Source organism: Silene latifolia, chromosome 8 (assembly GCF_048544455.1).
Source record: "Silene latifolia isolate original U9 population chromosome 8, ASM4854445v1, whole genome shotgun sequence".
Taxonomy (NCBI): Eukaryota; Viridiplantae; Streptophyta; class Magnoliopsida; order Caryophyllales; family Caryophyllaceae; genus Silene; species Silene latifolia.
The window spans coordinates 49,290,042-49,362,130 of NC_133533.1; the positions used below are offsets into that span (position 1 = coordinate 49,290,042).

The 72,089-nt window shown below is 36.6% G+C and overlaps 2 long non-coding RNA genes across 2 annotated transcripts; both read right to left on the reverse strand.

Annotated features, from left to right (window-relative positions):
- Window positions 1-19,978: 19,978 nt before the first annotated feature.
- LOC141594343 (uncharacterized) lies at window positions 19,979-22,005 on the reverse strand. The gene is made up of 2 exons (XR_012522138.1): window positions 21,900-22,005; window positions 19,979-20,141 (listed from the first exon to the last, which is right to left on the reverse strand). It is a non-coding gene; the product is annotated as an uncharacterized LOC141594343 (long non-coding RNA).
- A 3,850-nt stretch (window positions 22,006-25,855) lies between these two features.
- LOC141594344 (uncharacterized) lies at window positions 25,856-27,879 on the reverse strand. Its single transcript, XR_012522139.1, has 2 exons — window positions 27,774-27,879; window positions 25,856-26,018 (listed from the first exon to the last, which is right to left on the reverse strand). It is a non-coding gene; the product is annotated as an uncharacterized LOC141594344 (long non-coding RNA).
- Between the last annotated feature and the right edge of the window lie 44,210 nt (window positions 27,880-72,089).

Here is a 72,089-nt window from a genome sequence, read left to right on the forward strand (position 1 = left end):
CAGCGATACATTAGGGCACGATAGTGAGGGCGAAAGCTAAGCTATTGTCGCTTTAGGGTGAATTGAGACCGAAAGGAGATATTCACTACCCTATAGATCGTATTTGTTTTGACCTGAGACCAGATTGTTAGACTTGATTAATTATGGTGAACCGACTGTCTTAGCTGTTTCCTTTCCCTTGATCTACTCTTTATTTCTCTTGCCCTTCTCTCTTCCCTTTTCTTCTTTGTAGTTTAGAAATCATTTTTAAAATCCCGTTTGTGACCGAATAAGCGAACCTAGAACAGATACAATAGCCTTCCGTGGATTCGACCCTACTTGCCACTAGCTTCGCTAGTAGTTCTTAGGTAAATTATTTTTGGTGCGAAACGACCGCATCAAATTTTGGCGCCGTTGCCGGGGAGGCAATTGCCCTATCTTTTTTTGTTTCGTTTATTTCTTTTTCCGCCTCGGGAATTTTATTCCCTGCGCGGTTCTTATCTCCTTTTCTAGTGTTGTTTTGATAGGTCTTACAAGTCCTATCGGTGGTACTTCGGAGGAGTCCACCTATGTTCCGTTCATCGGAGCAACAGGTGGTATTTTGTGAGAGATGTGGCACCGTGGGACACGATGCGCCATTCTTGTTTTGCGGATCGTGACCAAGTTTATGCTTATCAACAAAGATAAGCGAAGTCATTATGTTTCGTTCCCACCTTGCGCTTATACACCGCCACATCCGTACTATCAACAAGGCTACCAAGAGCCTTCTTATTCCTATTCACCGCCGCAACAACAAACTCCCCCTCCTGCTGTCCAAAATGAAGAGATGGATGAATTAAAGTCGCTAATAGCGACACTTACTCTTCAAAAGCAACAAGTTGAAGAAGCAAGAGAGGCCTCTATCAAAGGTCTTGTGCATCAATTTGCGCAATTGACAACTGAGCCAGAGGATGTTATTTATGACTCGGATTTCGATGACTCGGATTTCGAGAAAGTCTTCAATTTTGCTGCTTTTGATTCAGCTATGGAGTTGGTCGATCGAGCAACTGAAACAGCTCGATAGACTGATTGGGATGAGGATTTCCCTCGATCGAGTGACTTAGTTGCTCGATCGAGTGGTTTTGTTGAAGAGGGTTCTCGATCGAGCGACCACATTGCTCGATCGATTGGTTTTGGTGAAGAAGGGACTCAATCGAGTGATTTATTCACTCGATCGAGCACAAGAACTTTGGACAAAGACCTTTGTTTCATCACCCGAGGTTGTCCCGACTAGCGATGAGAAGGTAAACGAAGGTCATTCCAACGCATTAGAAGGTAATATTTCTTTTGTTGACCCCGCTATAATTTGTGTTATGCCTTCCGTTAATTCATATACTGCTTTTGAATTAACGCCTCCGCCCCAACTCGGGAGCAATTTGGAGGAAAATCGTTCTGTTTCTTCTTGCGCAGGTCTAGTGAAGTTGAAGGACCCGGGAAGGGGATCGCAAGATTCTATCCCGCCAAAGAAGAAAGTGCGGAAAAGGGTTGATAGAAGAGTGTTGGACGCTATAATAAGCCGCTGCCGTGCTGTTGCTGTGCTTAGGGGGCCGATTGTGAAGCTCTTAATGGCTGAAATAACTGCATTCAGTCAGAAGCCGAGTAGGAGGTCGTGGATTTGCTGACGAAACATGGTCAAGCTGGGACCTATCTGCAAACTAGCGCTGTCCGGGAGGCAACTCGGAGTTTTTATTTTTTTATTGTTACTTTTTAATACTTTCGTTTTTATTTCGTTGTGTACTTAATAAACTGCGGAATTTTTAGCCTTGGTATTTGGCGGTATTTTTGGGACGTTATTAGTTGATTGCAGGTACAACTATGCTATTTTGTCGCTTGCTGATGCGACAAAGGATTCGGTCGAGTCTTTACTTACTCGATCGAGCGACAAAGCCACCTGAAGCACTCGATTGAGTATCTCCTTACTCGATCGAGCAGCCCCAATTTGCATGCCCTCGATCGAGCTCCTTCCTTGGTCGATCGAGAGAAAAGCTGGCCATATGTACTCGATCGAGTGGCTGTTTTGTCGATCGAGTACCTGCACCTCCCATGTCTGGTTCGGTTTGGGGAGGTCTGTGGTTTGCGCGCTTTTGTAAGTTTCCGACTCATCCTCTCTTTAGATTGCATTTTCTTTTCCTTTAGTTTGTACAATGGGGACATTGTACAGTTTGGTTTGGGGAGGGTATGCATCCATATCGTGTCTGCATGTTGTTTTTACTGCATTTATGTAATCACGTTTCAATTTCTGCATGCATTGTTGTTTAATTTCAAAAATAGAAAAATTCATAAAAATCAAAAAATTTCAAAAAACCAAAAATATTACGTTTAATTTTGCATATTAGATTGAGTCGGATTGGAGTAATTCATTGCTGATAATTGTTTTTTTTGCTTGAGCCTTGCATTGTTTCACATCTTTTAGCAAAAGTCTTTTGCAATTTCTCGAATTTCGTTTCAAAATTTGTTGAACAAGTAGACTTGACTGAAATTTTGGCAAACTACATTACTTTACGAGGTTTAGAGTGATTTAACTGGTGTCATTTATGACCAGTTTATTTAGGATTGTGAGTAGTTACTCCTCGTATGTCGTGTAACATTAATTTGCACAAGTATGACATTTAATTGCTTTTTGCCTGCATACATTCGGGTTAGTGGATGGTGTCACGGGTTGGAGAGTACTTGCAATTTCCTTTTTCTCATTCTTACCCATTAACTCCACTTTTAGCCAAAACGCGGTTGACCCATAAACTACACCCAAATCTTAGCCTACCTTGCGTTGAGCTAGTTTAGTGTTGTTTTGTGGTACATGTTTATCGTACCTGTTTTGGTTTATATTCATTTGTTATGGAGAATTTGGAAGTTGATGTCGGAATTGGTTATATGGAAATATTAGCTGAAAATCAAGAGATGAAAAAAAAAGAGACTGAAAAAAAAGATGAAAAAATGAAAAAGAAAAAGAAAAGTGAAATTCCCAAGTTCTAATTCGTATTTGTGAGGGAATTGTTAGCGCATAATAAGCTAATTGGCTTTTTGTTTCCGATTCATCTTCTATTTGGATTTTAGTGAGTTTTATGCCAAGGATGGTACTGAGTTTATTATTATTGGAGTAGTAAGTCGGATGGATTTATTTGGTTTGATAGGTTCTAGCTTAACGCTTTAACTCCTCTTATCCAATATTGTTTTGCCCCTTTCTACCCATTACCTCACTTATCCAAACTTTTGCAAGTATTCGGCATGTGATTGATCCTGAACGGTTGGAATGTATGCGTACGGTAGTTAGAATTACTTATCATACTATATTGCATGCACGATTGTGTTGGTCGCAGTTAGGTGAGCGACTGTTATTTCTTCTTTCTCTTTTACATATAAATTGCTTACCATTTGCTTTGTTGAGAGAAGAGTGACCCGGGAGAGTCCAATTTTGAAGTCTTGCAAGGTCAAACGTTCAACATCTTTTTAAAACATGCATAAGTTCGTTTGCGTGACATTGAGCTTTTAGTAGTTGATTCATGAGCATTAAATTGTTTCAAGTCGACGGTTTTCAGTTTGTCCGTGTTTTACTCCTTTCTAGTTAGTCTTTAGTTAATTGCATGAGTTTGCTTGAGGACAAGCAAGGGTTTGGTTTGGGGAAGTTTGATGCGTGCATTTTATATAGACCTTTTAGGCCATATTAGCACGCATTTCCATGCTTATTTCGTAGTAATTTTACTACAAATATCCCCCGAATAGTCTACTTTGGTTTGTTTTGTATTATTTGCAGATATGAGCCGGAGAAGATCATAATCAAGCCTAAAACATGTCCCTACGCATGCATTTAGGAGATGAGTTGAGTCAGAGCTTGGAAAGTGCTATTTTGAGATGCGCATTGGAGTAAGGAAGTTAGGTGAGCCAAGAGAGTGCTTCAATTTGCTAGTTCCTGCTTGTAAGAGCCATATCTCGAGTTCTACAACAGATATTAAGGTGATTCCAGTTGGAGATGAAATCTTATCCTCTTAGCTTTCCAACTCCACCAACCACACCCTATTTATCCAAGTAACGAAGAAATGGCGGACATTTGAAGTTTGGTGCGCAAAGCAGAGTTACGCGCTGAGCTCGATCGAGAGCCCTTCTTTTTGCATCTTGATCGATCGAGAGCTTATGTACTCGATCGAGAGGTCTAGTGACTCGATCGAGAGGGGTTATCGCGTGGGCTTTAATTCCGTTTTGTACTTAGGTTTGTTTAAGTTAGTTTTAGTATAAATAAGAGGCGAGAAGTCAGAATTAAGCCTCTCTTACTCTCTCACGCCTTATCACTGTTCCTGTAGCGAGGAAACGGAGGAACCTCCGTCTTCCATTCTTATTTATTTTCCAGATCTAAACTCTTGCAATCATTATTTATCGGTATTAATCTTAATTCCTTCTCTCTTTTCTTCTTTTATGCTTTGATCCTTTATTATGCGTAACTAATTTCCTCGCTAGGACTTAGGGGATCCGCGTTTATGATAGAATAGTAATCACCTTATCAGGTTCATGCTATTATAATCTATGTTGTTAATTGTTGCATTTAATTGCTATAGTTTAATTGAGTCGACGCAATTAGCCTATAGACCGTAGTAAACCTTGACCTGGACCGAAAGGTTGGAAAGGGTGAGACTCGCAGCGATACATTAGGGCACGATAGTGAGGGCGAAAGCTAAGCTATTGTCGCTTTAGGGTGAATTGAGACCGAAAGGAGATATTCACTACCCTATAGATCATATTTGTTTTGACCTGAGACCAGATTGTTAGACTTGATTAATTATGGTGAACCGACTGTCTTAGCTGTTTCCTTTCCCTTGATCTACTCTTTATTTCTCTTGCCCTTCTCTCTTCACTTTTCTTGTTGTAGTTTAGAAATCATTTTCAAAATCCCGTTTGTGACCGAATAAGCGAACCTAGAACAGATACAATAGCCTTCCTGTGGATTCGACCCTACTTGCCACTAGCTTCTGCTAGTAGTTCTTAGGTAAATTATTTTTGGTGCAGAAACGACCGCATCAACGACGGCCTAGAAAGGCGTGTTGAAATGGTTGTAAAAACCGGGTTTGAAAATCGTCATTATGACGGCCTAGAAAGGCGTGTTGAAATGGTTATACAAAACCGAGTTTCAAAATCGTCATTACGACGGCCTAGAAAGGCGTGCATCGGTCGGCGAAAGACCGAGGTTTGAAATGGCCATTATAACGGCGCAAAAATGTATTTTGAAAGTTTGCAAAATGACACGGAAGGACTTATCATCAAGTAGCACAAAAGCACTCACAGTTTCAGTATATTATGCATCATGCTGACAAGGGTTTTGGCTTAAAAGGGTGGGTTACACACCAAGCAATCAAACCCCGATTTGCGAGAGGGATACCAATACAAACAAAATGTGTAAGGAGGGTGCCCTAGCCTCGTGCTCGAAAGTGATGAAAGCTTTTGACGAAACAGAAATGCGCAACGTCAATGGTATGCTTGACTCAATCGGGATTCGAAACGCGGGGATGAGATAACTCACGCCGACGAGACGAGCCAATTGGTCGATAAGAGTTAGGTTGTGGGCCCGGACAAGGAACCCGACCGTGACCGTAATATCAATTAATGCATTCTAACCAAGACCTCGTTCGAGTCTCACCATCTAGGGATCACAAAGACGTAAGTGTCCTAGTTACTCCCCAGCGGAGTCGCCAATCTGTGGACATGGCTCACCTGCGTATGCCCAGCCGATCTGTGGACAATGGCAGCGGTCTTTTTGAAAGCCACGCTCGGCGGCGTAAAGGTGCTTTCGACCGGATCGTTTTAGATCGGTCGGTTTCGACTCGGTAAGGGTCTCGAAACGATTAGAGATGTTTGGAGTCGCCACCAAACATTTGTGGGATGCCTGGAACCCGTTCGAATTCCACTTTATACCTCGGCCAAATCGAAGCACAAAGCAGCGTTTGACATAGGTACTAAAGATAAGGAAATCGTCCCTCTTTAGCATCCTATCTCTAGAATGACTCTCGTACGCCCTGGATAAGGTCGTCCACTATCCAAAGTTTCTGAGTAAGAGGTGAAGGTACGTATTGGGAAGCCCTTTAATCAGACACCCAATCCCGCCCGCGTTTAGCGGCCTCTACTGATCGATCTTGGTTGGTTGAATGCAAAAGTTGATAAAACGGTTTAAATGCATGAATGCGCATCCAATGTTTTAAACCTAACATGTGAGAGCTTTCTAAGTCGGTTGATTTAATCCAAGTATCATGTATAAGATGTCGAGTTGAATTAATGGTTGATTTGCATGCAAGACGGAAATTAAACATCCATTTATCGTATTAGGTTTAGGGTGCATAACATGATCCATTTGTCTTAGTAAGGCATTTGGCAAATATGGTTTTGAATAATCGAATAGTCATCTGATCCGTCCTATATCCGGGTTAACCGGAGTCGGGATCGTCCTAGACTAATCTTTGGAAGGAACAGGCCCTGCACTGCAGACGGCTATAAGAGGCGCGAGCCAGCCGGCGGTGTAAGGGGCCTCCCTCTGGTTTTGAAAATGAGAAAGAAAAGGCCTGCTTGAGGCGCGGGTTAGCCAACGGCTGTATGCCGTGTTCTCACTGTTTAGAAAACGTTATAAAACGTGTTGAGAGTGGGTATTTGAACCCGGTTTGATTTTGAAAGGGTCGTTTAGACCGTATTCGTTTATTTGAAAAACTAGACTCGAATAATCATCATCGTTTGATAATATTCAATGTCGAGTTCGATTTGATAAGCTTGACATGAATAGTTTTGAAAATGATTATGGACTAATTGTTTCAAGTCCATTTTGAATGTAATTAGTCGGTACTCATCATCGTACCCGGGTTAAAATCCGGCATGGTATATAGAACCAAGGATGATTTCGTGTTGGTGACTAATATGTTTGTTTGAAAATGTAAAGAAATGAAATAAAAGGCTTTAAAATACCTCTTAAATGTCATTAACCAAATATTATCACCGAAACACGGATTTAACCGCCATGGTATGAAGAACCAAGGGTGAAAAATGCTTTATGGTTAAAACATGTGAAATGAAACAAAAAGGTTTCGAAAATACTTGAAATGGTAAAAACCGATTACAAATATGAAAACGGATTAAGGGAAATGACGAGAACAAACACGGTTGATCTCTGGTCTGAGCACCCCATTTAGGCGCGAGCCTGTTGGCGACCTAAGGGGCTTCGCCTCGGACAAAAATCGATTTTGGCTCGTTTATTCCATGTTTTGGTTCATGTTATGCATGTTTTAGCATGTTAAAGTCATGAAACAAATGAAAACATAATAAAAGAGGATTTTTACACCCTCATACTTACATGTTTGGTTATGGCGAGTGGCCGACGTAAGTATAACAACTTGTTTGATCGGAAAAGACTCGGTTTAAAACCGTTTTGGTAAGTAAAAGAGTGTTTTAAAAGTTTAGTGATGGTGTAGTGGTCAAAGTGGTCGGACAAGTGATTTAATGCATGGTGACGGTACCAAACAATGTGTAAGGCTCGTGTTTACGATCGGTAGGTCGTAAACACGCGTCGGATTGTGACTTTAGAAGTCGAGTCGAGAATTTTAAGGGAGAAAAGAGGGGGCGGACACTCGCGTAACCTCAAATGGGTGGCATTTGAGGGGTATTTATAGGAGAATGAGTGGTTGTGTGAGTTTTGAGCGACGTGGCCACCTGGGCTGCTAAAAGAGGCGCGAGCCACGTCGCGGCACTTCGAGTCGTGTTGTCACTATCACAACAAACGCAATCATGATTTGTTCTATCCTAGGTTTTGTAGTCACATGTTTGGTACTTGACCAACATGAATCCGGGAAAACTTAGTATATATAGAAGGCTTGAGATATTTTTGGTTTTTGTGTTTGACTCGGTTTGACTCGTTGTTGGAGTCGGGATTTGAATTTTTGAGTCGGTTTTTGGTCCGGTGTCGGTTTTTACTCTAGTTAGTGTCATTGCGACCCCGTCGTCGTGCATTAAACACTCCAGGTATTTTTGAAATGTTTTGAAATGTTTTGTTTTCGAAATCGTTTTAAGTTTTCCGACGTAAAGTTGTACACAAACTGTCGATCAAACGCTGCGATCCCAAAACATGTTGTAGTCCGATAATCATCGGGTGTTTGTTGGAGTCTCAGCAGATACTGGATATCTACACTAATTACCGTCGAAGCAAACCCAAAACGTAAACAATTGACCAACCTCCCCATGCCAATTGGACCGCCCATCACCCTCCAATTGTCCCCTCTTTTAATTTTCATTTCCTCCATTTTTAATCTATCTCCTCCTTCTCTCAAACACCAAAAACCTACCAAAAATCCTCCTTACAAACCCTAAATCCTTCATAAATCCTTCATTTCTCGACCAATTTGCATAAAACTTATATATTTGGAATCCTCTCTTCAATCCTCATCTACTAGTAAGCTTTATTTTCATTTCCCCCAATTTCGTTTCGGGTCTTATCTTTTTAGGGTTTCGAATTTAGGACTAATTTATGTGTTTTTGTTGTTCTTATAGGTGAAGAATATGAAGATGAGTTAGGAGACTCATATATTGTGGAAGATGATGCATAATTTTGGGTTTTAGAAGCTTTCTCAAGTTATTACTTGTCTCTTTGCTAGCTTAAGGTAACTATTCCGAGTTACTCGACGATTTAATGTCACATTGATGTTGTGTTTGTTGTTTGTTAAGTGTTTAGGTGATTGATAATGTGTTAGTTTCGTTTTTCACATGATTTGTGTTGTTAAAGTTTACTAATTTGTGGTTATTTCATATACTTGAGTATTGAAATGAAATGGGTATTGTTGATAGTTGCTTGAGACGGTATTAAATTGAGCTTGAAATGGATTTTGGTAGGAAAAAGGGAAAAGGGGCGGAAAAACTGCACAAAACAGCCCGTAAATGGGCGCGACAGGCCCGGTGGGTCCGGCCCGGACTTTGACCCGTCACTTTGGGTCGGGTCTTGGGTCTATTGTTTGATGTTTTGGGCCTATGGTTCATGTATTCATGTATTTTGGTATTTTTGGCATGTGGGTAATCATTATTATGCGAGAATTTAATTGAATTGGATATTTTATAAGTTGGAATATATTTCCTTATGTTGATAGTTTTTCACATGATAGAAATTGGAAATGGCATGAGAATGATATTGTGATGAATTTTGTGATTTGGGCCAAAGTAGGCCAAGACTCTGAGATGGGCCAACTTGACCAAATGAGTTTGGTCAAGCTAGGTTTAAACCGGTCAGCCTCGATTTGACCGATGACCCGTCGCGGGACTAGGGTCGAGGGTTTGTCTTTGAGGTGAGATTGGTTGTTATTGGATGTTTTATGTTGATGCCTTGATATTTGTGATTATCATTTCACGTGTTGGTTGTTGGATGCTTTGGATGCCTTATGCTTGAGTCTTGTTGCCTCTTTGCCATTTTAGCTTGTTCTCATGGATTATGGTACTGTTGGTTAGCTGTAATTTGGATTATTATTGATATTGGAGATATTGTTGGATTGTCAGCTGAATGTGCTCTTGCGTAGCCTTTCATATGCTAGGGTGTGTATGATCATTTGTGTGTGCCAGTTTGGACTCTTTGCCCCTCTTATGGTTAAGTGGGTGTCCTACTTGTCTTGTGTGGTGTTGGTATCTTAGACTATCGTCATAGATAGGCCCTTATAGTCTTTGACGAGTGTATGTTCACCGCTTAATAGCGTTTGTGTCTTAGCTTGGTGGGTTTATATCCAAGTTAGGGTATGACTTCCTGATGTACTCTTAGAAGTATGTAGTCAGCTTAAGTACTAGCCAACCCTTTGGTGGACTCCTTAGGGGTACTCATGTGTTGTTATCATGGGTCTTGGATGCGGTAGTTTTCCGCATCTCGCTAGGTCTGCGCTGGTTTAGGACTAGGGTGTTTACCTTACCTCGTGGTATAGGCTCGAGTTACAGAGTGACTATTGACTGTACTAGGAACTTATGCCTGTCTCTAGGTATATTGTCCTTTCTTGTTTGATGATTCTATGAATCATAGAAGGTGAGATGCAAGCCGGCTATGGTTGATAGAGTTTGGATTCCTGGATGTTATGTGATTTACATGATAGTGTAGTATGAGTCGGTCTAGTATTCACATGCTAGGACTATGTGTTGTTATACTGTTGTTCACATGATAAGCACGATTGTCTAGCCTCTATATGCTAAGGCTATGTGTTATTCATATTCATATTCTTATGTTTACATGTTATATTAATTATGAGATTTCGTGGCTGGGAGAACTCGGAGTTACTCCTCACTGACTGTGGCTTTCGTATTTGTATAAAATGCGATCGACAGGTATGGTGATGCTTATATGGGGTTCATGGACGAGCTAACGAGCAAAGTAACCTTGGGACTTACTTAGATTTGGTTTTATTTGTAGAGACTCTTATACGAGTTTTTATGTCACATACATTTTAGGGACATATGTATCCCTCTTTACATTTGGTTGTATAACTTTGCTATTCGCGACTTTAGCGATGGTTATGTTATGAAACTTCTATTTAGACCTTGTATTTTTTGACACCTTTCAATTTGGATATCTTTATAACAGTTCGGGTTTTAAAATTACGGGTTTTTACCCAAATGAACCTATTACAAACATATCCATGCAGTTTTATTCTAGAATTACGTGTTTACTTTTCCGCAATGAATAAGGGTGTCACAGTTGGTATCAGAGCATATTTGCTCCCGACGCACGTTTGTGCACCCCCAATATAAATAACTTGACCTTAAAATAATAAACTTGAGAGATGGGTAGGATGGGTAGACTTAGGACCTTATGTTGTAGTCTCTTTGTGATTGCTATTTGTTAGGTGCTAACCAATGTTCTCTTTTGCAAGATGGCTCCTCCAAGATCCGTAGATAATGCAATATTGCAAGCTCTTACTCGATTCTTGAGAATCGGAAAACCAACCAGCTCCTCCTCCCCCTCCTCAGTTTCCAGAAGGTGATAGACCCGGTTCTTACACTTGGGTGGCAAGTCAATTGACTCGAAACAAGACTCAAACTTATGGTGGTGAAGTAGACCCGGTGGCACTCACCGAATGGTTTCGGGAATTGGAGAAGAGCTTTGTCTTGTATGATGTTCGTGAAGAGGACAAGGTGAAATTGGCTTCTCACTTCCTTGTGAAAGAAGCTGATAGATGGTGGACCATGACTAGTCCTACTTCCACTCTTGAGCCTGGTTTTGGTTGGGATCGCTTTAAGGATCTAGTTGAGACTAGGTTCTATTCAAAAGAGCTGAAACAACAAAGGTTTAAAGAGTTTATGAATATGAAGCAAGGAAGTCTTTCTGTCCAAGCCTTTACCGACAAGTTCAATGAACTTGCTCACTATGCTTCTAGACTTGTCAAAAATGAAGAAGAAAAGGCTTTATTTTACCTTGACAAGCTTACTCCAAAGCTTAAGAGCTTGATCCGTAGGGATTCTACTTCCTTTGTCTCAATATATGATGATGCATTATGGGCCGAGAGCTCTATTCGGGCTATTGATGAAGAGGCTCGTGCTTCTCGTACTTCCTTTGGCAAGAGGCCACTCTACTCCACTTCTAGGCCTTATGTTGCTCCTTCTAGACCCTTTGTGCCTACTTCTTCCCCCTCTTATCCTAACAAGAAGAGGTTTGTTCCGAGTGGACAAGCAAATCAAGGTGCTCGTGTTCTATCTCCTAGCAACGACAAAAATCTTAAGGGTCGTATGTGCTATCATTGTAAGAAGCCTTTGCATCCCGGAATTGGTTGCTTTGATAAGCAAATTGTGTGTTTCTCCTACAACAAGCCTGGACACAAGGCTAATGAGTGTCCTGAGAATAAGACTACTACTACTCCTGCTGTTCCTGAGAGGCCGAGAGGTCGCATCTTTGTGATGAGCCATGCTGAGGCCGAGGCACACCCAGACATAGTCACTGGTACGTTCTTAATATTTGATGTCCCTTGTTTGGTTTTATTTGATACCGGTGCTTCTTTGTCATTTATATCGATGAAATTCTCCGACAAGTTACCTCTTGAACCTTCACTTGGAGATAGTACATCAATATCTTTACCGTCCGGCGACATCTTCTCTTGTTCTTATTTTTATTCGGATGTCCCTATATCGATAGCGGAATCTATTTTCCCGGCTAATCTCCTTCGATTTCCACTTGAGGAGTTTGATGTTATTTTGGGCATGGATTGGTTATCTACCTATCATGCTCGATTTGAATGTCGAGATCAAAAGATTGTTCTTAAAAGCCCTTTGGGTACTCGCGTATCTTATCAAGGGGTTAGAAAGCAAACAGGTGTGAAGTTGATCTTAGCTATGAAGATGGTGAATGCTTTGAAGAAGGGTCATCAAGCATTCCTATGTTTAGTGACTACTTCTAATTCTCCTTCTCTTCCTCCCTTGAAAGATGTCCCCATTGTTTGTGAATTTCCGTAGGTATTTCCCGATGAATTACCCGGGATTCCTCCTGAAAGAGATGTTGAATTTTCTATTGACCTAGTTCCTGGAACCGGTCCTATTGTTAAAGATCCTTATCGTATGGCACCTTCCGAATTGAAGGAGTTGAGAGTTCAACTTGATGACTTGATTGAGAAAGGCTTTATTAGGCCTAGTGCTTCTCCTTGGGGTTCCCCCGTCCTCTTTGTGAAGAAAAAGGATGGATCTATGCGACTTTGCATTGATTATCGTGAACTCAATCGTGTGACAATCAAGAACAAGTATCCTCTTCCACGAATTGATGATCTCTTTGACCAATTACGTGGTGCTTCTACTTTTTCCAAGATTGACCTCCGATCAGGTTATCATCAAATTCCGGTGCATGAGTCCGATATTCCTAAGATCGCTTTCAAAGACGAGATATGGTCATTTCGAATTTAAAGTGATGCCTTTCGGATTGACTAATGCTCCGGCTATCTTCATGGATCAAATGAATCGTACCTTTAGTGAGTACCTCGATAAGTGTGTGGTGGTGTTCATTGATGATATCTTGATTTTCTCAAAGAATGATGAAGAACATGCCCTACACCTCCGTATCATCTTAGACATTCTACATCGTCAAAAGTGGTATGCTAAGTTCTCGAAATGTGAATTTTGGTTGCATCAAGTAACTTTTCTTGGACATGTCATATCCAAAGATGGTGTTATGGTAGATCCTTCTAAGATTGAGGCCGTTGTTGATTGGAAGAGTCCGAAAAATGTGACTGAGATTCGAAGCTTTCTCGGTTTGGCGGGTTATTACCGTCGATTCGTGAAATATTTCTCTAAGTTAGCTAGACCGATGACTCAATTGTTGAAGAAGGAGTCTAAGTATGTGTGGACCGATGAGTGTGAGAATGCCTTCTTAGAGTTAAAGACTAGGTTGACTACCGCTCCGGTGTTGACCTTACCTGAGGATGGTGTGGACTACGATGTTTATTGTGATGCTTCAAAGCATGGCCTAGGTTGTGTCTTGATGAAAAACCGAAGGGTTATTGCTTATGCTTCTCGACAACAGGCGAGGGTTCACGAGGTGAACTATCCGACTCATGATCTTGAATTAGCCGCCGTGGTACATGCCTTGAAGACATGGAGGCATTACCTTATTGGAGTTCATTGCCGCATTTATACCGATCATAAGAGTTTGAGGTGTATCTTTACCCAGAAAGAATTGAATATGAGGCAAAGAAGATGGCTAGAGTTGGTGAATGATTATGATGCCGAGTTGATTTATCATGAAGGGAAAGCAAATGTGGTGGCCGGTGCTTTGAGTAGGAAGACTAGTCACTCTGTGAGCACTATCCGTGTGTTACCTGATGAACTTACCACGGAATTTCAAAAGTTAGGGATAAGCCTTGTTGGGAAGGGCTTTGACTATCTTAGTGCCTTGAGTGCAGAACCCGACTTTTACCGTGAGATCCGTACTTGCCTACCTGAGGATGCTACTTTTAAGTCCATTCAAGCAAAAATCAAACTTGGGCAAGCTAAGGATTGTGTGGTGGATAGTGATGGATACCTTCGTTACCAAGGTAGGATGTATGTTCCGAGAGTAGCCGAGTTGAGGAAGAAGATCCTTGATGAAGCTCACCTTTCTCCTTACTCTATTCATCCTGGTGGTGACAAGATGTATAAAGACTTGAGATTACAGTTTTGGTGGCCTAGGATGAAGATTGATGTCCTAGAGTATGTTAGCAAGTGTCTTACCTGTCGGAAAGTGAAGATTGAGCATCAGAAACCCGGGGGTTTGCTACAACCTTTGGATGTTCCCCTTTGGAAATGGGAGTCCATCTCCATGGACTTTGTGATGGCTTTACCTAAGACTGCTAGCGGAAAGGATGCGGTTTGAGTGGTTGTAGATCGATTGACCAAATGTGCTAGGTTTATACCTAACAAGGAGACATGGAGATTAGATGTCCTAGTTGGTGCCTACGTGAAGGAGATAGTACGCTACCATGGAGTTCCTAAGGATATAGTTTTAGATCGTGACCCGAGATTCTGTTCCCGTTTCTGGACTACTTTGCAAGAAGCCATGGGTAGTAAGCTACTGATGAGTACCGCTTTTCATGACGCTACAGATGGACAGACTGAGAGGACTATCCAGACTTTAGAGGACCTCCTCCGTGCTTGTGCTTTAGACTTCCACACTTCTTGGGAGAAGTGCTTACCTCTTGTTGAATTCTCCTACAACAATAGCTATCATACTTCTATCAAGATCTCACCTTATGAAGCTTTGTATGGTAGGAAGTGTCGTAGTCCGGTCTGTTGGGATCAAGTCCAAGATGCTCATGTGTTGGGACCCGATTTGGTGACTGAGACCATCAATCAGGTTCAGATCATTCGAGAGCGTATGAAAGCCGCTCAAGACCGACAGAAATCGTATGCTGATGCCTTTCGTCGACCACTTGCCTTTGAGGTTGATGATCGAGTATTCATTAAGGTGTCACCTATGAAAGGGGTGAAACGTTTTGGTGTGAAAGAAAAGCTGAGTCCCAAATACATTGGACCTTTCCGTGTGCTTGAGAAGATTGGTCCCGTTGCTTACCGTTTAGAGTTGCCCCCGAATTTGAGCAAGGTTCATAATGTCTTCCATGTATCTCAGTTGAGGAAGTACATTTGTGATCCGAGCCATGTTATTCAAGAAGAAATCCCAGATTTGGAACCTAACTTGGCTTTGGAAGAAAGGCCGATCCGAATCCTCGAAAGGGCAAACAAGCAAATTAGAAACAAAGTGGTGCCCCTAGTTCGTATCCTTTGGCGTTGTGGAAATGTCGAAGAAGAAACTTGGGAGCCTGAATCTTCTATGGTAGCTAAATATCCCGAACTCTTCTCGTGAGGTACTTTCCGTTCCTTTATCTAATCCTTGTGAGTTTTAGCTATCCTTTCGAGTGTTCCTCTCCTTCCCTGGAATATTCTCCGCGTTAGTAGTCATTGCTTAGTTGTATAAGAGCCGTAGTTAGAGTTTAGTCATGATTAGTGGAGTCATTATCCTTATTGAAGAGTTTCGAACTAAAGGTTTTTGAAAATGTTTTAATGTTTTCCCACTGGTTTTAACGTCAATGAGTGTTAAGGCTCGTTATTGGAGACGTCCGATAATTAGTTTTCTCAGTTGTTGGCGTAAGAATGTATTTTTGTTCCGATTTGGAATGTTGGTGTTCTCGGGCGACCGACGAGGATATCTCCGTTCCATTGAAAGGACACGTATATTTTCATAAGTTCATGTTTTGAAGATGTTGATTAATTGATTTAAAGAGAAAGACCTACATATATACAATGTTCCTTCTTCTAAGTTTCGGGGACGAAACTTCTTAAAAGGAGGGATGATTGTAACACCCCGTAAATTTGAAGATCTTTATTATATTTTAAAAGTAATATTTTAATCCATTTTAATTTAATATTAATTTATTTGAAATAATAATAATTTGATAAAATATAATTTTATTTTAGTTTGAAGTAATGTAATCACTTTTGATAGTTTAGAAATGTTTAAAAGTAATTTAAACTATATTTAAACCTTTTACTTTGATAGAATAGATTTCTGATAAAAGTCGTAATATTGGGATTTTCCCATTTCTTACGGTCGTTGGGTAAACGAGTTTGGATATTGGGCAAATGAGTACTTAATCTTTTAGTAAAATCGTGTTTAAGAACTTTAATATTCTCGGAAATCGCGTTCGACGAATATTTATAATTACCGTCGAAGCAAACCCAAAACGTAAACAATTGACCAACCTCCCCATGCCAATTGGACCGCCCATCACCCTCCAATTGTCCCCTCTTTTAATTTTCATTTCCTCCATTCTCAATCTATCTCCTCCTTCTCTCAAACACCAAAAACCTACCAAAAATCCTCCTTACAAACCCTAAATCCTTCATAAATCCTTCATTTCTCCACCAATTTGCATAAAACTTATATATTTGGAATCCTCTCTTCAATCCTCATCTACTAGTAAGCTTTATTTTCATTTCCCCCAATTTCGTTTCGGGTCTTATCTTTTTAGGGTTTCGAATTTAGGACTAATTTATGTGTTTTTGTTGTTCTTATAGGTGAAGAATATGAAGATGAGTTAGGAGACTCATATATTGTGGAAGATGATGCATAATTTTGGGTTTTAGAAGCTTTCTCAAGTTATTACTTGTCTCTTTGCTAGCTTAAGGTAACTATTCCGAGTTACTCGACGATTTAATGTCACATTGATGTTGTGTTTGTTGTTTGTTAAGTGTTTAGGTGATTGATAATGTGTTAGTTTCGTTTTTCACATGACTTGTGTTGTTAAAGTTTACTAATTTGTGGTTATTTCATATACTTGAGTATTGAAATGAAATGGGTATTGTTGATTGTTGCTTGAGACGGTATTAAATTGAGCTTGAAATGGATTTTGGTAGGAAAAAGGGAAAAGGGGCGGAAAAACCGCCCAAAACAGCCCGTAAATGGGCGCGACAGGCCCGGCAGGCCCGGTGGGTCCGGCCCGGACTTTGACCCGTCACTTTGGGTCGGGTCTTGGGTCTATTGTTTGATGTTTTGGGCCTATGGTTCATGTATTCATGTATTTTGGTATTTTTGGCATGTGGGTAATCATTATTATGCGAGAATTTAATTGAATTGGATATTTTATAAGTTGGAATATATTTCCTTATGTTGATAGTTTTTCACATGATAAAAATTGGAAATGGCATGAGAATGATATTGTGATGAATTTTGTGATTTGGGCCAAAGTAGGCCAAGACTCTGAGATGGGCCAACTTGACCAAATGAGTTTGGTCAATCTAGGTTTAAACCGGTCAGCCTCGATTTGACCGATGACCCGTCGCGGGACTAGGGTCGAGGGTTTGTCTTTGAGGTGAGATTGGTTGTTATTGGATGGTTTATGTTGATGCATTGATATTTGTGATTATCATTTCACGTGTTGGTTGTTGGATGCTTTGGACGCCTTATGCTTGAGTCTTGTTGCCTCTTTGCCATTTTAGCTTGTTTTCATGGATTATGGTACTGTTGGTTAGCTGGAATTTGGATTATTATTGATATTGGAGATATTGTTGGATTGTCAGCTGAATATGCTCTTGCGTAGCCTTTCATATGCTAGGGTGTGTATGATCATTTGTGTGTGCCAGTTTGGACTTTTTGCCCCTCTTATGGTTAAGTGGGTGTCCTACTTGTCTTGTGTGGTGTTGGTATCTTAGACCATCGTCATAGATAGGCCCTTATAGTCTTTGACGAGTGTATGTTCACCGCTTAATAGCCTTTGTGTCTTAGCTTGGTGGGTTTATATCCAAGTTAGGGTATGACTTCCTGACGTACTCTTAGAAGTATGTAGTCAGCTTAAGTACTAGCCAACCCTTTGGTGGACTCCTTAGGGGTACTCATGTGTTGTTATTATGGGTCTTAGATGCGGTAGTTTTCCGCATGTCGCTAGGTCTGCGCAGGTTTAGGACTAGGGTGTTTACCTTACCTCGTGGTATAGGCTCGAGTTACAGAGTGACTATTGACTGTACTAGGAACTTATGCATGTCTTTAGATATATTGTCCTTTCTTTTTTGATGATTCTATGAATCATAGAAGGTGAGATGCAAGCCGGCTATGGTTGATAGAGTTTGGATTCCTGGATGTTATGTGATTCACATGATAGTGTAGTATGAGTCGGTCTAGTATTCACATGCTAGGACTATGTGTTTTTATACTGTTGTTCACATGATAAGCACGATTGTCTAGCCTCTATATGCTAAGGCTATGTGTTATTCATATTCATATTCTTATGTTTACATGTTATATTAATTATGAGATTTCGTGGCTGGGAGAACTCGGAGTTACTCCTCGCTGACTGTGGCTTTCGTATTTGTATAAAATGCGATCGACATGTATGGTGATGCTTATATGGGGTTCATGGACGAGCTAGCGAGCAAAGTAACCTTGGGACTTACTTAGATTTGGTTTTATTTGTAGAGACTCTTATACGAGTTTTTATGTCACATACATTTTAGGGACATATGTCTCCCTCTTTACATTTGGTTGTATAACTTTGCTATTCGCGACTTTAGCAATGGTTATGTTATGAAACTTCTATTTAGACCTTGTATGTTTTGACACCTTTCAATTTGGATATCTTTATAACAGGTTCAGAATTTAAAAATTACAGGTTTTTACCCAAATGAACCTATTACAAACATATCCATGCAGTTTTATTCTAGAATTACGTGTTTACTTTTCCGCAATAAATGAGGGTGTCATACTTATTCATATATTTTGGAGAGAATTCTTATGATTTATATCGGAATTATTGGGTTAGTTTCAGGATTGAGCATCCTTTCATTTTGGATAGTTGCTAGCTTAACTTAAGCTCCACATTTCCATAATTCATTTGTTCCCCTTTCTACCCATGTCTTTTATCCTTCTTCTTACCCATTTGACTTCTTTTTCATGCTTGCATATGATTATTTTGGGCTTGTAGTTTTGAAATGGTTTCCATATTAGATTGCGGGCACATTCTCATGAGTCGAGGATAAGTGAGTGTTTTCACACAAAAATGTCCTTTCAGATACAAATGAGTTTGAGTGCATCGTGAGAGTCCATTAGTCAAAAGATTATGCAAGAGCTTAAAGGTTCATTCAAAGTCTTTCATGCTACGCCGTCGTTTAAATCTCATCCATGTTTTTGCATTATTCCTTATGCCCATGTTGTCTCGGGTTTTGAATCATTATGCTTAGCTTGTTTTAGGATATTGCAATTGATGGAATATGGTTTCTTGCTTGGGGACAAGCAATGGTTTAGCTTGGGGGAGTTTGATGTGTTCATTTTATATATACATTTACCCCTCATTTTAGCTCAGTTTTAATTGCATATCATACTTTAATTAGTATATTTGTGAGCTAATCATGTGTTCTAGGTGTGTTGCTTGTATTTTATCACATTTTGTAGGAATCTAAGCATTTAGAAGCTTTTTTCTATCACATTAGCAAACACCAAGTTCGCTAAGCTAAGTGGAAGCAAGCGTGATGACAATTAGAGCCCAAAACAAAGTAATGAAAGTCAAGCCCAAAAAGTAATCCAAAGACCAAGTCAATTAGCATTCTTAGGATACTCTTTGGATGCTAAATATCACATTTAACCGGGTGATTAAGGAGGCTTAATGACGTTGCATGAGATTGCTTGGAGCATTTAATCAAGAGATGAAGAAGTGAAGCCAGAAACCCACGCCTCTGATCGCGGCTGGCAACCCCGATCAAGGTTGACCCCATGTTGGATGTGACACCCTTAAAAATTAGCGTTATCTAATTACTTAAATGCGTAAATTCTACGGAAAAACTGGTAGGATATGTTTGTAAATGGCTCAACTAGTCAAAAACCTGCAATTTCAAAAAATTTTCTAACTAAACCATTCACAACCAATCCAACTCAAGAAGTCCAACAATCCCAGAAGCGGGTGCCAAGACCCTGCAAAAGCTGATGAACTACTTTACATGTCATAGCTAAATAAGAAAGTAGAATGATACAAACCCAAAATGGAAAAGGGAGACATATGTCCCTTCAAATTATATACAAACCAAAAGTTAAAAGGTTATATACATAACCAAAAGATAAAAGGTTTCTACAAAAGAAAACCAAACTAGGTCCAAGGTTCCTTGCTCACTAGCTCGTCTGTGACCCCCAACAAAGCATCAACAACCTGTCAATCGCATTTTATACAAACACGAAAGCCACAATTCAGTGGGGAGTAACTTCGAGTCCTCCCAGCCACGAATCGTCAAAATTAATGTAACATGTAAACAATTTGATAAACCATTTACTTATCATGTATTCTAACAAATGACCCCTAAACTGACCAAACTAAACTATCATGTGAATCATATAACAAATAGTAATCCAAACTTTATCAATCAGAACCACATCTCACCCATTACGCTTCATAAAATCACCATACAAGAAAGGGCAATATATCAAAGACAGGCATAAGTTCTTAGCACGGTCAATAGTCACTTTGTAACTCGAGTCTATACCACGAGGTAGGGAAGGTAATCGAACCGGTATCTTGGCTCAGCGGTTAATATTAATAAAACATGGCCAAGAGACAACACAACCCTAGCCTAAAATCTGCCTTGAGACCTAGACATGCGGATACACACCACCGCACCCAAGACCCACAACTTTTTTAAAACAAAGTGAAGTGAGTACCCTAAGGACACCACCGAAGGGTTGGCTAGTACTTAAGCTGACCACTTACTATCAAAATAAGTAACGAGGTCATGCCCCAACTTGGATAAACATCCACTAGTCGAAACACAAAGGCTATCAAGCAGTGAACATATACTCGTCAAAGACTATAAAGACCTATCTATGATGAAGGCCGAAGTACTCACCTAGGACCTAGTCCCAGCTAGTCCCAGCTTGAATACTTTAGCCCACACCACACAAGACTCACCACACAAGTCAAGTAAGACACCCACTTAACCATAAGAGGGCAAAAAGTCCTACTTACCAACATAAATTCTAACATTCTATCATGTGAAAGGCTATATAATTGTCTACTCAAAGATACAAATCCAACAATGTCCTCAATAAGAATTCAATACTAACTTCCAATTCTAGCAATTTTAACAATATTAAAGGCTTTAGGGGAATCTAGGGCCATTACTACAAAATAAGAAGCTATTTAAATTCAACTAACTAAATAAGAAGCTATTTAAATTCAACTAACTACACATGTGAAATAGAGATATAATAAATGGCCTAAAACAAGAAAAAGGCCGATTATCTAATTCATTCAACCGAATTTTTACCCGCAACCCCACCTATGCGGCAGTGCACGGGTCAAATTGCGGTGACCAATCACTCAATTAATCGACATCGCATCGGTTAAAGGGACTAAGGCTCAGTTTTCGGCACAATCAACAAAGCATTACAATTTATCACTATAAAATTCATTTTGAGCCTATTAATTATAAATTCATTTTGTAAACTATCCTAACATGTGATAACTATTAATATAAGCATAGTTTTACCATTAACATAATTTTTATTACTTATATGATTCAATTCCTAAAGTGTACTCATACTATCTATGTCATTAATAAACCTTAAATGACAAATTTTGCATGGAAAACCGCGAAACAAGCAACGGACCGACCCGGGCCAACCGTGGGCTAGCCGTGGGCCTGCCACGGGCTTGCCGGCCTGCTGCCCGTCCCCCTACACCACCATGTTTTTTTCCATTTTTATTTAGTAAAAGACCGTCTGAACATTAATTAATCGTTCCCAATTCAACTTTGTTAATTTAAACTAACAAAAGGCATAATTTAAGCTAACAATTGACATGCATGCAACCATTCTAAACATGTGAAAATTACTACACCAACAAAAATTACAAAACATACAAAAACAACAAAGATTGTGACGATAATCCGTCGAGTAACTCGAAATATGTTACCTTAAGCTAGAAAAAAGAGCAATTAGCACCTCAAACCCAAACCCTAACTAGCAACTATCCGCTATCTTCAATAATATACGAGTCCCCAAACTCGTCTTCCAATCCTTCACCTAAATAAACAATAAAAACACAATATATAAGCTTAAATACCGAATTTACCGAAAATTGGTCTTAAAACAACTTCAAGAAAACTGAAATTAAATTATACCAAGTTGTAGATCGCGACGAGGGGATTCCGGAAAGGTAAATTTCGTGAAAAACCGATAAGAAACGAAGAAATTAGGGCGATTTTAGCTTGAAAAGGGACAAAAATGGTGTTTTGATCTTTTTAGAACCATGAAGAAGATGAAGGATGGACTAAAAACCAGAAAAAAAGAAAAGAAGGGGGAGGGGATGCCGTGTAAGGGAGAAAGGAAAGGAGGAAAGGAGGTGCGGGATTTTTAGTCGGGATTTTTACGAGTCGGTTTTGACTCGTTTCAATAATAATTAAATCCGTAAGTCAAACGCAAATTCCGTCAAGACCAAAGTTTTTAAACACGAGATTACAAGAAAATTGAGTATTCATACGACCCATTTCCAATTTCGTTTACCCAACGTTCAAAAGAATTGTCATTTTCCCCCCGATAAGCCCTTATTTCGAAATAAAAAGTTTTACACGGTTTAAACTATTTTTAAACATTTCAAAACTATCAAAATAAATACTTTTCTTCAAAATATAATAAAATTATATTTCTTTGAATTATTTTTACTTTAAATACACTAATGTCAAATTTTACTTGATTAATTAATTATTTTCGAAATATATTAACGGTCCGAAATTACGGGGCGTTACAATCACCCGTCCTTTTAAAAAGTTTCGTCCTCGAAACTTAGAATGAGAAATTATAGTTATAAGAAAATATAGGTATCTTTTCAATGAAACGGTAATACTCTTGTTGATCAGACAAGAACATCCACATTCATATCAAGACGTAAAAATATTTCTACACCAATAAATGAGAAAACCCATTATTGGGACGTCTCCAACAACGAGATTAAACACTCATTAATGTTAAAACCATTAAAAATCATATAAGTATTTTCAAAATTTTAGCTTAAAGTTCTATAGTAAGAATACTATCTTTACTAATTATGATTAAATAAGGCTTAGTAACTCGGAAAAAGAGTAAGAAAAAGAATCATTACACAAAACGAGAAATAGCTTAGATATCCAATCGAACACTAGGGTTGAAAGAGAGTGAGAAATCATTTTCAAATGTTATAGAAAAAGGTCAATTTGTAAATTTACTCCAAGTAAATGAACCAAAAGTTACTCATACTATATAGAATCTATGCAAGAAGGAAAACAACTCGGGAACGAGAAGTGCAAGTCGCGATAGGGAACTCACACCCAACAAACAAGAAGGAATTGAACTTTTAAAGGTGGAATTTTTGGATGAAGTCAATAAAGATGTCAACGAACAAGACGCTTTACTCAAGAGGTCAAATGAGTTCCATAAAGGTGAACACAACGAAACAAGCCAAAATAGCAAGAATGACAATTGTCGGAGATCGGAATTAGGAAGATCGGTACATCGAGAAAGGTTCACTCAATTTTCCAACCACAGAGTCATCCTACTAGGTCCTCCGAACATCAACAGGGCAACAACCAGAGGCCACACTAATCCAAAGAGCCATCTGAACCACTCATCGACAAATCTACGCATAAGTTAATCCTTGAGACAAACCTATCCTCTACAATTAACTTAACCATTTCCCAATCAAAATGTTTCCACCAATATCCTCCACCGAACAAAATCAAAATCCAAAGTCGACACTAGTAATAATATTATACCCTTACCAAGATTCAATATTCCCAAAACTCATTCATGCTTGAAACCAACCTACAAGCAACAAGTTGCACTATCCAATCCATAATTAGCACTAACTATAAGATAAATGGGTTCATCACACAAATCATCTGATCGGTTTACTCAAGGTTCACTATCCTACTTCCCAACAATATTCCAATTCCAATAGAAAGATTCCTCAAAGGATTAAATATAAGGTCCAAATTTACAATAACAATCCACGGACTTAACTATCAATCCCCAATTACTCAGAAAGAAAGGATCAAATGACAAACGACAATCCCCGAACAACAATGCCCAAAACAATTCCAAAATAACCATAGAAATACTCCACCCAGGTAAACTAATCCCATTAGTCTCATCATCAAATTGAAACCAAAGTGGGTCTTATACCACCAAAACACGCGAACCTTAACTCACAAGGAGACTACAACATTGCCATCATAAGAATTCCATCAAAAATCTAGCTCTCATATCACATGGTCAAATACAGACACAAACTCCTACACTAATTCCCGACAAAAATCAAAATACAAAAATCCTCAAATCACATCCCACTAACTCTGTAAACATGGTCAACAAATGCTAAAGAGAAGGAAAGGAGAATAGAAGCGGCACAAAGAAAGGGTTACCGCTTACCAAACACTCATCCAAGCTTATGATCGATATGATAAGGTTACATCACTAAGGTGCTCAACAAAGCCCCAAAAGTCTACCAAATTATAGGACTAACAAGGACTCCACAATGGTAGGTATTCCTCGACTCAATTGGTTCTAAGAGCCAAAATCAATTCACCACACAAATTCATTTGTTACTATTCAAGTCCCAAGGTATCTCCTTTACAATTCTCGTCATCGAACTTCACTTGCTATGTCATCCCCAAGTACCATGGCTTGTTTACACTATCATCTCACCACTTTGTACTTTTAGTCTCCGATACCATAAATTAGAATCGCATCTTTGAACTCACGAACTACATCGAACAACTTTCCACCAAAATTCCCAAATTCAGATATGATTAATAAGGTCAATAAGGGCTACTCTATACTAGATTTGGTCAACTCAAAAGGTTTAACAAACTAACTATTTCCAAAGTATGATACCAATCCATTAAGCAACGTCCATGTCCTATTGTATTCCTTTTATGGCCTACCAAGATTGGGGCTAACTATCATTCCTTTAATTCTCCATAAGAAACATCGAGACTCTCAAATGAAGTCGCTTAGGTTCATTTCAACTTATGTGCTAAGGTAGTACCCACGCTCAATCACCTATAACAAACAAGCTCTCAAAAGACATAAATCCCAAGGTATTTATCAACTCACTAAACTCTCACATTAAGCACAACTAACAAGATTAACCAAAGGATCCCAAGTTATATTCTCCTATACAACTCAAACCTTAAACAATCAATTTCTCAACTCCTTCACGCCCTCCAATGATACATTCTCTCAAAACCGGGTTCTCTTGAACAAGGGAACTATCCTGCGGAATAAAAGGAAAGTGTCCACATGGACTTTATTATAAGAAGAAAACGAACCTAAAATGAATCGGGAGAAAGAATTGAAAGGTAGTTACCAAGGCGAGAGAAGAGGAATTTGAAAGACGAATAAACAACGAGATTGGAAGACTAAGATAAGATTGCATTATCTACATCTATTGGAGAGCCATCTTACAAAGGAGAAAATCAATTAGTACCTATCAATTAGCAATCACAAACAGACTACCACATAAAATCCTAATTCTACCCATCCTACCCTTCTCTCAAGTTTATTATTTAAAGGTCAAGTGATTTTTAAGTGGGGTGCACAAACGTGCGTCGAGAGCAATAGGCTCTGATACCAACTGTGACACCCTTAAAAATTAGCGTTATCTAATTACTTAAATGCGTAAATTCTACGGAAAAACTGGTAGGATATGTTTGTAAATGGCTCAACTAGTCAAAAACCTGCAATTTCAAAAATTTTTCTAACTAAACCATTCACAACCAATCCAACTCAAGAAGTCCAACAATCCCAGAAGCGGGTGCCAAGACCCTGCAAAAGCTGATGAACTACTTTACATGCCATAGCTAAATAAGAAAGTAGAATGGTACAAACCCAAAATGGAAAAGGGAGACATATGTCCCTTCAAATTATATACAAACCAAAAGTTAAAAGGTTATATACATAACCAAAAGATAAAAGGTTTCTACAAAAGAAAACCAAACTAGGTCCAAGGTTCCTTGCTCACTAGCTCGTCTGTGACCCCCAACAAAGCATCAACAACCTGTCAATCGCATTTTATACAAACACGAAAGCCACAATTCAGTGGGGAGTAACTTCGAGTCCTCCCAGCCACGAATCGTCAAAATTAATGTAACATGTAATGTAACATGTAAACAATTTGATAAACCATTTACTTATCATGTATTCTAACAAATGACCCCTAAACTGACCAAACTAAACTATCATGTGAATCATATAACAAATAGTAATCCAAACTTTATCAATCAGAATCCGCTTACATCTCACCCATTACAGTTCATAAAATCACCATACAAGAAAGGGCAATATATCAAAGACAGGCATAAGTTCTTAGCACGGTCAATAGTCACTTTGTAACTCGAGTCTATACCACGAGGTAGGGAAGGTAATCGAACCGGTATCTTGGCTCAGCGGTTAATATTAATAAAACATGGCCAAGAGACAACACAACCCTAGCCTAAAATCTGCGCTGACCTAGACATGCGGATACACACCACCGCACCCAAGACCCACAACTTTTTTTAAAACAAAGTGAAGTGAGTACCCTAAGGACACCACCGAAGGGTTGGCTAGTACTTAAGCTGACCACTTACTATCAAAATAAGTAACTGAGGTCATGCCCCAACTTGGATAAACATCCACTAGTCAGGAACACAAAGGCTATCAAGCAGTGAACATATACTCGTCAAAGACTATAAAGACCTATCTATGATGAAGGCCGAAGTACTCACCTAGGACCTAGTCCCAGCTAGTCCCAGCTTGAACACTTTAGCCCACACCACACAAGACTCACCACACAAGTCAAGTAAGACACCCACTTAACCATAAGAGGGCAAAAAGTCCTACTTACCAACATAAATTCTAACACTCTATCATGTGAAAGGCTATATAATTGTCTACTCAAAGATACAAATCCAACAAAGTGTCCTCAATAAGAATTCAATACTAACTTCCAATTCTAGCAATTTTAACAATATTAAAGGCTTTAGGGAATCTAGGGCCATTACTACAAAATAAGAAGCTATTTAAATTCAACTAACTAAATAAGAAGCTATTTAAATTCAACTAACTACACATGTGAAATAGAGATATAATAAATGGCCTAAAACAAGAAAAATGCTGATTATCTAATTCATTCAACCGAATTTTTACCCGCAACCCCACCAAGCGACAGTGCACGGTCAAATTGAGGTGACCAATCACTCAATTAACTGACATCGCATCAGTTAAAGGGACTAAGGCTCAGTTTTCGGCACAATCAACAAAGCATTACAATTTATCACTATAAAATTCATTTTGAGCCTATTAATTATAAATTCATTTTGTAAACTATCCTAACATGTGATAACTATTAATATAAGCATAGTTTTACCATTAACATAATTTTTATTACTTATATGATTCAATTCCTAAAGTGTACTCATACTATCTATGTCATTAATAAACCTTAAATGACAAATTTTGCATGGAAAACCGCGAAACAAGCAACGGACCGACCCGGGCCAACCGTGGGCTAGCCATGGGCCTGCCGGCCTGCTGCCCGTCCCCCTACACCACCATTTTTTTTTCCATTTTTATTTAGTAAAAGACCGTCTGAACATTAATTAATCGTTCCCAATTCAACTTTGTTAATTTAAACTAACAAAAGGCATAATTTAAGCTAACAATTGACATGAATGCAACCATTCTAAACATGTGAAAATTACTACACCAACAAAAATTACAAAAACAACAAAGATTGTGACGATAATCCGTTGAGTAACTCGAAATATGTTACCTTAAGCTAGAAAAAAGAGCAATTAGCACCTCAAACCCAAACCCTAACTAGCAACTATCCGCTATCTTCAATAATATACGAGTCCCCAAACTCGTCTTCCAATCCTTCACCTAAATAAACAATAAAAACACAATATATAAGCTTAAATACCGAATTTACCGAAAATTGGTCTTAAAACAACTTCAAGAAAACTGAAATTAAATTATACCAAGTTGTAGATCGCGACGAGGGGATTCCGGAAAGGTAAATTTCGTGAAAAACCGATAAGAAACGAAGAAATTAGGGCGATTTTAGCTTGAAAAGGGACAAAAATGGTGTTTTGATCTTTTTAGAACCATGAAGAAGATGAAGGATGGACTAAAAACCAGAAAAAAAGAAAAGAAGGGGGAGGGGATGCCGTGTAAGGGAGAAAGGAAAGGAGGAAAGGAGGTGCGGGATTTTTAGTCGGGATTTTTACGAGTCGGTTTTGACCCGTTTCAATAATAATTAAATCCGTAAGTCAAACGCAAATTCCGTCAAGACCAAAGTTTTTAAACACGAGATTACAAGAAAATTGAGTATTCATACGACCCATTTCCAATTTCGTTTACCCAACGTTCAAAAGAATTGTCATTTTCCCCCCGATAAGCCCTTATTTCGAAATAAAAAGTTTTACACGGTTTAAACTATTTTTAAACATTTCAAAACTATCAAAATAAATACTTTTCTTCAAAATATAATAAAATTATATTTCTTTGAATTATTTTTACTTTAAATACACTAATGTCAAATTTTACTTGATTAATTAATTATTTTCTGAACCAGGAAAAGTCTGAGCTATACTGCAATGGAATGGATGCTGGGGAAGTTGATTATATTTTGCAAATGCCTGGTTTCAAATTAGGTCAGTTTCCTTTCAGGTATTTGGGAATTTCCATCTCTTATAAAAGACTGCCAGTAGGTGACTGTTCTAGACTGGTTGAGAAGGTTGTTGAGAGGATACGTGGATGGGGGGCTAGGAAGCTTAGCTATCTTTGGACGTTTAGTTCTCATCGAGCCGTGCTCACGCAATCGCATTCTTTTCTCGGGCCGGATATTCATCATCCCTCTCACTGTTATTGATAAGATCACAAGAATTTGCAGGAACTATCTTTGGGCAAGCGGTGACAAGTATGGTAGGGCTCCTGCTTTGTATCTTGGGAACAAGTTTGTCTGGGAAGAAATATGGGGATTGGGAATTAAGGACTGCAGGCTTTGGAATATTGCTCGGATAGCTAAGTATCTTTTTGGTTAGCTACTAAAAGTGACCACTTATGGATTAAGTGGGTGGACCATATTTATATGAAAGGGAGGTACTGGTATGACTATTCTCCTACATTGAATTCAAGCTGGGTGTGGAGGACTATATGCAAGGTAAAAGACAAGGTGAAAGAAGGGTTCATTAATGATGTATGGTGTTCTAATCAGGGACAAGACACGTGGCCGGGATATGCTTGGTTACAAGGGGACCTGGTTAAGGTGGAGTGGTGGCCTATGATATGGAACAAGCTCAATCTACCTAAGTACACGTTTATTGGGTGGCTAATGATCCAGGAGAGGTCACATTTACTAAGGATAGGATGGTACGGTTTGGTCTCATCACTGATGGTTTATGTGATCTCTGCAGGACACACATGGAAGACCATCATCATCTCTTCTATGTGTGTGATTTCGTGAGCAGATGTTGGAACCGATGAGGACGTGGTTAGGAGTACCCCTGCCATCTACTGATGTACTGCAATGGTGCGGTAGATGGAGGTGCAGGTCCTTGTTGAAGAAACAGCTAGTCAATGCAGCTGTGGTGGCTCTAATATATCACATTTGGATGGCACGGAATGTTTGTAGAGAGGAACACATGGTACCTTGTCCAAACAACATTGTCAAAGAGATTAGGTGTTATATTCGAATCAGTATGAGTGTAATGAAAGGAATTCTAGATTTAGTCTTGTCTTTGTAATAGATCCATATTGTGACGGCTCAAGTGAAAGGATAGTGGGTACAATGCTTGTAATGGTTGGACTTTTGATTATATATATATATATATATATATATATATATATATATATATATATATATATATATATATATATATATATATATATATATTCACATTTCACCAAAACAAAATTAATTATTTTCGAAATATATTAACGGTCCGAAATTACGGGGCGTTACATTGGACTTTTACGTTATGCCCCTATTTTACTATAAATAGGGGCCTTAATCCGTCATTGTAGGATATCTTTTTCATACGTCTCCATACACTATTTCACTCTCTATTAGGCTTAAGCACAAAATTCTCTCTTAGTTTTCATCTTTTGTTTTAATATTGTTAAGCATTTGGTTGTTAAACATTTGGTTCTCATTATATTCAAGCTTTTGGTTCTCATATGTTCTTCCTTGCAAGTTTCTAATTCCAGTTCCATTTCCATTTCGGTAATTCTAATTCTAGTTTATTAGTTTACATTTCTATTTTAGTTATCATATAGTTTTATCATTAGTACTTTAGTTATATCACATAGTTTGTCATTACATTTTATGATTCACTATTTAGTTTATATCATTTCCATAATCATGTCTAGTATTTCATACAACATAGTTTGTAGTTTACATTTCAACATGAGTACCTAATTTTTCTTAGTCTAGGGACTAGGAAAGCCATGCCATAACTAATATATGTAAAATGATAAATTAGGTTGATATAATATTGTCTAATTGTTTTTATCACATGTTTGTATCATCATGTTTAATCTTTGTTTAAAGGTCTTATTCATTGATTAAGTTTGTTAATTCGTTCTATAAGTTGAGAGGCATGTAATCGGATTAGACTAAGCATGTGTAGTAGGACGACCTAGTCATAAACGAGAGTTTCTCTAGGACCCGGTCTATGGTTGACACTAATATCGTGAGGTGGGTGTCTTTAAGCCTAACCAATTGACAATGTTATTATTTCCGAGTTTAACATGAACTTATATATTTTTATAATTGCATGTGTGACTCGACTCCCCTAGACTCCTTTAATCATATATTGTTATATCATTTTATTTTCTAATCACCAAACCAATCAACAAACAAAACCAAACGTAATCGACCTTGATAGAAATCTTTTCATAGCATTTCATAGCGCAATTCTCGTCTCATTGTGTTGACCCTTATTACTACATTAATTTGTGTCTAGGGAAATTATCTTTGTTAGGTGTGCGACTTAGCCTATCATAGGTGTGAGAGGTTGAGGCAGTTCGACAACAATACTGGTGTTAGTTCGGTTGGACGAAAAGGGTTGGCCGGCGAGATAGTACGCTTACACTCAGATTGTTTTTAACGGTGGCCAGTAGTAGGTAGTGTTGTTGTTGGTCAGCATAGATGCGTAGTACATGGTTCATCATTCATGGTTGAATTTTTTTTTTGTTCAACGTACTGTATGTGTATCAATGTAATCAATGTGTTAAAACACACTTGGTTGATGTTGCCAAGTTTCATTGTTATTTAATTGTTTGCTTCTTAGTTATAATGTTTATAATTTGAAGCACTTAATGGATTTCCAAAGATGGTTCAAGAATGATCAAGATGAAGTTAAGACAATAAATCCCTTAAATTTAGTCAAATGTTGTAAACGAGTAAATGTAACATTTTCAAATAGTCAAGTGAGTGCAAAACCATGCAACAGTGCTATGCACTATAGTTACGAATGGGGAATTTTCGTAAAAAAAATATAAGTGTTCAAATCTCTACAAATCCCATATTTTCAAAGGTTTGAAAATTGAAATACAAAGTTTTGAAATCAAATCTGAAAAAGAAGATCACAAATACCACAAGTCAAAACCTCTAGATTTGTGCATGTTACTTTTTACCAAAATGGAAGTTTGAAGTTGTCAAAGGTTTAAAGTTAGAAATGATTTTTGCCATTTTGGTAAATTGTCACATGTTGAATGCAACACCCCCTTCTTACCCGGCTAAGGTAACGGGAGGATAACCATTTCGGTTTCCCGAGGTGGTGAATCGGAGTTGTAATTAAGAAATATTTAATATAAATAAAGTATTTAATGAATTACATAACCATAAATGAATAAAATGTGAACTATACAACTTGACTATCATTTATGTCATCTAACAACTATTCATGTACTCGACTCCAAGTCCAAGGCTCTTCCCATCTCCCGCGTGATACCAAAAATAACCTGTAAAAGACTACTCCCCATATGATCGGAAATATCATATGGATCGACACAGACCAACTCGAAAATAGGTGATAATTTACACCGACACACAACATGTCAGCTTCAATAAATAAACATAAGACACACCGTGATAGATAAATATGCTAACATGCTAATGATATGAATGAGACAATATCACACAATCACCACGCTGTTACCGAGATACGCCAGACGTACCCACAACCACGGTGTCAGGGACATGCCCACGACACCGCACCCCATAAACAGGTACTCAGAACATGCGCTAACCTAGTCTATCATTTAAGATAGTCGTTTTTATTCATACATGTGCATCACTATTATTGAGTTGTTTTAGTTTTGAGAGGGAAAAAGGGAGAGAACTTTTCTTAATTGGTTTTTAAGATGAAGGGTAAAATTAGAACGTTACAGGTAAAATGTGGGGAATTGAGTAAAATCTTGTGCGAGATTTAGCAAACGCGATAAAGAATACAAATTCTCATTTGTCACGGACGCTATCCGTCACAAGTGAGAGACGGAGCGAATAGATGTCGAATTAGTTAATATGGGCCGAATAGTGAAATGCTAGTGGGTATTGTGTATAATATATAATATTTGGGTGGGGGACAAAGGGTACAGAACATTTACTGCACAAAATTTGGAAAACACCACCAAATCACGTCAAACATACATCAACAACCAAACTGAACTCTCCAACCCTACATACACCAATGCTCAATATTTCAAATTTTATCCCTCAAATCTTCATATTCATCCATTCAAATCTTCATCAAAATTTCATACTTTGCATTGAACAATCAATACTTCATCAAAATTTCATTTAAAATTGCTAGGTAATCTCTTCATCTCTCTCCATTTATTCACTCTGAATTCATATCAACACTCGTTTACTAATTTGATTTGTAGTATTTGTATTTCTAATTAATATCCCTCAAATGTTATTGTTGATTTTCAGTCTGGAAAATTGGGGTTTATGTAAATTTGGGGATAATTGATGCTATGGTTATAATAAACTTCACTTGTTATTTTAAATCATGTTTATAGTTATTTGTCAAGTTTAATCGTGGCTAGTGATTTGCGGCTTCGAATTTAATGTAAAATTGGGGGAATTTTTTTAACTAGGGATTTTTGGTTGATTTAGGGTTTTTGACAGTATTTGAATGTATTTTGTTGATGAGATTTTAGGCCAACAAATGTTTGGGTGGATGAGTAAAGGTTAATTACCAAGTATTTTTTTATGGCACAAGATTTTAGTTGATAATTTTTGTTGATGAGATTCTGTGACGATTTTGATGAGTAAAGGATTGTAATTTTTATTTTTATGTTGTTGATGAAATTTTAGATCAAAATTTTCGAGGGAATTTGTGTTGGTGCTGTTGTTGAATCAATTTTAGATGAAGGTTTTACTTGATTATGAAGATTAACATAAACTAACGAGCACAAATACGTCTAAAAAACTGACAGCAGTTAATGTGTAACGTAAAATAAAATGCGTTTTAAAAAAATTATCATTTTAGCGTAAAATGTGACCATTTTAGAGTTAAGTGTTGACATTTTTAACCAAAGCTTAAAATTTGGTTTCTCTTGTCATAGGTACTGATCTTTCATATATGTTACCATTTTAGCGTACAATGTGACCATTTTAGAGTTCAGTGTTATCATTTTAACCTAAGCTTAAAATTTGGTGGTCTTGTCATAGGTTCTAATCTTCATATATGTTACCATTTTAGCGTACAGTGTAACCATTTTAAAGTTCAGTGTTACCATTTTAACCAAAGCTTAAAATTTGGTTGCTCTTGTCATAGGTATTAATCTTTCAGGATGTTTACTTGGAATAAAAACTACAAAATGGGAACACTTCAGACTAAGATGATATCATTTCTTAACATATAAGTGATTGTTAACAATGTGGCCATCTTAGCGACAAATGTACCAATGTTATGTTTTAAATTTTTCTTAACATTTAAACATAATTTGTAGCAGAGCTTGTTAACATATTTGTGTTAACATTGTGACATATGTATAAGTGCTGATAATGTGACCAATGCAGTTTAGTAATGTGCCTATGTTTGAGTTTCTGTTTTGGATTTAATAAATTTGAATTTGCAGCTTAGCTTGTAAACATATTTGTGTTAACGTTGTGACATATGTATTAATGTTGAATATGTGACCATTGTAGGGAGAAATGTACCAATGTTTGCTTTTTGTGAAGATTATAAAAATATTTGCTTTAGTAACATAAATGAATAAACACGATGACATATTTTAGTGTTGAAAATGTGACCACCTTAACTGACAAATTTATCAGTGTTATGTGTGTTAGAAAATATTCTAAACATGTTAACATAATAGATTAAATATAGTGACATATATGAGATTGTTGAAAATGTGACCTCCTAATCTGAGATATGTACCTATGCTTTAGTGTTTTGATGTTTTGACTTGAACTTAACATGGTAACATCTATGCTAATTCATGGTGACATATGTTATTTTCTTTAAAATGTGACCATTTTGGCGGTAATTGTACTATATATGCTGAGGATTGTACCATAGTTAGAGGTTGAAATAAATATTTATATGATAACGTATATATTATTAATCATTATGACATGTCTTAGTTGTGAAAATGTGACCACCTTTTGAAAATGTGACATATATTAGTAATGATTGTCATAATAGAAAATGAAATCATAAATTGTTAACATGAATTACTAAACATGGTGACATATCTGTTGGTGTTAAAATAGTGAACACTATAGTTTAGAAACGGACTTATGTTTGAGTTTGTTGAACCTTTTGGAAAATGTGACCCTCTTAGCTCAAGAATGTACCAATGTTAAGTTTTTTTTTTTGTGTTGATAAAGGATCCTTAACACGTGCACACAATATACTAAAGATAGTCACAAATAGGTGCTTGTTAATAATGTGATCACCTTATTAGAGATATGTACTTACATTTGATTGTTGTGTGCTGAAGTTACCATGATAACATTTATGCTAACATATGGTGACATATATTAACGTCTTTAAAACGTGTCCGCTTTATTTAGGAAATGTACCATTTTTATAATGTGACCTTATTAGTTGGGAAATGTATCTATGTTTGTATGACATATGTTTAGGAAATGTATTAGTTTGTTGAACAATTTAGCAAATTTTATATCCTTAGCTTAACCTGATAACATATATGCATGACACATGGGGACATGTGTTAGTGTTTCAAGTGTGACGTGCTTAGTTGAGAAATGTACATGTGTTACTCATCCCGCAGAGATTCATGTGCAACCAGAGCCGCTACAAGTGGAGAAGACAAAGGCAGCTGCTGGTGTGAAATGTGTAAAAGTGTGTACTGAATTCATAAATATTCATATTTTAACGTATATGGTATCCTCTTCCATATATGTTCCCATATGAGTTCATAAGTGTTCCCATTTTAAGACTTTTCAAATGTAATCATTTTAGCATATGTTTTAATGCTAATAATGGTATAATGCAGACAGATTTTTTCAGCAACGAGACATCGTCTATGTCAGTCGCATATTCAACAAAACGCCATCTTTCACTTTGGGAAATTAAAGGGTGATCGGCCGTTCCAAAAATTTTCAACAAATGCCTCAATGTATATGTGTAAACATTTTGACATATGTATTAGTTTTGAATATGTGACCATTTTACCGGAGAAATGGTGTAGTGTTAATTTTTTTTGAAAATTATAAAAATGTTCATTTTGATAACATAAATGAGTAAAAATGATGAGATATATATTAGTGTTGTAAATGTGACAACCTTGGTTAAGGAATGTACCAATGTTATATTTTAAATTATTCCTAACATGTTAACATAATAAACTAAACAAGTAAACATGGTGACATATATATGATTGTTGAAAATATCACCACCTTATCAAAGATACGTACCTAATATGTTTGAGGAATGTACCAATGTCATATTTTTTGGTGTTCAAAATAATTTTTAACATGGCAACTTAATAGACTAAACATGGTGGCATATATGTGATTCTTGAAAATGTGAACTCCTTTTCGAGATATTTACATATGTTTGAGTGCTGTGACCTGAACTTAACATGATAACATTTATACTTGATAACATGGTGACATGTTAACATCTTTAAAATGTAAACACTTTTGTTGGGAAATTTAACTAATTAACTAGTAATAATGTGACCATATTGGTGTACATATGTCACAACATTCATGCGGACAGTTAAAATTGTTCAGAAGAAAAAGGTCCACATTTCATCATATGGCGGTGGTTACAAAACATAGAGTGTTTCACATCCCTAACATCATGAGGGACTAAAAAGTGTGAACTAAAAGAACACATCATTAATCAAACCAACAAGTACTAAGTCTTTATTATTACAAACCGACGGTTACAACAACGAGTCATGTCCCTTCTTCATTTCTTCTTGGGTGGCTTTGGAGGACGGGCAACAGTTGCCTTTGTCTTCTCCACTTGCAGCACCTCTGGTTGCACTTGAATCTGTGCGGGATGAGTATGAAAATGTTAGACATATGCTCATATTTCAGATTAAGATTATAACATTGTTATACAAAAACAGTCATGTCACCATTTATGCCATATTTGTTAACATTTTTAGATGATGTCACATATAATCAACCACATCCTAAGAGAGCTACATTTACGAATAAGATGATCACATTTTCACTACTAACTAATATGTCACCATGTGTTAATCATAAGTGTAACCATATTAAGCTAAGCTGATTACACTACTATAATGTTCAACATACTCAAACACACGTACATATCACAACTAAGATGATCACATTTTAACACTAAAATATAAGTCACCATACTTACTCTTTAATGGTAACATGTTAACATTTTGTCTTCTATTATGACAATACAATCCAACATAGATACATTTCTTAACTAAGCAGGTCACACTTGAAACACTAAAACATGTCCCCATGTGTCTAGACCTGGCAAAATAAACCCGACCCGAATGACCCGACCCGTAAAAGCTGACCCGAGACCCGAAAATAACCCGAGTTGTAGAACCCGAACATGACCCGGAACCCGAATTAACCCGGCCAGACCCGAACTCGCCCTGAGATTTTCTAGGCCCGCAATTGATCCGGCCCGAAACAACTCGACCAAAAACCACTTGACCCGAAACCGCCCGACCCGAAACCACCTGATCCGAAAGTGACCCGATTTTAATGACCCGAACTGGCCCAGATATCTAAATCACCCGACCCGAAACAACCTGACCCGAAAGTGACCCCGATTTAAATGACCCGACCTGGCCCGAACTAGCTAATTTGAAGTCACATTCTAACATTGCTCTGAATTGCATTAATTTGATCCGTGCCAATAATTACCATGCTTTAAAACACGTTTAATAAATCATAAGTCATAAACTCATTACTTCATCAATTTTGAGGACATGTGATATGAATATAAAAGCCTATTAAATCAATTAGAAGTTGGAACAATACGGTGGATCATGGATGTAGGTTCCAATCCTACATGGGTTACTTTTGTTTCTTATTTCAAGATCAAGTAAAATTGAACAATTAGAACAAAGTTTCTTAATTTTAATCTTGGAAATTTGAATTAAACCAAAAAAATAGATACCTAGAATAAAACCGATTGATGGTGGATCGCATATCACCACCCATTCATGGTGGGTAAGAAAAAGACATTGTAGCAATGACATGTTGAATGCTACTTCCTCTTAGTGGATTAGAGATTAATTGCATCACCGTTAACAAAAGCAAATCTAAAATGAAAATCATCAGTTTGACTTCTCTCCTTTCTAGTTTTTACAAAGGTAATTAGGAAAACATATTTAATACTAAAAGATACACATTACCTACTCCATCTTCAGTATTTTGTAGTTTGAGTAGACAAAAACTTCAAATTAGGTTAATTAAGCACAATAAACTCTCTAGAGGAATAAGCAACCAGCTTTCAGCTTCGCTTGACCTTGATGCATTCTCAGCCATTACCTTGTCTTTCTTGTTACCGCCTGAAAATCACAACACATTCGGAATTAATACTGCAGCATGCATTGCTTTAAATAAAATTGAAATAACTACTATAGTCGATACTCATGTCCTACACTGTTCATAACCAACCAAAATTAATACAAAGATGAAAGACGAAAGATGGAAGCTGAATAAGGGCTACGAATATTACTTTTACCATAGGACCAAAGTCAGAATATGTACATATCTAATTCAACTAAAATATCTGAAACTTAACCATATTAAAATGCCATCATACCATACTGAAACAAAATGCCAAGTAGCGAGATTAAGAAACAAATTTCGTTTGTGGGTCGCTTTTTCTTCTGGTCCTGCAAGCAAAACCAAATGCTCATATCAATAGCTACTACTAACACTTATTTCTAATAAAATTATCAATAATAAGATGACTAATTTTAATACGCTCCTCACGCCACAAATGTGTTCTAACAACATAGAGCCATAGAGTACCTCAAAAAATTCCAAAAACTGTAATTGTGAATGCTTTTCCACAAAAGTTCAGGTCTTATTCTGTTAGTTATTTAAACCAAATTAATACTCATCTTATGATATTAAAATTACAAATTAATTTAAAGTGGTTTAAATCTACATGCATGCAAATAAAAGTATAAAAGAATGGTTTTAAACCATCTTAAGACAAAAGTTCCGTACATTGCTATAAGGCAAAATATGGGCACTACAAAGGTCTCCTACCTTTATAGTTCTTGAGCTATGCAACTATGGATGATCCTCCAAGAACACCAATTACCAATATAGGTAATCTCCTTTGGTGGCACCCAAGATTAACCCAAAATACTACTAAAATTAATAACTAGTTAATAGTAGTAGTAACCTTGTAATTGTATATTTGATGTACTAATTAATATTATTAATTTGATAATATTATTAGTTAGTTTTTATATGTGTTTTAAGATGAAAATGATGAACAAAATAAGAAGAAAAGTTGGTCTTCAAAGGGGATGATGAAACCGGTTTTGGCAACTAACAAAGACCAAGTTTTTCTTCTAATTTTTCCAACTAATGAATGAGGTGAATATTGGTGTATTTATAGGTAAATGTGGGAGACAAATCATAGTGGAAAAACCATCTAAATAGACACATGTATGCCCTTATAAAAACCGAAACATGTGGACTACTTATGGTCCATTTCGGTTTTCGACATTTGCCCCACAAATGCTTATAAGTCTTATATTTAATTATCTTACATAATTAAATATTAATTTAATTATTTAACCCTTAAATAATATAAATTAACTACCAATGACTACTTAACTATTAAGTAATCATAAGACCATATTATCAACATACAATGTGTCAATATTAACCCATTTAGCTAATTTTACAACCTCTTGTAAAATATAATAGCTAATTGATTCTACCTCAAAACATATACACATATCGTATAAAATTAATTAATTAACAATTAATTAATAAATTCTAATCATTTAAATATCTCATAGTTAAATAATAAATATCTTTGTCCCGAGTTCGTAACCCGTCATCAAATAATACATTTATGTGACTAACTAAGAGTCAAATAATACAAGGAATTAATTATCTCGTATCTCATACAAACAATTAATTTATTCTATTTGGGCGTCATCCTATAGGTGTGACCTAAAGGGATCAGCTGATCACCGCCGTCACACGACAGTAATGTCAAACTCTAGTCAGCCAATCATTACCGATTAACGATGACCAGCTGACAAATAAATAAATAAATCCCTGATATTCCTTTTACGAGATTTATTATGTAAATGCACTTATTGTGGAGGACACTACTCCAACAATCTCCCACTTGTCCGACACAAGTGTGCGTTACCAATTCTCTTGTCCAATAATATCTCCCACTCAATGCAAGATGTCTTTCAGGTCGTTCTTGCACGTGATCATATCATAAAGTACGTGGTTTCCTCGATCAAGAGAATGACTGTCAGACCGTATAATCTACTATAGATCTCATCCGAGAGTGGCCACGCATTCACAGTCATCTCTCTTCGAGTGGCCTTGAGATAAAATATAACTTAAAAGGACAATCCTGTTGACCTATTTTCTTCATTCGATACAGATCACAATGACCCAGTAAATGCTCATCGGCCTCCTTTTACGGTGCGACCTAGAACAAAAACCAAAGTCACCGGAAAACCTTACCAACTCAGACAAATAGTCACCAGTCTAAAGAATTGACTCGAAGGAATAAATAGAAATCCTCGCCACGACCTAGCAACAAAAGGACTCTATAAACGGTCATTGTCCGACAAATTGTCTCACAATATGCCTATGTAATCGACCAGTCATCACTATGACCATATGACACTCGAACCTGTCATCTATCGCCTTACAATCTAGTCACTCCGAGACGTCACCTCTTTAAGTAACTAGGGACAAATTACAATATTAATCCAGTTCACTTAATAGGGTTCGACATTGTCTTTACAACCTATTTGGAGAAAATAAAGTATATAAATTCAGACAAAAAACTGAATAAAACGATAAATGCAACTTATCATATATGAAATAATAAATACAATATTTTGATTATTACATATCATATAATTTACAACAGTTCTGGCATTCGTCTCAACCCCATCGAAACTACATGACTATCATGTTTAGCTTGAGACAAAGGTTTGATTAAAGGATCAGCGATGTTGTCAGCTGTCTCAACCTTACAAACTGTAATTTCTTTCCTTTCGATTAAATCTCTAATTACATGAAATTTCCTAAGTACATGTCTAGACTTGTTACTAGACTTGGGCTCTTTTGCTTGAAAAATAGCCCCACTGTTATCACAATACAAAGTGATAGGATCCTCGGCGGTCGGAACTACTTTCAGTCCCTCTAAAAATTGCCTAATCCAAACAGCTTCTTTTGCAGCTTCAGAGGCTGCAATGTACTCAGCTTCCGTTGTAGAATCAGCAGTCACAGACTCTTTGAAACTTCTCCAGCAAACCGCCCCTTCGTTCAACAAAAAGACAAAACCAGCCTGGGATTTCAAATCATCCCTATCGGTTTGGAAACCGGCATCCGTATAACCTCTTATACGTAATTATGATTCTCCTCCAAACACTAAGAATGAATCTTTAGTCCTTCTCAAGTACTTGAGAATATTCTTGACGGCTATCCAGTGACTCTCACCTGGAGTTTTCTGAAAACGACTCGTCATACTCAAAGCATACGAGACATCAAGACGAGAACACATCATAGCATACATGATCGATCCAACAGCGGAAGCATAGGGAATCGATTTTATGCGTTCAATATCCTTAGGCTCAGTAGGACACTGTGACTTACTCAAAGTGATCCCACTGCCCATAGGTAGAAAACCTCTCTTGGAGTTTTTCATATTGAATCGGTCAAGAATCTTATCGATATAGGCTTCTTGACTCAATGCTAATATCATTTTGGATCTATCCCTGTCGATCCGGATACCCAAGATGCGCTGAGCTTCTCCCAAATCTTTCATTTAAAAGTGATTTCCCAACCACTTCTTAGCAGAAGTAAGCATATCTACATCATTCCCAATGAGTAATATGTCGTCCACATAAAGAAGTAAGAAAACAACTTTACTCCCACTAAACTTCATGTATAAACATGGTTCCTTAACACTTCGAGAAAAACCATTATGTTTAATAACATAGTCAAAACGATGATTCCAACTCCTTGACGCTTGCTTAAGACCATAAATGGATCTCTTAAGTTTGCATACTTTGTTAGGATTTTTAGGATCCACAAAACCCTCAGGTTGTGTCATGAACACTTCCTCTTCCAGAAACCCGTTCAGGAAAGCGGTTTTGTCATCCATTTGCCATATCTCATAATCATGAAATGCAGCAATCGCTAAAATTATCCGAACAGATCTAAGCATAGCAACTGGTGCAAAAGTTTCATCATAGTATAAACCATGAATCTGAGTGAAATCTTTTGCAACAAATCTAGCTTTGTAGACATCTTTATGTCCATCCATGCCGATTTTAATCTTGAATATCCACTTACACTGGAGAGGTCGAACATCTTTAGGTAAGTCAACAGGGTCCCAAACCTGATTATCGTACATGGAATCCATTTCGGATTGCATGGCTTCGAGCCATAGCTTAGAGTCAGAACTTATAATAGCTGCTTTATAGGTCTTGGGTTCATCACTTTCTAAAAGTAAAACCTAATAGTCACCATCTTCCTCGATAATACCAAGGTATATATTAGGCTGGCGACTAACCCTTTATGACCTCCTAGGTTCAGAAGGAACAATAACTGATTCAGACGTAGAAGGAACATCTTCCTGTATTGTCATATCAGTTTGTGGCTCTTGAACTTCGTCAAGTTAAAATTTTCTCCCACTCTGTCTTCTAGAAATAAACTCTTTTTCTAGAAAGACAGCTTCACGAGCCACAAACACTTTGTTCTCGTTACTATTGTAGAAGTAATATCCACAAGTTTCCTTAGGGTAGCCTACAAAAATACACTTTTCAGAACGAGGTGCAAGCTTATCGTCAAACTTGCTCTTGACATAAGCATCACAACCCCATACTTTCATGTATCGCAGATTCGGGACTTTTCCCTTTTCATATCTCATATGGAGTTTTGTCAGTTGCTTTAGTGGGACTTTTATTAAGTGATTGTACAGCAGATAAAATGGCAAAACCCTAGAATGACTTAGGTAACTCTGTTTGACTCATCATCGATCGAACCATATCTAATAAAGTTCGATTCCTCCTTTCAGCCACACCATTTAATTGTGGTGTGCCAGGAGGAGTTAACTGAGATACAATACCGCAGTTTATAAGGTGATCTTTAAAGTCATTGCTTAAATATTCCCCACCACGATCTGATCGTAATGCTTTAATCTTCTTATTTAATTGGTTTTCTACTTCATTCTGAAACTCTTTGAACTTATCAAAAGCTTCACTTTTATACCTCATAAGTAGATATACCCATATCTACTCATGTCATCGGTAAAAGTAATGAAATAGTCATAATTACCTCTAGCAGTGACTGTCATTGGGCCACAAACATCGGTATGTATTAAACCCAATAACTCACTAGCTCGAGATCCTTTTCCTAGAAAAGGTGAACGAGTCATCTTACCAATAAGACAAGATTCGCATGTACCAAATGATTCGAAATCAAAAGGTTTAATTACACCAGTCGACACTAGTCTTTTAATGCGTTTCTCGTTGATGTGTCCTAATCGACAATGCCATAAATAAGATAGATCAGGATCACCTGTTTTGAGTCTTTTATTATCTAAATGATAAACATTGTTGCAAGTATCTAGAATATAAATACCATTGATTGAAATAGCTTGACTATATACAATCCCAATAAGGGAAAAAGTACAACACTTGTCTTTAATTACAAAGGAAAACCCTTATGTGTCTAACACGGATACGGATATTATATTTCTAGATAGCGTTGGTACAAAATAACAATTATTAAGATGTAACTCCAACCCCGAAGCTAAACTAAGTACATAAGTTCCTACAGAGACGACAGCTACTTTAGACCCGTTTCCCATTCGGAGATCGACATCACCCTTGTTTAGCTTTCTTATGCTTTTTAGGCCCTGCAAATGATTACACAAGTGAGAACCACAACCAGTATCTAATACTCAAGTTGTATTTGAAGCATAATTTATGTCTATCATAAAAGATTCAGTTGAGAAATTACATGTCGGCTTCACAATGCCAGCTTTTATGTCATCCAGATACTTTGTACAATTACGTCTCCAATGTCCCTTATTATTACAATAATTACAAGTATCTTTAAGAGGATTACCCTTTATAGGTTTTTGCTTGGTAGAGCAATTCGCAATTGCTTTACCTTTGCCCTCCACCTGAACGGGCTTCTTACCTGCGTTCCTCTTAAACTGCTTCTTCCCCTTTACGTTAATTGCAAGCACATCTTTCCTCGTACTCCCACTCAATCCCATGTCCTTCTCTGCTTGCATAAGCAGAGAATGGAGCTCATGTAAACTCTTTCTCATGTTTGTCATATTGTAATTTACCCTAAATTGGGTAAATCCCTTGACGTGCGAGAGAGAGTGGAGCACTCGGTCCATCACAAGTTCGTCGGGGATCTTGCATCCCAGCCCCTCTAAAGTTTCCACGTACTCAATCATTTTAAATACGTGTGAACTTACAGGTTGACCATCTTTGAGGTTAGCCTCAAAGAAACGAACAGCGGTGTCATACTGAATTATTCTCGAGGCTTGAGAAAACATAGTAGAAAGCCTCGAGAATACTTCATGTGCATCGCGAAACTTGACACATTGCCTTTGTAAAGCAGGATCCATTGAAAAAATCAAAACATTTTTTATTGCAGCGGATTCCTTTTGATAATTTGAAAAAGCCTCCCTAACATCGGCAGTGGCCCTAATACTAGGCGAAGGGGGAGAGGGATCGACAAGGTAGCGTAATTTGCCATCACCTGCGGCAGCTAATCGAAGTTGTTCTTCCCAATCTTTAAAATTACTACCGTCGGCTTTTAATACATATTTGTCCATAAAAGAACGTAGCCATGAATCTCTAGCTATGGTGGCGGTTTCACTAGTAGAAGTCATCGTGATTACTACAAAGGAAATAAAGGAAAGATTAACATTTATCGTCTAGAAATATTTAACTTGTGAAACTATTTAACAAGTTCCCATTTATATAATGATCTCCCACTGAATTATATAAATGATTCCAAGATCCAATTTTATATAAACACGGGCACGGTGGACCGATTCAACCCATATTTATATAAATTTGGTGAGACAACATTTTGACTGATTCTACTACTAGAACTCTTGGTTGACGGATTTTCTTAAAATCTATCTTTTAGCCCCAGAATAAATATGGGCACGGTGGACCGATTCAACCCATATTTATCCCGTTGAGTCCAACCAATTTTCACGCGTAATAACTTTTATTACCCAACGTAAAAAGAGTGTACCTCGGTGATCCGAACCTACCTCTAATGAAGAAGGGATTCATAGGTGCTATTATTTGGTAAGGCTTAGTCTCAATTTTAAACAAATGTGAGAGATCTTATCAATTTAATTGTCTATCACTTTTAAGTGAACAAAATTAGTGAATGCCAGACGATTAAATCGATAACAACAAAAAATAAAATATGTAGTGACGATTTGGCATGAATGCATAGAAGAATTAAAACAAACAACTCCTAATATGGCCACCTAGTTAATCTAATTAACTAAAATTATTACACTTCGGAAACCAACTCCTTGGTCCCTTGAGTCTTCATAAATTGGCCTCCTTCTTTAGAATTTCGGAACGCCTTTCCGAAAACACCGTCTTCATGAAAACTCTGTCTTTAGAAGCTTCATCTAATTAATAATAATTAAATTACATAACAATACCCTATTATACAGTTTGTAATAAAATTAAAATAAAACTATTAATTAATTACAAATTAGGCGATGCGAAATCGCAATTAATTACAAAACAAGTCGATATTCCCTTACATTTCGGGAAATACCAACTTCTACCTATGGCCATATTAGAAAAAATTACATAATTATAATTCTAAAAAAACATTCATCTAAATGAATAATAAAATGCATTCTGGAAAATGACATGCCAAATCGTCTAACTTACCAACAACGATCATTTGAGCTTGCTTTGACGGAATTTTTTACCAATAAAAAATTCATAATCAATTCTTAAAACACTTTTAAGACTTACTCATCATTCATATCTGGTCTAATATCAAAATAATTATTCTCAACAATTATCTTGAATTTATATGGGAATTAAAACACAATTGTGACAAAAAATGATATAATAATTCAAAATTATCATACAAAAATTCCATTTAATATAAAAATTTATGGAAAAATAAATTTCAAAGCCATGAATATTCTGGTCTTACACCAAAAATGTCATGCAAGTGAAAATTTTTGTTTTTGAAATTTATTTAAAACGATTTCACAATTTAATCGGTAAAGCGACAATTTTTACGATTTAATTCTAAATCAAACCATAAAAATTGAAATGACTTAAAATAAAATTTTGTACATTTTGGAACAATTTCCAGGAGCTAAAAATTCAGAAATTTCGAGACCTAAAGTTAAATCAATATTTATTTACAAAATAACCATTATTTACCCATTTTTTTCAAATAAAAATCAATAAACTACCTAAATTAATCACATTAACCTAAAGTATCTACTTATCTCATAAATAGAACATGCATGTGGTTATTTATAAATAAATATGCATAAAATTAACATGCAATCAATTTTAATTAACTCTTAATTAATTTTAATGCATTTTTACTCAATTTTATGCCAATTTAAGTTATAAAAAGTGGAAAAATTTAACAAAAATCAAATTTTCGTCCCATATCATCCTAAGACCAGATTATTTACATGCAAGACTATATTATGTGATAAAACTAATTTTAGTAACATAATATCAATTTTATTAATTTATCTCATAAACTACTAAAATCGTCTTAAGACAACATGCATGTATTTAACAATGCTCTGATACCACTTGTTAGTTATTTAAACCAAATTAATACTCATCTTATGATATTAAAGTTACAAATTAATTTAAAGTGGTCTAAATCTACATGCATGCAAATAAAAGTATAAAAGAATGGTTTTAAACCATCTTAAGACAAAAGTTCCTTACATTGCTATAAGGCAAAATATGGGCACTACAAAGGTCTCCTACCTTTATAGTTCTTGAGTTATGCAACTATGGATGATCCTCCAAGAACACCAATTACCAATATAGGTAATCTCCTTTGGTGGCACCCAAGATTAACCCAAAATACTACTAAAATTAATAACTAGTTAATAGTAGTAGTAACCTTGTAATTGTATATTTGATGTACTAATTAATATTATTACTTTGATAATATTATTAGTTAGTTTTTATACGTGTTTTAAGATGAAAATGATGAACAAAATAAGAAGAAAAGTTGGTCTTCAAAGGGGATGATGAAACCGGTTTTGGCAACTAACAAAGACCAAGTTTTTCTTCTAATTTTTCCAACTAATGAATGAGGTGAATATTGGTGCATTTATAGGTAAATGTGGGAGACAAATCATAGTGGAAAAACCATCTAAATAGACACATGTATGCCCTTATAAAAACCGAAACATGTGGACTACTTATGGTCCATTTCGATTTTCGACATTTGCCCCACAAATGATTATAAGTCTTATATATAATTATCTTACATAATTAAATATTAATTTAATTATTTAACCCTTAAATAATATAAATTAACTACCAATGACTACTTAACTATTAAGTAATCATAAGACCATATTATCAACATACAATGTGTCAATATTAACCTATTTAGCTAATTTTACAACCTCTTGTAAAATATAATAGCTAATTGATTCTACCTCAAAACATATACACATATCGTATAAAATTAATTAATTAACAATTAATTAATAAATTCTAATCATTTAAATATCTCATAATTAAATAATAAATCTCTTTGTCCCGAGTTCGTAACCCGTCATCAAATAATACATTTATGTGACTAACTAAGAGTCAAATAATACAAGGAATTAATTATCTCGTATCTCATACAAACAATTAATTTATTCTATTTGGGCGTCATCCTATAGGTGTGACCTAAAGGGATCAGCTGATCACCGTGTCACACGACAGTAATGTCAAACTCTAGTCAGCCAATCATTACCGATTAACGATGACCAGCTGACAAATAAATAAATAAATCCCTGATATTCCTTTTACGAGATTTATTATGTAAACGCACTTATTGTGGAGGACACTACTCCAACATATTCCTGTAAGTACCCCAAAAAACTTACCTGTATAAAAAATGACCCATAAGCCAAAGAAAAAAAGGCGTAGAATAGGCACATTCCAATTATCACACGCACATACAAGTTAAGATGGTATTCAAAGTTTAAGTAGTACCTAATACCTACTGTCTTCAGTGTTAAGAAATGGTATTCCACTTCACAGAGGAACCGATAAACTCTTCCTCCTCATTGGCTGGAAGTACATATGAAAGAAAATTATACATATAACACAAATGCTTAAATACACATGGAAGACATGCTTAAATACATATGGAATAAAATGACACAAAAAAACTAAGAAAATGAGTTTTTAATAGAAGTTTATACGCACCATTATAGCCAAAGAGCCAACTACGTGACGTAATTAAAGCTTCCACGTTTTCGGGAAGGTAAGAACTCCTCCATTTGTTCAAGATTCTACCTCCTATACTAAAAGTGGATTCTGAAGCAACCGTTGTGAGCGGAACAGTCAAAATATCCCTAGCTAGATAAGCTAGCTAACCATATTTCTTTTCATTTACTTGCCAAAATTATAAGATATTCAAATTTTCATCCCTGCTAAGCCTATTTTAATCCAAGTATAAATCTAACTTCGACTTCACTGAACCAGTACATGATACACACTCTTCACTGTCAAGATCCTGGTATATAATAAGTTAGTGCTGAGAATTATTTATACAAATAAAAAGTGATAAAATAAAAATTAAGAAAGTAAAAATCCAAACAAACATATACAATAACATACCATGAGAGCATGCTTACGCTTGCGATTGGTTGATTCTGCACTTGAGGAGTTTGTATTTTCAGATGTTATGCTGGTGTCTTTTGGACAATACTCATCAAGGAGTTTTCTAAGCTTAAACACCACATTATTTATCTCTAAAGAAGCTTTCCACTCATCCTCATATATCTTTAAATAACAGTATTTGAGAGATTGTTTCTTAAAACGAGGATCAAGAATCATAGCATAAGCAAACAAAGTGTTGTAGTCATCTCCATTTGAATGTAACCAGTATTTGTCAAACTTATCTTGCATTACTTCACCCATGGTTCTTAGATCATCATCTCCGTCTTTGCCTAAATCTTTTAGAAGCATCGCAATTCTCCAAACATTCTCGAAATACAAGTTCGAAGTAGGATATTCACTTCCAGAAAATAAATTTGTTATGTCATAAAATGGCTCCAAGACATCTCTAACTTTCTCAATTTTTTTCCATTCCTTAAAATCTGGAAAGTAAATATACACGGGGTCTTTTTGTTTCAACTCCTTAAAGGCAGCACGGTATAAAAGTACCCTGTCAAGCATCATGTAAGTGGAATTCCACCTTGTCGGAACATCAAGCCATAAGGCCTTAGTTTCCGAAATAGCAGCTAAAGTCACACAAACCTGGAAAGATTTCTTTCTGGACTCTGACCACTTGATATACTTTACACTTAGCCTTATCTTTCTAACACTTTGTTGAATCATTTCAAGACCATCTTGATCAATGAGATTTAGAACATGGGCAGCACATCGAACATGAAAAAACTGACCTCCACTTAACAATAAACCTCTATCATTAAGTGAATCTTTCAAGTAGTCTTGCATTTTATCATTACTAGAAGCATTATCTAATGTTATAGAAAATATCTTACTCTCAATACCCCACTTTTTAAGTAAGTTTGATACAACACTATACATTTCATGCCCAGTATGTGGTGTTTCTATACGACAAAAGTTTAGCACCTTACTAACAAGCCTCCAATCATCATTAACATAATGAGCTGTCAAACACAAATAGCCTTCAGTTTGACATGAAGTCCACATATCAGCAGTCAAACAGATACGCCCTGACGCATTTTTAAGAGTGTGTAGCAATTTTACCATCAAAGATTTGTGCAATCTCAAACCATCGGCCTTTGCAGTATTTCTAGTAATGGTTCTTACTTGAGAGTTCAGTTATGTGTGAACTCTCCTATTTGCATCATGCTCAACCCAAGAAAAGGCATAACCATGTCTAATAATAGCTATAGCTACCAACTCTCTATAGACATTTAGGTCAAAAATATAACCTTTACCTTTTGTCTCCAAAAAAACTTTATAAGCAATGCACTTTTTAAGATGATTAAGCAAGTTCTTGGTTCCATAATGAGAATTACCAACAAAATTTGCAGTTTTACAGTGGGCACACATTGCTCTCTCTCCTTACCATCAATGCTATCTTTTGCATCAATCACAAGAAACTCATCCCAAACGGGACTGTGTTTCCTACCGTGTCTAATAATAGGCAGTGGAGGACTTACAGCATTCACATTATGAATAATTGGTACTCCGACAACATTATTACTAGCCTGGGTAACAATGTCATCTTCTCCATGCTCGTCAAAATCTACCATAACTGAGATTGAAAAACAAAGAAGAATTCGTTTAGATTAAATACAAAAAGGAAAACAATGATAAACACTAATGATTTTATTTATAAAGCACCAAGATATAAGAAAAAAAATGATCTGCATCCATGAACACCACCAAATTCACCAAATCTGCTACAATTCAAACGATCCACATCACAAGCTGAGTTATAATCAGAAATTTCGTTCCTTTGTTAAAATTTTCATCGGCTAAAACTCAATATTGCTTTCAACATCCAAATGGGTTAAGAATGAGAATTAGCTAAACAATATTGGGCTAATAAACACAAAATGATAAAAACAACATAATTTTACAAGATAAACGTCATTTAATTCACAATGAGAACAAAATTACTAAGACAATAACCACCAAGTCCGACAATAACAAGAAACATAACTATAGAGATGATCAAGAATCTAAGAATTAAAATTAAAAGTAATGAAAAAAGAAAAATGAAGGGTGAGACTAATTTATTTTTCATTTTGCAAGAAAATCTAAGGATCTTTGATTACTAAGTGAGATGGAGATGCATAATTGATTATTTGTAATCACAAGAAAAGAGAAAAAAATTACCTGATTTGTTGAGATGGAGATGATTTGTTTGATTTTTTGAGGAAGAATGTGTTTTGTTGGTTATTTTGATTTTGATATTGCTTACTCCGTATTAAGGAAGAGTTCAAGGGTTTTCTATTATTTCCTCAAGTAACTGTAGCAGTAGGCAAATGTAGGTGTATCCTAGATACGTGTCGCATTTTCTGCTAACCAATTGATAAAATTTGGCGCAAAACTTGCATATCTTTTGGCGCCAAAATAATTTGTGATAATGTCAACAAGTTTCCTTTAATATGACGCTATCTGTCCTAAGTTTAAGACGGATTAAATAGGAAAAAGCAATGTATAAGTAATATGATAATTGACCCGCCTTAAAGTTAAAACGGATAGTGTTGTCTTAACTTTTAAATGAGAATTTTGTGATAATTCTTTAGTAGTGTTTTAATATAATAACTAGTTTTGAACCCGTGAAATTCACGGGTCGCTTAAAGCTATGTTCTCTACTATTTACTTAAGTTAAATTTTACTCTTATTTTGCTCAATTTTTTTTTTTTATCTTTCATTAAAATTTAGCAAAGAATAAAAAAGATAAATAATTGATTGAGACAGATAATAAGATATGTACTATTGTGAAAGCATAATTTTCAAAATAAAATAATATACTTAAGTTTAAATTATTTTTTCTGAAATACTCCATACATTTCTTGAAGCAAGAAACTACACCATGGCAGAGCCGTTGCTTGACGGAGAAGTTCCGTCTAAGATGAAAATTACTTAAAAGAGCATTATTCTAATATACTATTCAAAGTTTCAGTTAGATTAGATAAAATGAGTTTTGTAGTTTTAGCCTTTTAGGCCCCTAGCTTGTAGTGGATATAAATGGTTTGCAATCTCATCCCACTTTGCTAATTCAATTACGCCATTGTTATGCAATTACTTGTGTCGTTCACTTTGTAGGATAAATGACTCATAAGTCATACCCTAATTCAATCTAATCCAAACTTAGAAAATTTTAACAGATGAGACAAATATATATATTTAAATTTGTTAGAAGAAGTCTTTCTTAGAATCATATCTTTCGCCAAAAAAAAAAACCATGTTATGTTATATACGTAAACATACACTCAACAAAAAAGTAGTCTAGGAAGATAAGCAGAACAAATATAAGTGTTTTCTGAGACTCTTCGTCATGCGTATAAACAAAAGAAATGCGATAATTTATATACTCCGTAATTCCGTATAGTTATTCCCTACCTTTGTCTTGTCTTGTGCTCATTAATATTTGAATAATCCAGTCACTTGTCTCAAAATTGGGATATACATTCAACGAAAGTCTGAATGTAGTTCAATCTGTTAGTTGAGGTCTCTGCATCTCTTTCCCTGAAAGACCTCATTCACATATAATACCCTTACAATAATCAAATAGAAAGCTCAATTTATTTACATACTTAACTATTTAATTGTCTGCCTACTCTGAAATCAAAATCTCTGACCTACAAATACAACACAAGCGAGCTTTATTATTTTATTACAAATTCATCACTATAACAAACCAAAACACTTTTAGATCAGGGCTTTAAGATTCAAATTGCACAAAACAAAAATGTAACTAACCAGTCAAGCAAACATTCGGTAAGTCGACAACACCATGAGTCATGGTGTCTTGCATATTTTCGAGTTTCATCATGACCAGAATTCAAAAGACTCCAGTACGGTAGCTTTGATGTTTCGCGCTTAATGGCATTGGGAGTTTATATACCGCCTACAACTGTAAATGCTAATAAACACCACTTTAGTAAATTTGACAGATAGGAATGAAAAAAATTTAACAAAAATATTACACCGTACAATATAAACTGAAAAAGAGCAGAGATCATACCTTCAATACTTTAAACCAACCTCATTTTTATCATTGAGTGTAATGTAGCTTTTATATTAGGTCAATTTACAATGGCAATCTCTTGGTTTTAATCATGCATTGACTCAAAAGAAGCTCAATGGTTGGAGAAACGGAAGATATCAATAAATTTGCAACGTCCCTTTATTAGATGGAATAGAAGAGTAATTAGATGAGTGCAAGAAAGATGGAAAGACAATCTAACGCATGATCTTTTATTCTCTTAGTTATTTAAAGTGTCAACATCAATAAATTACACGTTCTCAATTCTCAATCAAGCAGAATCACGTAGTATTAGGGTTGCCTAGATGATGTGTGAAACATTACATAGCAACGTGGCAGTAAAACATGTGTGCAAAGCTGATGTCAACATTAACATAATGTGACATGACATTAAATTGATATGACGTGGCATTAAATTGTTGTTTTAACTACCCTTTTAAATAGATTTTATAGATAAATTAGACATTTAATTTGATTTTTTTAATGAAGCTGTTGAAAAGAGATGGAGGAGAGGAAGTGCAAAAGGTCAATATCATTTTTTTTTCTTTTTACATTTTACTGTGGTAGTTTATTGATGCGGCCGTGTCATTCCATAGTCAAACGTGGCATTTCGTTAATCAAATGTGGCATTTCATGATCATACGTGGCTTTGTCTACGTGGACTTTATGAGTCATTTTAGTCTAGGCTTTTAATAATATTTTATAGATTTTTTGTCGCGTAAGTCATTTAAAAGACGGTTTCTTAGCCGTGATAAATTGCATTTATTGAAAAAAAAGACGGTCTTAAATTATCTAGATAAAAAAATATACTCTCGTATTATTGGTTTAAATGATCGCACTATACCGTGGGTAAGAATCAAACCTCCAACCTCATAGTTAGAGTAAGAGATTTCTTAATTACCACTTTAGCTAACTCTTTTTTTTTAAGATATGATTGTTATAAGATGTCTATATATTATGAAGTATTTAACATGTTTTTTTTGTGTGTAAGGAAGCGAGACTAACCCAAAATGAAAAGTACAAAAGCAACATAAAGAAACACTTAATTGCGTAAAAATAAACTGATGAGGTCAAGTTACGCCTCCAGCATTATCTTTGATCAAACGGAATAAGTGATTGGCTTACCAAGTTAATGAGCAATAAATCTAAATTATAACTGAATTGCGATGATCGTAACTTCTATGTTATACATATGAATACAAATATACAAGCTAAGACAAACACCCTTATTAGTGTTATTACTAATGTAAAATAAAAATGAATTACACTATGAATCATTAACAATATTCTTATCATTAGATTATTTGTATAAGAATGTGTGAAAGTTATAAAAAAAACGTTAAATGAGGGTTGAAATCACTTTGAATTCGTTGAGATTATCTCACTGCCATTACAATATTAAAGCACTCAGAAAATAACCAAATATTCGACTTGAAGACAATAACAAACATACAATAAGACGTAGTTCAGCATTTGATTGTGATCTTAATACTTAATTTAGATATTATAAATAAAATATGCTAGAATAGTATTATGTTAAAGATTTAATAACCGCAAGTGCGCGGTAGTCAAAGTAGCATTTAGGGTGTCGAAAACCAAAAGGAGAAGCGGATGGCCTTGAAACAGGCATAAGCTGACGTCAATACACTCAGATAGACTTCAAAACTTCAACTTTCTACTTGTGATGGGTCTCGCTCTTCACGTGATATCCAAAATTGCTTAAAATTGTATGAAATACTAAAAAAAGTCTAGGAAATACACAAGTGAAGACCATCTATGCAAGTTAATCATTTGATATAATAAGAGCATTTGACATTAAAAGAAGCATGGAAGCTAGGACTGTGTTAAGCGTTTTTATAGTAGAAGCATGGATGATAAATTGATCACAAATACTACTATACATCCAGTTCTATAATAAGCATTGTACAACTCAATACATTAATCTAAGCGTATGTACAGTTTTTCTGAGTTTTGTAAAAGTTTATTTTTTTATGTTTAATTGTGTAAGTTCAAAAATTTTATGGCATAGCTCAAATTCTTTTAAACAAAACTCGAAAACTTTAGTACACACCTCGGATTCTACATCATACAACTACATACAACAAGTTGTATAATCTACTCATTGTAAATTGATAAGGAAGTTATCAATATACTCAGATAGTAAAAAAACTTCAATTGAAGTAAACAAAACGAAACGAAAGAAAAATAAAAATAAAAAGAAACAACCAGACCCGAATTAACCCGACATAATCCCTAATCCGAAAATCACCCGATCCGAAAGTCACCCGATCCGAAAATCATCTGATCTGAAAATGGCCCGACCCGATATAACCTGACCCGCTTGACCCGAAAATGACCCGGTCAAGAGACCCGAAACGAACCCGAAACCTGACAGGACCCGGCCCGACCCGAGCAAACCCGAAAATGTGACAAACCCAAACTAGCCCGACCCGAATTGGTATGACCCAAACCCGACCCGACTGACCTGTTTGCCAGGTCTACATGTGTCATGCATATATATTATCAGGTTAAGCTAAGGATATAAGATTTGCTAAGTGGTTCAACAAACTGATACATTTCCTAAACATATGTCACACAAACATAGATACATTTCCCAACTAATAAGGTCACATCATTATAAAAATGGTACATTTTCTAAATAAAATGGTCACATTTTAAAGATGTTAATATATGTCACCATGTGTTAAGCATAGATGTTATCATGTTAACTTCAGCACACAACAATCAATTATAAGTACATATCTCAATAAGATGATCACATTATTAACAAGCACCTATATATGACTATCTTTAGTCTATTGTGTGCACATGTTAAGGATCCCTTATCAACACCAAACTAAACACTCAACACTCAAACTGACATATTGTGTAATGGTTACATTTCAGTCTAAGGTGATAATAAGATGATCATATTTTCACTACTAACTAATATGTCACCATGTGTTAATCATAAGTGTAACCATATTAAGCTAAGCTGATTACACTACAATAATGTTCAACATACTCAAACACACGTACATATCACAACTAAGATAATCACATTTTAACACTAAAATATAAGTCACCATACTTACTCTTTAATGGTAACATGTTAACATTTTGTCTTCTATTATGACAATACAATCCAACATAGATACATTTCTTAACTAAGCAGGTCACAGTTGAAACACTATACATGTCCCCATGTGTCATGCATATATATTATCAGGTTAAGCTAAGGATATAAGATTTGCTAAGTGGTTCAACAAACTGATACATTTCCTAAACATATGTCGCAAACATAGATACATTTCCCAACTAATAAGGTCACATCATTATAAAAATGGTACATTTTCTAAATAAAATGGTCACATTTTAAAGATGTTAATATATGTCACCATGTGTTAAGCATAGATGTTATCATGTTAACTTCAGCACACAACAATCAAATATAAGTACATATCTCTAATAAAGTGATCACATTATTAACAAGCACCTATTTATGACTATCTTTAGTCTATTGTGTGCACATGTTAAGGATCCCTTATCAACACCAAACTAAACACTCAACACTCAAACTAACATATTGTGTAATGGTTATATTTCAGTCTAAGGTGATAACATTGTTACAGAAAACCCTATGTCACCATTTTTACTCATACGTTTTCATTTTAAGAAGTTTTGAGGTAAAACCAAACAAGTTTAACAGTTACATTTCACAACTAAGGTGATAATATTTTCATATGTCACCATGCTTATTCATAGACGTTATCATCATAACATTAATTTACGCATTTTAACTAATAGACAACATTTCAAACAGGGTTACATCTCGATACTAAGGTGGTAACATTTTTTAACACAAATCATATGTTACCATGTTTATTTATATATGTTAACATGTTAAGCTTCATTTTATACCAAAAGAAAATATAAATATAATGTGCAACACAATCAAACATAGGTACATTTCTTAGTTAAGGTAGTCACATTTTCAACACTAACACATATGTCATCATGTTTACTCATTTATGTGAACGTGTTAAGGTTCATTTTAAACCTAATCAAACATTTTTGTAATGTTCAACACGCTCAAATATAAGTACATTTCTCAACTCAAGTGGTCACATTTGAACACTAACACGTATGTCACCATGTCTACTTATTTATGTTAACATGTTAAGATTCATTTTAAACCAAGCAAACATAACTATAATGTGCAACACACTCAAACATAGGTACAATTCTCGCTAAGGTGGTCACATTTCAATACTAACACATATGTCACTATGTTTACACATATATATTAACATGGTAAGATCCATATTAAACCCAAACAGAAATAAATATAAATAGCAACACACTCAAAAATAGGTACATTTATCAACTAATGTAGTCACATTATCACACAAAGGTGGTAACATTTCTGTTTTCAGATTATTGCAAATATATTTCATATTACAGTCGTACCGACTTCCGCGCATGTCGTTTCTTGCTCTTCTTATTTTTGCCAGCAACATCTATCATCTTAACAACGACGTCAAGCATTTCTACTTTCATGAAAATAAAATTGATATTTAAGATAAATTGCGAGATAAATATTAAAATCACATTTTTCTCTATTTTTGTCATCACAGTCTTCGACAAAACCTAATTTTGACATTAATTTATACGAAACCAAATCAGATTAGATCAAGATTCGTAAAATCAGATCACAACAACAATTAACACGAAAACCTAATTTTGACATTAATTAATACAAACAACAAGATCAATACGAAAAAAATTAGATCACAACAACAAAAAACAAAGATTCGTAAAACCTAATTTTCACATTAATTAATCTTTTAGCTTTTGATACGGGATAAAATCAGCGTGGGTTGCGCCGTTGTCGTTGCAGCTCGGGATTGGCAACAAGGTGACTGATGAAGTAGCTCAGTCGGATCTTGACAGGATTCCATGGTACCAGCTGTTAGAATTGTGCCCAAGAGCAATCGTTAGTTATGTAACATTTTTGAACGTATTTCATACGATGTAATTATTAATGGAGATTAATAATTAGATGGCTTTTTCTTATTATCTTATTAAGGTATTAATACGATGATAAGTCCTTGATTAAACCGGTATATTTGACATCATAATGGAGATTATGATAATGAGAGTCGAGTATTATAGAGTTTAGTCTAAAAGTGTTCTTGGTCGTGTGATTATCAGAATGGGACTATGATAATCCGGATAGACCAATATATTGATAACGGTACTCATGATATGAGTATTAATGGATCTCATTCATTAAGTTATAATATAAATAATGCATATGGAGATATTATTATTGAACTGACCAACAGTGAGATTTCCCAAATAATTATTATTACCTATACACTGTTAATGTGGAAATTCTCTTAAGGAATAGTTGTATATTTTATCCTTTGACCTGAGATAATCATTGTAGTTAATAGACTACTTAGTTTACTTAGATACCGGACACCTAGTGTGTAAAAATGCTAGTTGAATGGTCATTGGGTATAATTAAGTACCTATGTAATTAGTGGTGAGTCAAGATGGAATCCGTCAACTCAGGGTAATGAGTTTGAACTCTATGTTGTCATTAATCTTATTGGTCATTAAAAGACCTTGGCCAGGGCATACGAATGTTTTAAGAAAGGATTTTCTTAAAGTCATTCCCGACCAATAATGATTGACATGTAACATAGCGGTCGTCTATTGGGGTTTGACAGTCAAACCATACCCTAGGACGATCCGGAGTTGGAACGACGGAGGGAAATAAACACGGTATCCTTTACCAGGTTCGAGTACAGTGAAGTACAGTGAATATTGGTATTCACGCTGTCCGGACGTCGGGGAGTGTTGTTAGACGCCAACCCCGATTAATATTTAATGAGATTAATTATTACCGGTTTAGCGATGAACCTATGTGGTCAAACACTTACGGTTGATATTTAACGTTTACGGTTATTTAATTTATTATGAGATAATTAATTAAATGACCAAGATGACATCTTTTTATATTGTCCGCTAACACGGAAATATAGTTAATATCGGAAAGACGTGTGTATGAGAAACCGAGACAAGAATAAGACCATTGAATTGGGCCTTAGAGGCCACCTATCCTTTTAGCCTAACAGTAGGTCTCCTGAGAGACGGTCTCTTACTAAGCTTTATTGAGAAACTATTGTACAATTTTAAGAAAAAGTGGTACTAAAAGTAATAAAATAGGTACAAATCATGATTAATGATAAAATGGGTACATTTATTATGTAAATAGGTACGAAATTACTATGTCACGATCAACAATAAAAAGGGTACGAAATACAAATAAAAGGGTATGAAAGATTGGTCTCTCAATAACTTATTGAGAGACCGTCTCTCCCAAGTTTTAGTGTTAGCCTAAAATGTCATGCATGCAACTCTTATCATTTGACTACGTGCTGCTATTATGGTCAATCCTTAATTGTTAAGGAAATGACCCACCAATGACATTTACTTGTTGGCTAAGAATTGTAAGCCTATAAATAGCAATGGTACGTTGCAATTTATAGATACAAGTAATCGTTCTACGCTCATACATACAATAAAAGTGAGAAAAGTGTTTTCTCTATTATCCGAGGTCGTTTCAAGGGTTGAGAACGTTAGTTTATCTACCGGTGTGGATACACTAGAGACTCCGTATTTTTCGGGGTTAGACCTATTATCTACACATAAAGTATGTGTCCTTTTACCCAGTTTTACAAGTTTTTTTAAATACAATAGGTCTCAGGAGGACCGCGTTTCTGTCTTCCGCTGCTACATGTGATGTACCGCGGTCCCTTCAATTGGTATCAGGGCCAATTTTGTATTTATATTTTGTAAATTTGGGTCTTATTTTTACATACTATGTGCAAGAATTGTTCTCGTACTCTTTCAGTTGTAAGTAAGACATTATATGTTCATGATTATCATGATAGAGTAATTTATGCTTGATTCAGTTTGCATTGTAAAAGTTAGTTTTCTAATGCTGTTGGATCATGTTAATGTAATGATTATAGAAGATATAATTGTTAGTGCTAATATTCGATATAAGCACTTGTGTTATTCAAATTGTTTGAATGACATTAAAACTTGACTAGTTAAATATTATTGGGTTTTAATTGATAAAATATTAGATATTTTGTCAAAGGTTGCCACTCAGGTAGACAATAAAATTATTTTATTTTCGTTTACAAGGTACGACCTGACAACCAGGGAACTTGTCGTTCGAATATATAATAATATTGTCTATTGTATGTGATACGGGGGTGAAGAAAAGTTAACTAATCTTGTGCTTTTAGTCTGGACAACCCAGAGGGTATGACATTTATTAATTTTCTGTCACTAGAGTGGATAAACTCAACTACACTTATATGAACGACCTGACAACCAGGGGACTATGTAGTGTAGAGCCTGAAATGATTTTATAAGATAAAATCAGATAAATTTTAATTATGATGAGAAACGACCTGACAACCAGGGGGCTCATGCATGTTTTAAAATTTTTATGTATCATTTTGATGAAGTCCATATCATAATGATGTATGATTGTTTTCTTATTTGGGTTGTTTTCTTTCAGAATAAGATTTCTCAAAAGCTGCTATAACACTGCGTGGCATACTTGATGCTAAGCTGGGCAGTAACAATTTTGATGATTGGTACCGCAACCTGATAATTGTTCTCATGCATGAAAAGCTAATCGATGTGATTGATAAGCCTGCTAATGTAGCACCCCGTGAGGGAGAAGATGATGCAAATGTATTAGATATATATGCTAAGTACTTGGAGCAAAGTACTACTGCAAAGTGCATTATTTTGGCCTCCATGACTGCTGATTTGCAGAGACAACATAATGACATGAATCCACCACAGATTATTGAACATCTTAAGAAGATGTATGGATCTCAGAGTAGGACTGCAAGGTACCAGTTATCTAAGTCCTTGTTTGAGTCTAAACTGAAATCTAAGGAGCCAGTGGGTCTCCATGTTCTAAAGATGATTGATCTGATAGAACAGCTTGAGAAGCATGGATGCACTCTTGGTAAATAGTTATCGCAAGATTTGATCTTTCAATCTCTTAATGATACTTATTCACCGTTCATTGTTAATTTTAACATGAACAAGATGGATTGTGATCTTCATGAATTGCTCAATCTGTTGATCGATTTTGAAAAACAAATCACATCTGGGAAGGTGAATGTATCTGGTTATGTGAACTTGTTGGGAGCTCTTCTAAGAGCAAGTGGAAAGACAAGAAACAGTCTAAGAAAAATTCACTTGCACCCAAGGATGTTGTGAACAAATCCAAGGGAAAGAAGGTGCAGCTTGACCAGGCGGATACTGAATGTTTCTTCTGTAAAAAGAAAGGTCACTGGAAGAGAGATTGTCCAGAGTACAAAGCTACTCTAAAGGACAAGAAACAAGGTGAGATATTCGTGAATAATGTTTTCATGATTTCTTTAGCAATTACTGATACTACTAAATGGGTATTGGATACCGGTAGTAGTTTTAACATCTGCAATATGTTGCAGGGTTTAAAGATCAGTAGATGGTTGAAGAAAGGAGAAGTCACCCTACAAGTTGGGAATGGAGCACATGTTGATGCCATAGCTGTAGGAGAAATTTCTCTTGTAATGCCTACGGGCAAGACAATGTTGTTAAAAAGTTGTTATTATGTTCCTAAGTTTGTATCGAATGTAATTTCCATTTCGTCTTTAGACAAGTGTGGTTTTCGAACAACTTTTGATAATAATAAATGTTCTATATTTCATGGTGATGAATTATATGTACATTGTTCTTTACAACATGGTCTGTATGTCTTACTTGAATTGACATTTTGTCCTATCATGACAATTTCTGGCCAAAAGAGGAAGAAAAATAATCAAGAAAATCAAAGTTATCTTTGGCATTGTAGGCTTGGTCATATTGGTGAGAAAAGATTAAACAAATTACACAAGACTGGTTGCCTTGGACAGTATGATTATCAATCATATGAAATTTGTGAATCTTGTCTCAAAGGAAAGATGACTAAATCTCCATTTTCTGGAACTAGAGAGAGCCAGTGAACTTTTAGGACTTATACACAGTGATGTATGTGGACCTATGAAAGTTCAAGCTAAAGGTGGATATTCTTACTTTATCACCTTCACGGACGATATGTTAAGATTTGGATTTATATATCTAATGAGACATAAGTCAGAATCTTTTGAGATGTTCAAAAGTTTTCGTAGTGAAGTTGAGAAACAGACTGGTAAGAACATCAAAGCATTGAGATCTGATCGTGGTGGTGAGTATCTCAGTGATGAGTTTGTTGATTATTTGAGACAAGATGGGATCTTGTCACAGTGGACTTCTCCGAGAATGCCACAGCACAATGGTGTTTCTGAAAGGAGAAATCGAACCTTATTAGATATGGTACGATCCATGATGGGGTTCACCGATCTTCCGATCTTCTTGTGGGGATATGCTTTAGAAACTGCTGCATATTTACTGAATAAAGTTCCCACTAAGGCAGTTGCTAAAACTCCATATGAGATATGGAAAGGACGTATGCCCAACCTGAAACAATTGAAGGTTTGGGGTTGTCCGGCTTATGTTAAACGACTACAGTCAGACAAGCTTGATGCAACGTCTGACAAGTGCAGGTTTGTTGGCTATCCTAAGGAGACTATGGGGTACTATTTTTATCACCCTTCTGAACACACAGTTTTTGTGGCTAGGACTGCAACCTTTTTGGAAAGGGAATTCCTTGAAAAAGAAAGTCATGGTGTAGAAATAGATCTTGATGAGATTCGAGATACCAACGAATCAGCATTAGCTCAAGAGCATGAGATGCAAGTTGAGCAGCCTTTACTTGATATCTTAAAGTTCCCTCCAAGGGTTCCAACCTCAAGTGTTGAGGTAAATAACGTGGTTAATGAACCAGTTCAGGAACCTAGGCAACAAGAGGATCAAGTTGTACATGAACCTCTTAGAAGGTCCACTAGGGAACGCCGGGCACCAGATCGATTAAATCTTATCGTGCAGAATAACGAGGATGATCATATGGATGATATCTCAGTTGTTAATGACGAACCTAAGTGTTTCAAAGAGGCTATGGCATGTCCAGACCATGAGAAATGGCTTGAGGCTATGGAATCAGAAATGAAGTCCATGAGAATCAACAAAGTATGGGATTTGGTTGATTTCTCTAAGGACGTTAAACCTATTGGATGCAAATGGGTTTTCAAGAAAAATATTGGAGTGGATGGGAAGGTTAAAACCTATAAAGCCCGTCTTGTTACTAAGGGATATAATCAAAAGGAAGGTATTGATTATGAGGAAACTTTTTCTCCCGTAGCAATGCTCAAATCTATTCGAATTCTATTGGCTATAACTGCATACTATGATTATGAGATATGGAAAATGGATGTGAAAACAGCTTTTCTTAACGGAAAGCTTAAGGAAGAAGTCTATATGACTCAACCTGAGGGTTTCACATTGCCATCTGCTCATAATAAAGTATGTAAGTTGCAGCGATCTATTTATGGGTTAAAGCAAGCTTCTCGTAGTTGGAATATTCGCTTTCACACGACAATCAAAAGTTTTGATTTTGTGCGATGTGAAGAGGAGCCATGTGTATACAAGAAGGCTAGTGGGAGTATAGTAATTTTCCTAGTGCTATATGTGGATGACATATTACTTATAGGAAATGATGTGCCAGCCATGCAAAAGACAAAGATTTGGCTATCTAAACAGTTTTCCATGAAGGATATGGGAGAAGCAGCTAATATTCTTGGAATAAGAATCTATAGGGATAGATCCAGTAAGCTGTTAGGGCTCTCCCAATCTTTGTACATTGATGCTATCTTAAGGAGATATCACATGGATAACTCCAAAAGAGGTTATCTGCCGATAGGTACTGGTATATCTGTTTCTAGGGAGGATAGTCCTAAAACCCCAGAGGAAATAAAACGCATGAGTAGAGTCCCATATGTGAATACAGTGGGAGCTATCATGTATACCATGACATGTACAAGGCCTGATGTGGCCTACGCGCTAGGAATAACGAGTAGGTATCAGCGAAATCCTGGTGAGGAACATTGGAAAGTGGTGAAAACCATCCTTAAGTACTTGAGAAGGACTAAGGACCAATTCCTCATTTTTGGAGATTGTGAGCTAAAAGTGTTTGGCTATACTGATGCTAGCTTTGTATCGGATAAAGATGATAGCAAGTCTACCTCTGGTTATGTTTTCACCTTGAATGGTGGAGCTATGAGTTGGAGGAGTTCCAAACAAGGTACAGTAGCCGACTCAGTAACCGAAGCAGAGTACATAGCCGCATGTGATGCTGCTAAAGAAGCCGTTTAGATAAGAAAGTTCTTGTAACACCCCCACACTCCAAGTGCCTTACCAGGACCCCTCAGGTATAAGGATGATACCATCTCGGTTACCCGAGGCATGATAATCATAAGACAATAACGAAACAACATTAAATAATATAACTTTAGTGAAAGGTTACAACTGAAACCAAATACCAAAATACGATACATGTTCTCAAAACCAACTGTCTACTGAGTTAACTGAAAAGCCTATAAAACTAGTAAAGCTACAGCGGAAGACTTCTATCGTCAGACGGTGGCACATCCCAGCTATCCCAGTAACTCAACTCAAACCTGCTCAATTACTGCTCACCATCCCCGAATGGATCACCGCAGGTTTTACAAAACAACAACCGGGGTCAGTACTAATCACACAACTTATATATATCAACAATACGACAAACAGACAGCTTACACCGTCACACACACACAATCACACCAGTCCCATCAATCTCAATCACCGACTGTCCACTGGACCAGCCCTGCCAGTGGGGGACCGCAGCCGTACCCACCAAATCCCCGCTCCTCATATTGAGCGATAACCCTGTCCATTAATGTGCACATCCCCTTCCGTGGCGGGTTCCACGAAGGGCGAAACTAGGGCGTGAAGCCACTCCCGAAAGTGACTCCACTCAGCCGAGAACGCATCTCGAGAACCAGAGACAACAATCACAATCACAACCGTCACGATACAATTACGATATTAAACCATCAATCTCAACACATCAACAATCATCTCATTATGGGACTAATACTGAGTAGGGAAACCCTACCTGGAAAGCACAACTATCAGACGGTATCAACAGCTGTATCAAAAAGCCTCTTCTACAAAACCTCCTCCTATCATACAAACACATAAACACTACCAAATCACAATCTACACAAAACCCCCAAATCCCCATATTAGGGTTTAATAAACTTAAAGGAAATACTGTAAAAACGGTACATAGATCTTACCCTCGACGCAAGGATCTCAACGGTATAACGAAAGGTGAAATCCGACCTTCCAAACTCCGGGATTTGCTAACAATGCGATTAAAGCGAAGAACGTACTTTTTTTCTCTCTTGACAGTGATTAGGTTTTGAAAAAAGTGTTTAATAACAATGACGGAAAAGATTATATACCTAATCGCATTATTAACAAAACCCGAGAAATAACTCCCCGTAAACCGGCTACTCGATCGAGTAGCTAAGGTACTCGATCGAGTGCCCCCTTACTCGATCGAGTATCTTAGTTTCTCGATCGAGTACCCAACAGGTCAGAAACTATTTTAAAACGCAACTCACCCTTACTCGACAGAGTAAGGCCTACTCGATAGAGTACCCAGAGACTCATAAATACGGAGTATTACAGTCTTCCCTCCTTAAAAAGAACTTCGTCCCCGAAGTTCAACCCATACATAAAAACAAACCTACCAACTTGACTAGGACACAACAACGCAACTAAGACTCAAAACAAAACCTCACCCTATAACTCGTGAACTCTTAACACCAACTCCACCAACTATTCCTACCTCCACACATCGCTCACGATGTCGTATCAACTACATCATAAACTCTCCCGACACTAATTCCATACACTACCAACTACCATTCTCTAACGCTGCTAGCTCCATAATATCATCCACTACCAAATCCAATATCAAAATACTCATAGACATCAAACGGAATGTTACATTCTACCACCCTTAAAAGGAACTTCGTCCTCGAAGTTTACTCAGACTCATAACATCATCCTCCAACTGTCAACACTATATAAAATATTCTCCCACTCCTAAACATCACACTACTACAAGCTCGACCATGGCCTTTTACAACATCAACCACAAAATATTCAACTTCCTTCTCTATGCTACACCAACACTCTACTTCTAATTATATTACAACATGCACAAACATGAAACTCTCTTTTACCGCATCCTACTCCTCTTAAAACAAATGTTACGTCCTCGTAACTCACTAATACTAAATTCTTAGTTATATCATCTCATTATCCTCATCACCACCACATGTCAAAGATAACCGCCTATAACCTCATTTCTATAACCATTCCTATTTCCAAGACTCTCTTACTTAAACAGTTCTCATACTTCAATTCACTCTGCACTCCATTTAACCAAAACCATAAAACCCTTAGCATAACCAATACTCCAACTCTTCCACATTACCGCAACATGGCATACCTCTCTATGTAAAGCACCTATCTCCCAAAAGCATAACTCACGATCCACACTCGTTACGTACACTCACACTAGATCCTCAAGTTCTTTCGTTTATTACCGCAAAACTCATACATAACTTATCATGACAATAATTCCCCCAACACCCTACACTCACTGTCTCAACAAAGGATTATGAACCACCTGCATCTTTCAGGTCATTACCACACATGTTTTACGAATCACTTGCCATGACTATGTGCACCGATGTCTCATCTACAACAAGATCAAAAGTATCAGAACAACTTCGACAACCGTGTCCCATCAATGAAACATTTCTATACCATGACAACAACGAAAACATATACAACTCTCTTTATATCATACTCTATCCTCATTCTCAAACTGAAACTTGTAAGAAACATCAAAGAAACAAAACAACAAATCTCTCTGTCCAAACTGAAACTCACAGGAAACAACAACAAACAAAACAACAATCTATGTATAACTGGTATGTACTTTCAAAAACTCGTATCATAATCATCCCGTCTACTCCACCACAATCGGTGACGGCATCGCAAAACCGTCACCAACAGCCACACCGCAGTGTGAAAATACCCGCATCACAACACTACGTACCGTGCCCGGATCACCACCCGAGGCGCCACAACCACACCGATAGACATCACAACTACGTACACAATTCCATAAACACTGACTCAGAAATCACTTTTCGGACAAGAAAACTTACTCAAATCCACTTTACTCAATCCCAACACAACATATTATATTAATAAAACAGATAATAACCTCAAATTATTACCTTTTTAATCATCATTCAATTAGATTTGTAACAGCCCAAGGTAACCTGTTAGCGTGATATTGTCCGCTCTGGGAGACACAACCCCCTCACGGCTTTAAAACGCGTCACACTAGGAAGAGGTAGTCACATGATTATAAACCATGCTTCGTTCCCCTCTTCTACCGATGTGGGAAGGTCACCTTCCCTCCTCCCCAGAGGAGAAGGCAGCGTCCTCGCTGCCCACCGGCACAGGCCCCGACTCTGATACCATTTGTAACAGCCCAAGGTAACCTGCTAGCGTGATATTGTCCGCTCTGGGAGACACAACCCCCCTCACGGCTTTAAAACGCGTCACACTAGGAAGAGGTAGCTACATGATTATAAACCATGCTTCGTTCCCCTCTTCTACCGATGTGGGAAGGTCACCTTCCATGGGGAGGAGGGAAGGTGACCTTCCCACATCGGTAGAAGAGGGGAACGAAGCATGGTTTATAATCATGTGGCTACCTCTTCCTAGTGTGACGCGTTTTAAAGCCGTGAGGGAGTTGTGTCTCCCAGAGCGGACAATATCACGCTAGCAGGTTACCTTGGGCTGTTACAAGATTAGCGTACCCAATCATGCATTACAGAACATTTATATATATATATATATATATATATATATATATATATCACAGACCCGTAATCACACCCAACCAGTCAATCCTGATCACGTAAGTTACCACCTGATAAAAGTTACCTCTCACCCGAGCTTAACTCGTATACCCCTCATAACATATTCTTCCATTATCATATCTATCACCCCCTGCCAATTGTAACCATGCCATTAATACTCAACTACTAACAACCGCCTCATATAACCACTTCTTATACTCTCTCACACCCATACCTATCAATCTGGTCTCTACAAAATCAACCTCTTTAGAATTGTTACCTTTCTAATATACCATCACCCTTAACCACTAGTCACAAACCATAACACTACCACTGTCCGGACATCAAACCTCTTACACTCATCTCTAAACATCACGATTTCTTTTCGATCTTTGGTTATCATCCCAAACAACGAACATCAAATCCATCAACAAAATTACCTCAACATTCTTCCCAATACTATCCTCAATTGTATCATCATCTAGCTCTCCATCAAAATCTCTTATCATGCAGATATTCTACCAACTTCTTACTTTCCTTAATTCCTCAAAACTCAAAACTAATCATGTTGTCCTGAAACTCCTATATAACCATTAACTAACATCCTCATGATTGGTGTCGCACATCTCGGTGACTCCTTACCTCTATATCACATAACTCCGGTCAACATTTTCTTAGTTTTACTCCCCTCATTATTTTCTTTTTACACTCGACAAAAGTAATTAACCATTCAACTCCTTATTACTTCTTCCTAACGCTTTAGTGCTGCAATTACCTTTTCGTTGCTTCAAAACTCAAATCTCACTATTTCATGTCGATATCATCTCACTCTTTCTTACCATGGATCTTCTTTTATTGTGCTATCACTCACACTTGCCACTAACCTATCCATAAAATCAACGTTCACTGTTCAAACAATTTCATTTCATGCCGTTAATTGCCCAAGGAAATCACATATTAGTTTCACCTCTTAATAAACCAAATCTCCCAAACTCACTCATTGTCTACAAGTCTACCTCGCGGCATGTCTCCATCTCAGTTCACTATAGACCACCATTCTCCATCCCTTTACAACGACTTTTCATTACAGATATTCCTAACCAACACAATCTACCCATCCCCCCCCCTCCCATAATTCTTACACATCTCAAGTTGCTACTATCCACATCCTTGCTGTCACCCCTTTAGTCTCACATTCCTTACACTTACATTACTCCTTACTCACATCCACTTGCCTTTACATCACTCAAATTCGCGAATATATCACTCACCACGTCTCACCAAAACTTGCACCATGCCTCAATCGGCTCATCAATGTTCTTTTTGTCTTTCCACTTCTCAACACAACCACATATAGCTCATCTCCTCCCACCAAACTCATACTCACCATAAGGTGCCACTCACCACCATAAGATTGGGTAACTTACGCTTCAGGACCAACACATACGTAAAACAATACATAACGAAATAATTTAACACCTTTGAATTAAACATAATATCCAACGAAGTCAAAAGATAAGCATATGACCCAAAATAGGAGTCACTAGATCGAGTACAGGCCACTCAATCGAGTAAGTGACTTACTCGATCGAGTAGGTGAAGATCAGAAGCACGTAAAACAAATTAACAGGGCCACTCGATCGAGTAAGTGACGTACTCGATCGAGTGCCCCTTTACTCGATCGAGTACCAAGGCTACTCGATCGAGTACCTACGCATTTCTCAGCACTGTCCAGTTTTCGTAAAACAGCCATAACTCACTCATTTCTTGGTCGTTTTGGGCGTGTGATCTATCGTTAGAATCGTAAAAGGACAAGCTATCACCTCCAATTAGAATCACATAAAAATCATTTATGTATATCAAGTTATAATAGTTTAAAGACAACTTTGCTGTAATCAGACGACATAACTATTTGATTTTTACTTCCAAACAGCTTAAACAGCAACCAAGCAAACAAAACCAGTCCAAAACTCATAAAACCAGTATTCATAATCATATGTTACTATTTTCAAAAGCCAAGCAACAACATTCATCATGCACATAGGTTATTTAACTTGTCAATCACGATTTACCCACATGCTTTTATTTTATAACTTTACGTACACAATAACATAATATACGACATAAAATCCCATATTCACATGTTACTAACATCGCAATATTATAAAATCCATTACCCACATAAACGTGTTCCACACATGAATTTCATATTTTTATGCAACTACTCACTTAATCTCTTCCAACCAATTCATCCATTACTGCTACACACTTCTTACCACATATACACATGAACAATAGTGGACAAGTACATAAACTTATCATACAACTTTATGCAAATAAAATATACGTATACGACACAACATTCCTATGCACATGTTATTATTATGCCACATTATGAATCATCCATCCTGCAACATCATCATTCATCACATATTATCACATATGAACTACTTCCTTTTTCTACCACATCATTCATCATTCTCATATACTTTTCCTACAATTCCAACCAACATTGTAAACCAACTACCATGCAACATGTTTTTAATCAACAACAGTTCTATATACTTCACCAACCTTGCATTCACAATCTCAACCTTTTACTCCAACATCCAACAATTACAACATACATCATCACATCCACCTATGAACTAACAAGCATCACATACGACCTTGACATACACCCCCCATGTGACCGGTTCAAAATTGTAGGGCGAGTTCGCGACTTTAGAGCGTCTCCCAAGTCTTTGCATTAGCTCCTACAACCTTTACCCCGGGTTCATTTTAATTGACTCCTTAGATTCATTAGATTCATTGGTTACAGGTTTCAGGATCGTCGCTCTGATACCATTTGTAACACCCCCACACTCCAAGTGCTTTACCAGGACCCCTCAGGTATAAGGATGCTACCATCTCGGTTACCCGAGGCATGATAATCATAAGACAATAACGAAACAACATTAAATAATATAACTTTAGTGAAAGGTTACAACTGAAACCAAATACCAAAATACGATACATGTTCTCAAAACCAACTGTCTACTGAGTTAACTGAAAATCCTATAAAACTAGTAAAGCTACAGCGGAAGACTTCTATTGTCAGACGGTGGCACATCCCAGCTATCCCAGTAACTCAACTCAAACCTGCTCAATTACTGCTCACCATCCCCGAATGGATCACCGCAGGTTTTACAAAACAACAACCGGGGTCAGTACTAATCACACAACTTATATATATCAACAATACGACAAACAGACAGCTTACACCGTCACACACACTCAATCACACCAGTCCCATCAATCTCAATCACCGATCGTCCACCGGACCACCACGCCAGGGGGACCGCAGCCGTACCCACCAAATCCCCGCTCCTCAAATTGAGCGATAACCCTGTCCATTAATGTGCATATCCCCTTCCGTGGCGGGTTCCACGAAGGGCGAAACTAGGGCGTGAAGCCACTCCCGAAAGTGACTCCACTCAGCCGAGAACGCATCTCGAGAACCAGAGACAACAATCACAATCACAACCGTCACGATACAATTACGATATTAAACAATCAATCTCAACACATCAACAATCATCTCATTATGGGACTAATACTGAGTAGGGAAACCCTACCTGGAAAGCACAACTATCAGACGGTATCAACAGCTGTATCAAAAAGCCTCTTCTACAAAACCTCCTCCTATCATACAAACACATAAACACTACCAAATCACAATCTACACAAAACCCCCAAATCCCCATATTAGGGTTTAACCAACTTAAAGGAAATACTGTAAAAACGGTACATAGATCTTACCCTCGACGCAAGGATCTCAACGGTATAACGAAAGGTGAAATCCGACCTTCCAAACTCCGGGATTTGCTAACAATGTGATTAAAGCGAAGAACGTACTTTGTTTTCTCTCTTGACAGTGATTAGGTTTTGAAAAAAGTGTTTAAGAACAATGGCGGAAAAGATTATATACCTAATCGCATTATTAACAAAACCCGAGAAATAACTCCCCGTAAACCGGCTACTCGATCGAGTAGCTAAGGTAAGTATCTTAGTTACTCGATCGAGTACCCAACAGGTCAGAAACTATTTTAAAACGCAACTCACCCTTACTCGACAGAGTAAGGCCTACTCGATAGAGTACCCAGAGACTCATAAATACGGAGTATTACAGTTCTTAACTAAACTTGGTGTTGTTCCTTCTGTGGAAGAAGGTATTCCTCTAATGTGTGACAATACGGGAGCTGTTGCACAAGCAAAGGAGTCAAGATCACACCAACGATCCAAACACGTTCTTCGGAAATTTCACCTGATTAGAGAAATAATTGAACGTGGAGACGTTCAAATTCAGAAGGTGGAAGGGAAAGAAAACGTTGCAAATCCTCTCACTAAAGCGCTTGGATCAAAGGAGTTTGACAAG